Source organism: Callospermophilus lateralis, unplaced genomic scaffold (assembly GCF_048772815.1).
Source record: "Callospermophilus lateralis isolate mCalLat2 unplaced genomic scaffold, mCalLat2.hap1 Scaffold_329, whole genome shotgun sequence".
Classification (NCBI taxonomy): Eukaryota; Metazoa; Chordata; class Mammalia; order Rodentia; family Sciuridae; genus Callospermophilus; species Callospermophilus lateralis.
Window position 1 is genome coordinate 334,587 of NW_027513853.1, and position 72,089 is coordinate 406,675.

The 72,089-nt window shown below is 33.5% G+C and overlaps 1 pseudogene; it reads left to right on the plus strand.

The window, feature by feature from the left end:
* Positions 1–24,758: 24,758 nt before the first annotated feature.
* Positions 24,759–37,723, plus strand: LOC143388392 (uncharacterized; annotated as a pseudogene).
* Positions 37,724–72,089: the final 34,366 nt, after the last annotated feature.

Sequence of the window (72,089 nt, forward strand, 5' to 3'; positions counted from 1 at the left end):
CTCATATTTTTTCAATCTTATATGACCCCAATGTAGCTAATTTCAGACACACTTTTTAATGTTTGTACTGAAATTTGTCATTTTATGATTAATAGGCCAAAGACAAAATTTAGTTTTCTTCAAAATATAAATATTTAATTGTATTTATTCAGATTATCATCACATCTGATAAGCCTTTAAAGAAAATAGTAGTGTGACTACTTCATAGGTGATTGTGAGTTGTTTTAGTAATTAATATTTTACCACAATGTGTCCATTAGAAACAGCTCATAATTTACTCAGTGTACATTCATTAAAATATGATATTTTGAGAGACCTTTAGCATGACAGAATGAAGACAGTCATGAAAGGTTAGCCCAGAAGAACTAGTGAACAGAAAACAAATTCCAACTATTTATAATTGCTGGTCCAGAAAAGTACCTCAAGAAAATAGACAAGTAAAGGTATAAACAAAAGTATAAAAGGCAATAGAAATACACCTTTTCTACTTTCTTAATGGATATTGAAAGCAACATATAAAACTGCATATTTAGAATATATGTCCCTAGTTCCTCAAAAAGCCTAACCTGAAAAATAAAAACAAAAACAAACAAAAAAACTGCTCTCACTATGTGGTAAGCATTCTTAGTATTCTTCTTTATATTGTTTGACACATATTTTGAGATTTCTTAAGAAAAACATGTAAAAAATATAGAGTGTCTTCAGACTGAAGTGTTTAACATCTTTTTTTTTCATCACCCACACACATACATTTGGCTTGGTACAAAAATCCTTGTTTAATTCTACTAATTCGCACTTTTTTTCAGAGTGCAACCAAAAGTTTCAGGATGTGTATCTTCTAGTCTAGCATGTACTTAGTGCCAAATTAGTTATTCACCAATGGAAATCAGTACTCAAAAGGCCTTGATTAATTAATTAATTAATTTTTAATTTTACTGTAGTATTGACTTTAGTAAATGTGTGGCTCTTTTTTTATTCTTCTTATTTTTGCTCTTCTTTGTACTGGGGATAAAATTTAGCAGTGCTTTATAATTGAGCAAAATCATCTCTGCCTAAGTTTCACAATTAGTCTTGTACTTTCATTAGTATCAGGAATTAAACCCAGAGAAACTTAACCACTGAGTTACTTGAAAAACTTTTATTTTTGGTAAAATTTCTGAGGTTGCCTTTAACCTTAAGAATTACCTGCTTTTTCCTTCTGAGCTATGGTATTACAGAAGTTCACCATCATAATAACGAATCTTGTAATTATTTGTTTGGCCTCACCATCACAACTTACTAAAATTATAGATGTACACCATCATGTCTGGTGCTTGCTGAGCAAATTTGAGGTAGTGGGTTCAATTCTAAGGATCACATATACATAAATAAATAAAAATTAAAAATCCATCCACAGCAACATTCATACTTCATATTTGTTTTTTATTTTATTACTAAATTAATATTTGTTAATAAAATTGTTTATTAAACCCATACTATTATAATTAGGCTTTATAAAACTGAATAATGAACTAGAAGTAATGTATATGTTTTGGTCTCAGGAGATTACAGTTCAACAGTTATTTACAATATATATCATGTTCCTTTGATTTGCAACTGTTAGTTATCTTCTTCAAATAGAAATTAAAGTAGAGGCAAAAAAACTTTTAGGCCATATTTGTTTAACCTAAGTGCTAATTTTGTAATTTAAATAACTATTAGATAATTAATTCATTTTTAGTAAATTTCAGATATTAGTCATTTTAATGGCTGCGGTGATTGACCCCATTGACACTTTACCAATAAGTCACAGCCTGAGAATTTTTAATTTTAAGACATTGTCTCTCTATGTTGCATAGGACTTCACTAAGTTGTTGAAGTTGGGCTCCTACTTGCAATTCTCCTGACTCAAACTTCAACATTTCTGTGATTACAGTAGTGTTCCACTGTCCCCTAAAGTTATTAGATTTTAAGAGAGCATTATTGGAAATTGAATGACCTTGCTTAGTTTGCTTTGTATTTGTAATCCTCTGACCTCAGCCTCCAAAATTGACAGTTTTACCAATGTATGATAAATTGTGTAATTTGCATCTTTGTGAATTACTCATGTAACTTATGTGTAAATAACATGTCAGGAAACTTTATGCTCAGGATCTTATTTCTCAGGTTTCATTTGGTCTTTTAGTAAAAGCCTTGTGACTCCTTTTTCATAAATCTGACTGCCCCTATGCATAGTTTCTTCTGTCTGAAAACATGGCTATGAGTTATAGACGATTTTTTGCTTTGTTAATGCAGACTTTTTTCCTGCTATGTTAGAGTAAGACCCATGACATATGCAAGAGCATAGGTAAGAGAGATTGCAGACACTGAACTACAGCAAAAGCAGGAGTGAAAAGGCTGAGGAGTCCAGAGAACTGAGGATTGTGTGAGACTGAGCACAATAATAATCAGGGAGATCAAGTTTATATTCTACATAAAATAAATAGGCAATACAAGAAAGCATATATGTGAAGTATTAGAAGATACTAGTTAATCATGTGAATTTTTTTTCACTTATAAAACAGCAAAAACAATCAATAGAGTATTAGCAGAATGTTAATTAGAACATAATAAATGTTCACTTTTACAATAAGAAATATATATATATATATATATATATATATATATATATATATATAAAATACAGTTGAAAATTGACATTAGATATCTTTTCAAAAAGAGATAAATAGACAGATATTGCAAGACTTGCCTGTAATCCCAGGACTATAAATTAGAGGCCAGCCTAATATACTTAGGAAAAAACTCTCTGCCAAAAAACTCAGAAGGACTAGAGATATAGTGCACTGGTAAATGACCCCAGGGTGCCCTCTGTGACCAAAAATACAAAAGAGAAAGAATGAGAGAAAGATAGAGAGTGAGGGTCTAAGAGAGAGACAAAGAGAGATAGAAGGAAATGGAGAGAGAGAGAGAGAGAGAGAGGGAGAGAGAGAGAGAGAGAGAGAGAGAGAGAGAGAGAGAGAGAGAGAGAGCCAAGATTAAAAATATACATTTTAAAGGGTTGTGGCAAAACAGTCAAACACCTGCCATGCTTGTGCATAACTTGGGTTTGATCTCCATTGGTGCATGCACACACACACACACACACAAAAATGAATAGTAATTCATTTAAGAATATTAAAACTTGACTACTTTACAATAGTGGTTGATGTATAGACCTAGTTTTCTTATTTACTTATTACAAATTATAAAGTAAAAATGAAAATTAAAAAAGTCACAGTATATTCACATAAATGTAAGTGGATCTCATAATGAAAACTCAGTGGGTTTTTTTTTTTAACAATAATAAGTTACATTTTTATTTTCCTATTTTACAGGCTTTAATTTTGGCTGCTTTATGAGTTCCATAAATTATTTATCTTTTCATTTCTAGAAAGCAGATGTGAACTTAAAATTAACTTTATAAATATTTTCAGGGTGTGATTCTTTATCATTTAGTATATTCACATGTTTACCATCCCCAGCATTTAGTTTCAGAAACTGATCTAGATGAAAATAAATAAGTGTCCACTAACAGTCTTTCCTTTTTTTATTTTTCACATAGCTCTAGGCAATGACTTATATGTGTTTTGGATTCATGAATTTACTTGTGCAAAAACTTAAATATAATATTAATTGTAAATCACATTACAGTTTCTCTGCTTACTTTCAATTACCTAAAGGTTTCCTTGTACACATTCATTGTAACATTTAGTGCTCTCATGAATCCTACTTGCTCAATGTGGCTGGGATAATAACTCAGAGGTAAAGTGCTTTCCTAGCCTCTGTGAGGCCCAGAGTTCAATTTCTAGCAACACAAATATAATATTCCTGATTAACAGTATACTGTGAGGATTTACATGTTTCCATTTATCTATTTACCTTGCATTGATTTTACATATTGGTTCTTATGAATAGTTCAGTAATTAATATTCCTATATGAATGACAGTCTCAATACATTTTTAGTAACTTTTGGTATATTTCTGAAATAAATGATTTTTCATCTAGTAATTCTTTATTTTACCAAGAAACCATCAATGATATTTTACTTTTGTATCAGAGAGGCATGGAATTTTCTATATTCTTCATATTTACATTTTTTTTCTTTTCCATATTGTTTTATTTTAGGGTGTTTTTGAAATATTTATAATTTTTTTACTTAATATAAAACAGTTGCTTTGGATAGGTAAAAGGATCAAAAGAATAATGTCAAAAATAAACAAATAGTTGTTTATTCAAAGGTATAACAAAGACAGAACTGTGGTAGCAGTTTTATATAATCTTTACCGTATACTATGTACTATGAAGTAATCTAGATTTTAGTAATTATCATTGACTTAACAGCTTTAAAAATTTGTGGTCTCTGGGATGTATAACACTTTTTTCAATGGTTTAGACCCTTATTGTTGGGTAATTATGAAGGGTGCATTTTGGCACTGGAGTATGAGAGCTTTAAAAGGTGATTATTTGGGCTCTCAGCTCAATCAGCCTCTCAATAAGGAGGAATGGACTGCCCTCTAACCAAGGCTAAAAACTTGGAAAAGATAGGTTTTTGAAAACAAAAAGAAAAACTTGATAATTATGTCTTCACTTTCATGGTGAGGTTATTTTTGTACAGCAGTTTTTTCAAGTTCAATTTCATAATTCTTATTTTTACTTTGGAAGCATAAGGAAGACTCCACAGCTGAATCTGAGCTATAAATGTGTAATTGTTTTCTTCTTAATTTTTTATAGTTTTAGTTCTTATATTCTAGTATAAAACACATTTTATGTTAAATATTGTACATAATCTCATGTAAAATCCAATAACATTACTTAAAACATAAACATGCATTTATATCAATCTACATTAAAGAAGAGACTACTTATTCTCCATTTAATTTCTCTGACACAATTTTCAAAATTAAATTGACCAGAGGTATGGAGTTTACTTATAGACTTCTAGTTTTCTTCCATTGTTGTGTTGTTCAATCTTATTTGTATATATACTACCTGAATATTCAAATAATTATAATGATTAAGGTAATAGGATATGTCAATGTCAGTAAGATATAATATGTAATGACAGAACATTTTTACTTAATTTTATGAGACATTAACAAATAAAACTAGTGAAAAGAAATCGAAGCACAACATTTTTAGAAAAAAAAAACACACTTTTTTTTTTACCTTGGATTGAACCAGAGGCACTTCACCACTAATTCACATCCCCATACCTTTTCATATTTATTTAGTGACAGTACCCGTCAAAGATGCGTAGAGCCTCACTAAGTTGCTGATGCTAACTTTAAATTTATTATTTTTCTACCTCTACCTCTTGAGATACTGGGATTTTAGATATGTGCCAGCAAGTTTTGTTAGTTTTTGGATTTTATAAAGATGAAATATTGTTTACTTGCATTATTGAAAATCATTCTCACTTATTAACAGAAGTGTTAATAATCAGAAAACTTTAGGATAAATGTGGCCTCTTTAGTTAATAGCTGGAACTGAATTTTTATCTGTATACCAGGGATTACTCTTGTGACAAAGGGGGGTTTATGTACCTCAGTTTTATTTTAGAATTGATTTTTATTTAAATTATTATTTGTTTTCTATTCATTTATATTTTTTTACTCTAACTCATATAAAAATTTCTATTATGATATTTAAAATAATTCTTGCAATTAAATTTAAAATACTGCTCTATCAATGCATATATATCATAATCATGGAATGCATTTCCCAATTATGTCTATTTGAAATCCTTTTGTATTGACACACGTTTCATGTAGCTTTATGTTCTTATATAGAAAGGCACAGATAATAATCTCATCATGGAATTCTAGTGTATTCTGTGGTATCTTGTTTAAAAGTGCTGTGTTCTTCTACACTCTTTCATGGGTTTTTAAATTTTCATTTTTAGCACTTTTGGGACACAGATAATGTATTCTTTTTCTAAAATTTCCATAGAATATTTTAATGCCATGCCTATAGGATACATTGTAGCATTTTCATATTTCTCACATGGTAAGAAATTAAGAATATATTGTTGATTACTGATTTTTTTTTAAATTGAGACATCAGCCATTACTCAAAATTATTCCAAGTTCTTTTTAGAAGGCTCAGAAGAACACTCTTGAGTATCTTATCCCCACTGGTTATGTACACAATATGGATACAGATCCTGCTTTTTTTGGTATGTCTCTGTCCAAAACCTCAGAGAGTAAGCAAATTTGCATGTAGTATGTGGTTTAGTGGAAATCTTTGGGATTTGGAGTCATGCATAGTTGATTCTGAATTCTACCTTGTCTGCTTAACAGCTGTGTATAAACAAACACATTCTTTCTTTCAAACCATTATATAAGCTTCATGTATAAAGTAGGGTTGAATGATATAGAGTGCTTGATATCAGCAATTCTTTCTTATTTTCTGCCTTTATAAACTACATATTGTGTTTTTCATCTTCACCTATTAAAATGCAGAATCAATTCATAAGTCTATCTAATATTTTTTTCTTGCTTTTTCTTTTTTCTTGGAGTGGGGGTGGAGTACCAGGAATTGATGTCAGTGGCACTTGGCTACTGAGCCACATCCACAGCCCTATTTTGTAGTTTATTATAGACAGGGTCTCACTGAGTTTCTTAGTCTCTCAACATTGCTGAGGTTCAGTTTCGAGAAGTTTTTTAAGTATTCTCCTGCCAGAGTCTCCGGAGACACTTGTATTATGTTCAGGCACCCACCACTGTTATTTGCTTTTTTTTATTTATTGTGGCTCATAGGAACCCGTAAAGATGAAAGTGAATAGTATAGTACCTACACTCAGAAGATCTTGATTTCTTTTGATTTTACTTTTTAAATCCTGTTGTGTCCAAAATAACAAGCCTACATTAGTGGAGGAATTATCAAAGCAGAGAATCATTGTGCTGTTTGTGAGGATGATAGCTAACCCTCTGAAGTTCACCAGCCAGCAGCTAACTTTTTCTACCAGAAAAACCCAGATAAGCCCAGCTTAAAATAATAAGGCAGCCCAATCAGAATCTAATAAGCTTTAGAGTGAATCATTCACCATTTATAATTGGAAACCAAGATTCTGTCACATACTTGGAGAAAATTCTGTGGAAAAAAAGCAGTTGCCTTATTGGTACTCTTTTCCTTTTTTCCTAAGTTAAGTCTTGACCATTATTGAGGTGCTATTAGCTTATGCAGACATGTATACATCAGATTGATGCAAAAACTGTCACAATACCTCATACAAACTGAGGAAACAATACCACAGCCTAGGTAGGCATTAGGTCAAAGGCTAAGTTACAAAATAAGATGTTTGTCTTTAATATATTTTAGTTTTAGAATCAAGGCTGTGAAAAGATATACCAAAATGAGACATCCAACTCTTGGAACTCTCTGTTATGCTCTCTGACATCTGAAATGGGAATGATTCTGTGTCCAGCATCACATAGAAAAAAAATCATTATCACTTATACCTTGTCTTTTGGTCTTCATTCTCTTTCTGAGGGCAGTGCCACTACTGCTCTTTGATTTTGTGGAAAAGTATTTATTAGAAAGTGTATTCTCATATCTCCTGTATGGATATCAGTGGTCCAGGCACTTTGATTCCCCAAAGACAGGGAAACCATATTCTCAAAATGGAATGTGATCATTATGAATTAAGTTGTGCTAGAGCATTAAAATTGAGAGAGTTGTCAGGATCAAGTTCTAAATACATATATATTCTTTATTAGTTATTTTATATTTTTCTCATAATAAGAATACTGTAGATAAATTCAGTTTTGTGATTAAAATAAATTTCAACTATGTCTTTTTTTTATTTTATATACTAAAATAATTAAATCTACACCTGTGCCTAACATATTATTTGTAGTTGGAGATTAGGGGAGTGCTTCCCAGTTGAGAGATCTAACTGTCTTTTTAGAAATTAGATCAAGAGACTTTAATAAATAAAATATTGCCCATTGTATAGTTTTCAGTAATTAACAATATGTATGCATTTAATTCATAGATTGATATTATGCTATATAAAAGGCTTAATGTAAATATCCTATTGCCAGAATAGACTCCATAACTTTTAAATAAACTTGCCTTTTAAAAAAGCTGCTGTCTGTACTCAATTATAATCACCTTTAAATAATGAAGTAAATGCACACAAGAACATGCCTATCTTGACTCATTCTGGCCTCATTCATTCCTGGAGTTGATGCCATCTACTGTTATTAGATAGTAGGCTCAGTGGATTCAGACTAGGAGAGAAGCAGTTTCCAATCAGGTGCTCTTGGATGATAATTGTTTAATCCAACATATGATAAGTACAAAAGCTATGACTTACACTATCTGATCAACTTTTAATATCTGGAGTTTGTCATTCTTTCAGATTCATTTCTAGGCTTTCTTCACAGTGCTCAGGAGACTGAGGTTCTCCTTCCTCCTAGATCATAATAAAATCTATTGGGAAAATGCAAGTCACCCTGAAAGCCAGGCAATAGTTAATGTGCAGGGTATTGAGACCATATCGGTACACTGGAAAGGGAGAAGCACTCTGAAATATTGTGTGGAGATTATCTGGAGAGTAGTTGGATGCCCTGCACCTGAAATAAATCTCTTGAGACACCCTTCACTTAATTCTTTTTTTTTCTTTGACTATTGGCAATACTGCTACATGATAATGGGCATGCAGTCATTTCTTTTACTTATTCATTTGAACTCCTTGAATTTATATCCAGAATTAATTTAACCATGTTATATGTTATTTCTGTTTTAAATAGTTCAAGGAGTTTACATTATTTTCACAAGTGACTTTTTTATACTTACATTTTCACCAACAGAGTGCAAGGGTTTTCTTTTTTCCATATCCATAGTTTTTTGACTCTTTGTTTAGTATTAGATTATTGACAAAACTATCCTCTTTTTTGGGGGGTAGGCACTTGGGACTTAACTAAGACGCACATCCCCAGCCCTATTTTGTATTTTATTTAGAGACAGCATCTAACTGAGTTGCTTAAAGCCTCACTTTTTCTGAGTCTGGGCATTGAACTCAAGGCCCTCCTTTCTCAACTTTCCAAGCTTCCAGGATTACAGGTATGTGCAACTGTGACTGGTGACAAAAGCTACTCTAACACCTGCATTCAGTATACAATTGTCCACTATTTGACTTGCTTATCAAATATGTCAGGGATGATTGTGGAGCCCAGTTTGTCAAGTATTCACAGAGAGAGTGTGTGGAAACCATCTCTGGGAATTAACAAATATATGTGCTTTATAACCCCTTATATGAACTACTGCGTGGGATTTTATAAACCCATTTAGATGCTTGCAAATCAATAGTAACCAAATATTTTGTTATCTAGGGGAGATTTGCCTATGATCAGTAAGCTTTATTCCCAGAACTTGAGCATATGGAATGGCCTTTTTTGGGGGGTCCTCTGCCTACGCCTCCTACTTTTCTTTCTCTAGAGTGTTTTCTTATATGTGAGGTAATGAGTTTCTTCACTTAAATGGAAGATGTTGAGATATTAAATCACTCAAAAAAGAAAAATTTTTCTGCTGGGAAAAATTTGCTGTCATGAAATTTTTAGAGGGGCAAGCTGAAGACTGGAGTTCTTTGTGTGCTGATCACCCATAAATACATAAACCAAGTTATTTGTGATTTAACTTCTCTTTTCCAATCCCAGGGTCTTAAGCCCATGGAAGCCCTTGGAAGAACATAGATAACTATTATTTTTTTCTGGCTTCTTAGTGGTATTAATGTGCAGATCCTTCTTCAGCACAAGCAAAATTAAGATCTAAAGCACAGAAAACAGTTTAGAGGTAGGGTGTTAAATATATAGTCTTAATCTTCCTCTTCTTGGGGTTTCACTAGCTGTTGGTAATTCTGTTCCAACTACATAGCACATTGCCTAAGGGTGGACTGAGATCCAAGCCTACACTAGCTTTATAAGATCATCAAAGGGTAGACATTTTCCAAATTGTACAGTTTTTATGAATTTTTCAACTCATTTTGTTTTTACTTTGCCTAAGAGGAACTTGAAATATAATATTTCCATTTAATGTATTCATTAATGGAAAGTGAGTCAGGAGCTACTACTTATTTGTATTCCCAACAGTGCCCTCACTTTAATGTATGCCTTTTATCATTGGGCTATTATTGTAATCCTGTGTTTTGCAGATTGTACACAAACTACGCCAGTGAATTCTGCCCCCACGTCGATCTTTCTTCAGGTTGACCATGTTAACCATTCACATGTGATGTTGTTCTTGAGGTGTTTCGATTTATGTTGACCTTTAAATTCCTATTAAGTATACATAAAGTTTTACATACATATACATTCATCTATGGATTTTGTTTTTTATTATTGTAAAATAAGTTCTTCTTTAAATTCAGAATTTTTGGGTTGCTGGTTTCATATATAACATATAACATTCCGGATGAATTTTAGAATTTTTTCTCTGGTCACTTCTCTCGTTAAAAGTAAAATATGCTAATATTTTAATGAAGTGATATTGTAGATTTAGGGGAAATTTTACATCTTGGTAATGATGAGTTTTATCATGTACACAATGATGTGTATGATAAAATCTTTTATGTTCTTTTGTATATTTTTATTTTCACAAACTCTACATATTTTTATACATGCATGAATGCAAAATAACACATACATGTGACATCTACATAAAATTATGTGATGACTCACATATTTGTCAAACTGGATGTATTTTGATGAAAATGGGTTTTGAAAATCATTTTCTCACTGTATTCCCTTTGCCTTTCTAACACTATTATTGTTATATCTCTCTCAATGTACATTGCCTTTTCTCCATGTCCTGGATTTCAGCTGTTTGCACCAATATGGCCATATCCTTATATGTTATCATGGTTCAGATATGCTGTAATTTTAATGAGCATATGCTTCTGCTGGGGAATAGACATGTATTTTCAATAGGCATTTCTTAAAAGTAATTACAATTTTTACTCTTTCTTTAGTTCCTGACAATTTACTTGCTCCATGTTTTTACTTATACTATTTTATTTTTGTGCCACAGATATGATTTTAATTACCATTTTCAAATTTTTAAAGCTATTGAACTATTTTATTATTTATTGAACAATATGTTTCCTTTTCAAAGGTGGCTATTGAAGTCTCTTCCCTTCCTTTTATTGGCACTGAGCATTGAATTCAGAGGCACTTAACCCCTGAACAACATCCTAGATTTTTTAAAATATTTTCTTTTGATACATGGTCTCACTTGATTGCTTAGGCCCTTACTAAACTTCTGAGACTGAGTTCGGACTCACAATTCTCTTTCCTGTGTATCCTGAGCTGCTGGGAGTATAAAAATATGCCACCAATCATAGGTCTTACTTTCTCTATTTTGGAGTCTCTGTGTTTGATATTCTTTCTATTTTTATTTACTATTTTGGTGCCCAGTTTTAAAATCAGGGATTCTTAACTACTGTGCAACATCCCCTAATATTTTTATTTTATTTTTTAAGTTTAAGACAGGGTCTCTAATTTGCTTTTGGGCTTGGATGTGTTGCTAAGGCTTGGAATCCTCTTGCCCTAGCTTCTGTTACAACTTTTTCTTATGTGAGGCATACATTTTGTCATATGTGAGGCAATTAGTTTTTTCCCCAGTTCATTACTTCAGTTTGTACCCTTTAGTGGTATCATATTATAAATGTGATTTGCATTTAAGAATTTTCCTGTTTTGTTATAAAGGTATCATTTAGTTGCTGGGGATGTGGCTGAAGCCATAGCACGCTCACCTGGCATCCGTGGGGCGCCTGGTTTGATCCTCAGCACCACATAAAAAAATAAAATAAAGATGTTTTGTCCTCCAAAAACTGAAAATTAAATACTAAAAAAAATTCTCTCTCTCTCAAAAAAATAAAGGTATCATTTCACTTTGAAAATAAACAACCATATTTCTGTCTCTTAATGTTATTATTATTTTATTATTCTTCGTGATTAAAAAAAGGTGTGTCATACTACTCAGACACATTCACAGCCATTTTTAAAGTTTATTTTGAGTAAGCATCTCACTAAGATGCTTAAGCTGATCTTAATTTTGCAATATTTCTTTTTCTTCCAAGTAGCTGGTATTACAATCACCAACCATTAAGTACACTGTATAAATTTCTTTCTTGTAAAAACTTTGGAATATCTTATATTTTTCTTTTATATTAAGGTATATTTTACCAGTGAATGATTTATTAAATAATACCAGGAAATGATACAATGGCAATTTTTTTTATTATGCAGATACTCCATTTTTTAAACAGATTTTTTTTGGAAAGTTTATCTTTTTCTTCTCCTTTATGGTAGCTCTGTTTCTGTGTTATAACATTGTTTAAATGGCCAGAGTCTTCTTCAGTATTCTGTCTTTAGTTCCACAGGGATAATAACTCACCTCATTATGATATCTATATTGATTGCTATAGTGTTAAATCCAATAGTCATATGTAGCACAATGTTTTCATTAATGACGGACTTTATGTACTCTAATGGCTAAATTATAACCTAGGTGTGTAATGGTATATACCATGTAGAATTAAGTAAGTAACCTGCATCATTAGTAAAATAACAGAATCACCTTATGGTGTATTTTCTATAATGTATCTATATAATTAAATGAGGCATCATTATACATACCATACATTATACAAGTATACAATATATAAATAATATAAAAATCTTACTTATAAAATTTACCAGAGCTCTTTTAATTTTAGTTGTGTTCTCAATGCAACATTTGGAATTACTGATACTTTTTTATGCTATATTCACTGTTAATATGTTCAAATATTACTCCTTTGTTAGTATTTTCTCTATACACTCTACCTATAAAAATTGCCTTTCTCAAAATATTGAGACTGATATTTAGTGAATGAATTCTTACTTTTATATTGAATTTATCATTTCATCATGTAATTTCTAGTACCCTAATTTTTTGTCTCCCTTATGCTCTTCCTCACCAACTTTTATGTAATTAATTTTATTATATTTAACAAAGCAAATACTTGATCAGCATCACAGTTTACCGATCAATGAATTATTACAAGTGGAACATACTATGTGACTATTATTTCCATTAAGAAATAGAACATTAATGATGCTACAGAGAACAGCTTCGTGTCCTCTTGCTTTCACTATACACTCCAGTCACCCTAGTGGTAACTTCAACTTTTTTGTTTCAACTAGTTATTTTTAGTATTATTCTTTAAACAAGCAAACAAACAAACAAACAAAAAAAACAATTGGGACAATTTATTTATTTTATTAATTGTACAAGAATTGAGTAAAATATGTATCTCATTGTGTAGGAAACAAAATCTTACACCAATTATTCCTGAAGCTTTTTTGGTGGAGCAAATAGGAGGGTGATCCAGGAGTCATAAAAAAAAGGGGTAGCTCAAAATATCAGGGATGGAGCATAAACAGTTCAGTTATGAGGGGTTACCTGAGTATACTTGAGTATAAGGATTGTGGGATTGTTTGAAGAAAAAAGGAAAAAAAAAGCTTAGGTATGAGTTAATGGAGACAATCTGAGGGAGGTCAGATGGAACAGGTTCAGAAGTAGAGGGCCAGCAGATTTAAGTTGGATGAGCAGTGCCTGGAGAGGGATAAATTTGAAGTCTTGAAAGAAAAGGAGAGTGACATTTCTGGTAAAGCTCTAAGAGCAGGAAGCCAGGTGTGTGGCATACTTGTTTGATTACAGCATTCTGATTTTCAGGAATGTCAAAACATAAGGCAACTAGGGTAAGTATCCTGCTGCCACAATATTTCCTGTCTTCTTTCCCATGGGATCAACCTCTTTTCTTATATAATACACAGTTAGCATTGTATTCATCCTCCTTAGATCCATTCTTTTAGTCATTCACCATTTTTTCTTCTACTTGTTCCAATTTGCTTTTTCTTTCATTGTGTCCATATTCAGATCCTTGATTCTCAAGGATGCCTCATTTTTTATGCTTTACTCTAACATTGTTGTGGGACTGGGCATGAGCTCATGGGAATCTTGGTAACCAGGGCCCTGACTTAGAAAACCTGGACAGTGAAAGATGGTGGCAGAAGCAGTGTATTTTCATGATGAAAACAGAAGTGGCAGTAACCTGTTGGAAAATTCAGAATATTTTGTTGTCCAAGAGTAGAACTGATGACTCATTGATGTATACCTATGTAGGCAGTACCAAATAAATTTTCCACAAGGCTTGTAAATTCATTTTTTTTGCCTTTCTATTTCATGTTCTCCTTCCTGATTGACATGCAATAGTGAATTTGTTTTTTTTGTAAACTTGTCTCTATAGTCATGATTTATACTCATTTTTGTAAATTTTCATAGTGGTTTAATGATTCCTCTTTAATTAAGTGAATTTAGAAATATTTTGACTGTAACTTAATCTTTTGGTATGCGTTCTTTTCCTCACAAATATAAACCACTTTCATTCTGTCATATCAACTTTTTGCTACACATGTACTTTGCAAGTATTTTCTCTCAATTTATATTTTATCTTGGATACCTGAATGTTTCTTATCTACAATATTTAAAATTGGCCTTCACATACATAAATCCATGAAAATAAACAGGAAAGCATCTTAAAGATTGAGTAATATAGATCACTGATATAGTTTCTCTTTTCCCAGTATTCAAATAAGTTCCATGCACATTCATTTTAAGAGGATGACCAAGGACAGGCAGAAAGTATAAATAGGGCATTAGTAGGAATAATCCAAAGCTCCATGTAATTGAGTGGTTTACAGGGTTTCAAGAAAAAATAAATAAGACTTCTACTCTGTACACAGCTCTGTCCTCTGCTCTGCATCTGGAGACAGTGTATGATGTCACGATTTAATCTTTCATAGTCAGGTTTGTGCATAATTAACCTGTCTTGCTACATTCTCCTGGATCAGTGTCACCTCTCTTCCTTCATCCACTGTGCATGAAATTTTATTTTTTGTGATTCTGTCAAATACTCTCTTAAAAAATAAAAATAAGCTCAATGGAAAATCTAACATCTATGTTGGTATAGTTTTCAGATTCTATGAGGCTTGAATGTTGTAACTTGTTATTACAGCACCATTCTCTTTCTCTCTCTCTCTCTCTCTCTCTCTCTCTCTCTCTCTCTCTCTCTCTTTCTCTCTCTCTCTCTCTCTCTCTGTGTGTGTGTGTGTGTGTGTGTGTGTGTGTGTGTGTAGTCTCTCTTTATTTTTTTGAAGGCCGTATCACTACTAGGAGAAGGGAAACATTTGTAACCACAACAAAAATAGAATAGCCATTAAAAGCTGGAATGATTTTCTTCCAGAGTTTCTGAAGGAGTGTGTATTTGATAAAATTTGTTATTAATCCTCTGTCTTGATAATAAAAAACATCCATTACTATAAAAGAATGAGTTTTTATTGTTTTAAGCTGTTATATTTGTGATTATTTTTTTAGTAGCAATAGGAATCTCAGTACTTTTTTGCAACTTTAATTGACAATTTAACCATACCGAATTCTCCTAAAGTGGTAGGTATCAAATATAAATACTGATTGTCCAGGTTGTTTATATATATTTGCAAGTTTAATTGAAAGCTGCCTAACATATTTTCAGAAACAGAATGTGATTGGTAAGGAAAATTCTTCAGTATTTCATTCATTTATTTAATATCTTACCTGCTGCTTACTGCAGATGTGACTCTATCTTTTATATAACTTCTAATTCTTTATAAAATATTTTGTTCTAAAATATTTTTTAATATATTTTATTTTTGCAGTTTTCAAAAGGGTAGGGCTGATTCTGACAAACTTCCTGAAAATATGTTTTTATTTTCTAAAATTGGAGGAATTCTTTATTTCTTCTGTCAACTACTTAATTGAGAACAGAAAATTTACTGGTTCATGTTTCTTTCACTTTTTTCACTTAGTGGATATATTTGTGTCTCTTTGGTGGTCTTGTTTTTTTGTTGTTGTTGTTTTGTTTTGTATCTGAATTGTAGATTTTTGAGATTCAAACCAATGTTTTTAATATGGTAAAATAAGATATATACCAAGTAGCTTACTTGTATCTCTTGCTATTTAATTTTGTTTTTTCAACAAATGAGTTATAACAGAGACAAAAAGTAGATATTTTCAAGGTTACCATAAAGGAAGTGTGTAAAAATAGAAAAAAAAATAGATAAAATGGAAAAGTCAACAAAATATATGCACTTGGGCTTCTGACTAATGTGGTGAATTTCTGGCTGAATGTTATCTAAAGTGTGCTGTCATTCTGTACATAAAAATTTCAGAGTAAAGACTTAAATTCAGAATGGTCACATAGAACTGTTTTTCATCTCTAATGTGTCTTAGAGTTTTTACCAGGGGTATTAAAGGATCACTATACTCCTTATTGTGTAGTGTTCACTGACTTTGAAACTGTTTATGAATTCACTTTCCTGAAAACTTTAAAAAGCTGAGAAAAAGTGTCTTGTAAAACATAAAATAATCATATATAAGAATACTATATTCTGTTGTTTAAATGGTATCTCAACCTATAAATAGTGATATTAAAAATCTATACTTAGAAATATGTGCACATAGCAAAGAAAATTTACCAAAAACTGCATACCTATTAATATTCCAGCCAAAATGTCACTAATAACATTTTATAATTTCTCAGTATTATCTATTAAATTCTGTATGTGCTTTATTATTGTCAAAGTTTTACCACACTGCCTACATTTTGTAATATATTAGAAATCTTCTCTTTTTTTGGTACCATTGATTGAACCTAGGTACACTTAAGCACTGAGACAAATCCTGTGCTCCCATGCTCTTTTTATATTTTTATTAGAGACAGTGTTTTGCTGAATGTCTTAGAGCCTTGCTAAGTAGCAGAGGCACTATTTGACCTTGTGATCATCTTGCCTCATCCTCCCAAGTCACTGGAATTTTAGATGTGTACCACCATGTCTAACATATATTAGCAACCTTAAGATTGACACTTGTTTCTTTTTGTTTTATAATAACCTATGGTTATTTTGTACAAAAATTATGCAATGTATTTTGGAATGTATTATGTGTACATAAACATTTATAGTATTTACACAAAGTGTACAAGAAAATAAACAGTCTGTGGTAAGGTTTTTATTTTGTATTTAGTAAACTCATATAATATTGGCTATAATTAAATTGAGATGATAAGATGGAAATTATAATTTTCTTAGCAACCAGTAAAAATGAAATATAGTGTCATTGAAATACTAGGAAAAAATAAGCTAAGGGGAATAATTATTTGTCTAGAATTATTGATGGCACCACTCATCCTAATGGTCCAAAATGAGAAATTACTCAAATGTTCTTGAATGTTGAAATGAACTATTTGTAGCGCATCCATGAAATAAAAAATCAGTCATCAATAAAAAGGAACACTTTACTGAAGCACACATGTTTATTGACTCTTACAGCAGCTGAATTTAAAATTATATTGCATTATGCCAGGCAAAATAAAATTATAGTTTTTATAATACATTACAGTAACATCCTTCTGGGGAAAGCAAAGTTGCATGTAAAAGAAAAAAAAAATATTTGGGGGACGGCGAAAGATGTAAATACTCTGTGCTTAAGACTAGTGAATATTTTTAACATTCTAATTTGTTAAAACTGTATAATGTATTTCTATGACATTCAAAATATGTACATAGGACATCACCAAAAAATAAATATACAAGGAGGATGGCTGGCCTTTGTTGTGAAATGGGTAGAAGCATACAAAAAATAGAAATGGCATATAATAGGAAGGTATTAAATCTGGGTAACTGGTAAAATATTTACTTTTTTAAGGTACATTTTACATTTATGTAATAAAAAATTCTAATGCTAGTTATTAAGAACCTTTTTGCTCTTTGGGATAGTAGATGAAAAAACTGATTTAGACTGTCCTGAGCAAGGCTGATTCAAAATGTGTTTACTTTTGAATAACTTCTGAATCTTTACGTAAATGTTTTTTTTGTTGTTTTACATGTGCATCATACTTTAATGAAAATTTTAAAAGATATGTTTCTGAAATAATTATATTTCTCAGAACACTAGTAACAATTTATGATTTGGTATAAATCTCAAATTGGTTATCTTTCTATTTTAATATTTTATCAGTCTCAAGCATTTACCCATGTTCTAACACTTGGACATAACTTTATTTATTTATTTAATTCAGCAACCATTTGGTAAACATTATTGTTTTTATTCATTTTTTCCCTCAGTATAGAGGATGGAAGGAAGTATCACCAAATACACACACACACACACACACACACACACACACACACACACAAGTGGATATATATATTTTATATATATATATATATATATATATATATATATATATATATATATATATACACACACACACACACACACACACACATACTCACACACATTCACTGGTAAAATATTCACCATACTATGTTATGAATTCTGTCACTGAACTTGCAATCCAAAAGCATAATGCAAAAAAAAAAAGCATAATGCACATTTATTGCTAGAATTATTGGCATGCAGTACAACACATGGCTTAACACATTTTTTTAATAATTTTCTCCATTTAAATTATTTGATAAAATGATATGGTTCATAATCCAGGCACTTAAAACTGTGCCTGGTGTATTCCCAGTAAGTTTTTAACTGAGTTAAATTGGCAAAATGAATCTCAATGATCAGTGTATGCAAAAGATATCAATTATATAATACTGACACTCTGGTTTGAATAATTGCTCAATAATAGTCCATATATTTAAGGTTTATTTTCTTTCTGTTTTTTAATTGATAGTAGTTTATTTTATTTTATTTTTTTAAATTAATTTTTATTGTTGGTTGTTCAAAACATTACACAGTTCTTGATATATCATATTTCACACTTTGACTCAAGTGGGTTATGAACTCCCATTTTTACCCCATATACAGATTGCAGAATCACATCAGTTGCACATCCATTGATTTATAAATTGCCATACTAGTGTCTGTTGTATTTTGCTGCCTTTCCTATCCTCTACTATCCCCCCTCCCCGCTCCCCTTCCCTCTTCTCTCTCTACCCCCTCTACTGTAATTCATTTCTCCCCCTTATATTTTTGTCCCCTTTTCCCTCACTTCCTCTTGTATGTAATTTTGTATACCCCTAAGGGTCTCCTTCCATTTCCATGCAATTACCCTTCTCTCTCCCTTTCCCTCCCACCTCTCATCCCTGTTTAATGTTAATCTTCTTCTCATGCTCTTCGTCCCTACTCTGTTCTTAGTTACTCTCCTTATATCAAAGAAGACATTTGGCATTTGTTTTTAAGGGATTGGCTAGCTTCACTTAGCTAATCTGCTCTAATGCCTTCCATTTCCCTGCAAAATCTATGATTTTGTCATTTTTTAATGCAGAGTAATACTCCATTGTGTATAAATGCAACATTTTTTTAATCCATTCGTCTATTGAAGGACATCTAGGTTGGTTCCACAGTCTTGCTATTGTGAATTGTGCTGCTATGAACATGGATGTAGCAGTGTTTTTATAATAACACAAAATTATTTTGTGTTATTATAAAAACAAGGTTACTATAAATTACAAAGTCCCAACAGGTATAATTCTACATACAAAGAGTGTCCCTATAGTGTGCTCTTTTTAGGTCTTTAGGGAATAGACCGAGTAGGGGAATAGCTGGGTCAAATGGTGGTTCCATCCCGAGCTTTCCAAGAAATCTCCATACTGCTTTCCAAATTGGACGCACCAATTTGCAGTCCCACCAGCAATGTACAAGTGAACCCTTTTCCCCACATCCTCGCCAGCACTTGTGGTTGTTTGACTTCCTAATGCTGCAAATCTTACTGTCTTATAGAGGACAGATTAAAACTATAGTGTTTTATAAAATTATTATTGCTAAAGTGTATAACAAAAAGCATAATTTTGTCTAGGAAATTTGACTTTTGTCTCTCAGTATTTACAAGCATGAATAATTCCCAACTATTAAAAAATGGTCTAAAGATTCTTCAATGTCAGGCTAAAAGTTGTTGGCCGCAATCCAAGAAACCAGAAAAACCTGTTTAGAATGGGACCCCAACCTGGGGGACTCTCCCAAGGAGACCAATAAAGCTGCGTCTTTGGGAAGTTCCCCCAGGGAAAAATAAACCCCCTTCATTGGTCTATGTTACCTCAACTCTTTTCAGCTTTCATGAACAAGACCCCCTCAGGAAAAAGGTCAGAAAATATTTAAAATTCTATATTTGTTATATGCCTAGGTTAATATGTTTTTCTGATTACCCTCTGCTTTATTCTGAGTCCAATTTTCAAGGGTTAACTCTCATTCTAATTGGTTTTAAAAAAAAATAAGCTACAAGGCTTTTTTTGTCTGTTTGCTTTGTGTGGGTGCACCAGTGTACTGTCTGTCTATATGTGTATTGCCATGTCTACATATATTTGGTACAAAAAAATATTTTCATATGAGCTCATAAATTAAAATTTTAAAAAATGGATCCAAATACTTTTGGTTAATATAATTTAAAAGATTCAATTTAAATTGGGAAAATAGATAAAAGTACAAATGTCTTTAAAGTTACTAATGCACAGTTTTGTTTCTAGATGTTTAAAGAGCTGTTAAAATGTTAATGTCTATAAAGTGTCTGATATTCATTGTCTCTAGGGTTTTTATTCAACAACAACAACAACAACAAAAGATTACTAATACTATTCAATGCACTTGTCTGATACATTGTTTTAAAAAAAAGATATGTAAATTTCATCTAAAAGTATATAAGATTAATCATGGATCTGTTTGTTAAAGACATCTAATTGGTACAAAGTTAAAATGCTAACTGTTAAATATAATATCAAATAGTCTTAACTCTTTAAATTCCATAAGGTAAAATATTTAAAGAATGTTGGTGTTTTCATAAATTGGTAAACATAAAGAAAGTTTAAAATTATTTTGTGTTATTATAAAAACAAGGTTACTATAAATTACAAAGTCCCAACAGGTATAATTCTACATACAAAGAGTCAAGATTCTTCAATTGTATTTCAATTAAAGTACTGTAAGTAACAAATATTTCATATTATTAAAAGGGATTAATTTATCTAAATTCAAAAAAATATAAGGGTTATTTCAAGGTAAAAAAAAGGACCAATGGGTTAAAAGATTATTTTAAAAGTTCTAAATATAAAAATATATTTACTGAAAAATCTTTCCAGGTTAAAAGATTTTATGTGGTAAATTAAAATTAGAATATATCTAAGTTAACAACAAAAGGGTCTAATTAAGTAATATAAAGCTCTATAATGAAAGACAAATATTAAACAGTTTATATGTAACTAAGTTGGTTATATATATGTAACACAAATATTTAAAACTATTCAAGGTTGTTCCCTAAGGACAAATAATAATGTACTGATATATTTATATGTTAAATTGACAAAAACATCTAAAAATATTAATTTTTATTAATTAATTACATTATGTCTGTTAAGTTTTATCCCCTAGAACAAGTAATCTTGGAAAAATTAAGGTTTGTACATCTGTGGCTAAACAGCAACTGTTATTTTAAAGTATTGTCTTACTTTACAAAGTGTAGATTTTCCTTTAAAAGCTAACCTTGGTTAATATAAAAACATCAATAAAAGTGTGGTACATTTTTCTTTTTTACAGATTAAGTGTCTTCATATCTCTCAGGTATACAAGTCTTTAAGGTAAAAGGTTTAAGAAAACATTTTATCAAGCTGGTATTCTCCAAACTAAAATTATCTGTATTGGTAATTTAAACTTATAGAGATAATAGATTTTATTGGAGATTTATTTATATCAATTGATATTGTGCAACCAAATCTTATGTTACCTTTTACCCTAAATTTAAAAAGTAATGAGAGCCTAATCTTTTTAAAGGTTAAATATTATAAAACATTCTGCCACTTTTCCACATTAAAAAAATGTTAAGTGTTCTCAGCCTTTCCTTAATTAATGTTTTAGAATTATGTCATATTGTGCTAGCTAACATTCATAAAGAGTCACAAAACAATATGTGTAAAGTTTATACAACTAGATGTAAAAAGAGAAACAAAGATCAGCTTTAGCACTAAAACACTAAGATTTGTAAAAATCCCTGCCTTACCTGAGATAAGGCTCTGCCTCCCACCTTACAGCATGTCAAAATAACTTCAAAGTAGGCCAGATTTTAGTTAATTTAAAGTTATATTCAAAGATTAATTTTATTACAAAAATTACTGTAATCTCTAATAAAAAATATAATGTGTAACTCAGCCACAGTTCAAAATTATATACAAGCTAAATATGTTTTTACTATTGTTAATTTCACTTTGTATTCTCATTATAACTAAAAAATGTGACCACTACACTAAGAGCAACCAAGAGACCTTTACTGTGACAGTGTCTGATTAACACACACAGAGAGAGAGAGAGAGAGAGAGAGAGAGAGAGAGAGAGAACTGCAAAAGAGAGAAAAAAGGAGAATGAGAGAGAAAGTGAGAGAAAAAAGAGAGAGCAAGAGAGAATGACCTGGCAAGAGAGAGTTTTTATAGTCAAAATCTAATGGACTCTCTGTATCTGCGAGCTGCCTTGTTGGTGTACAGTGATTAGATCATACAGTAGATGCTAAGGTGTCATCTTCTGCCTTCAGGCAGATCTTCAGCATTATGTAAATTAATCAATAAAATAAGGATATTGTGTTATGTTAAAAATTAACTGAAAAGTTATAAAGATTAAAGTCAAAGCCCAGCATTCTTACTTTAAATCTGATAAAACTGACTTGCTGGATGTTTAAGACCAAAATTAAAAATTAAGGGTAACTTGAATCAAAGTGTGAATTATGATATATCAAAAACTATGTAATGTTTTGAACAACCTACAATAAAAATTAATTAAAAAAAAAAAATTAAGGGTAAAATAAAAGACCTGAAGAAACCAATATATGGCTCTTGCCCTCTAAGTCAGCCTGAACCCAGGTCAGGGGATAAAACTTTGCAAATTCGGGCCACATAACCTCCCAATAAGGGAGATTAATGAGACCAAGGGAGAACAGAAAGCCAATGAGTGTACATGCTGCAAAACAGGAGGGTCATTTAAAAAGGAGACGTGCCTGATGCTTCCAAGGGAAGCCATATGGTCAGCAAGACCATCCTAATGCAGATGACAGTAACAGAGCTAAAATGCTGCTCACATGTTCCCCAAGAATGTCCACCAAGGAAACTCAGCTGACTCTTACCAATAGATAGGAACAAGGTCAGTTTGTCCAGCTTGGTCTCAAACACCTTGCAAAAACAGTTAAAATCAAAGCACAGCCATTTCTGGACATTTAAAAAGAAACAACAATTATTTTAATGTAACTTAAAATGTACACTAGTGTTAGCGTCTCCCAAAATAAGAAAGACTGGAGGCAACACAGAAAAATTTTTAGGCAAAAATGCCTGATAACTACCAATAAAAAAACTGCCAGAAGTTTTTAGTCAGTTCAAGGCCTACAGATCTTCCTAACTTCCTACCACATAGATGTAATCAATATTTATTAATAAAATTATCTAGCCTTAATTAACAAAAGGATCTTTACTGAAAACAGTGTCATGTCAAAAAAGGTATTTTTACAAAAATCAGATAACATTAACTAATTTAACTAAATGTTGTGTCTACATTCCTGATAGTTCTGACAATGTTAAAGATTTATGTTCCCTAAAAAAGTGCCTTATTAGTCTTTGGTAGGCCTTGTTATGGGGACATTTTCTCAGGTCTTCTGCCTCCTGGTAAACAATTATTAATTTCTGTCATTTTCACGATATTCATGGACAGGTTCCAGATGCTACCACTGCTATTTTGTATTAATCTTACTTCAGCACTCATGTCTTTTTGTTTCTCTCATAGAAGTGCCCACCCATGGTGACTTTTCATCCTGTTCTTCCTGAACCAGATTTTTACCATGGACTCCTTGACCCACTCAGTTTCTAGAAAGGGACTCCAAACTGCTTGCCCACTGCACAATGCCCCCCTTTCAGCTAGAAGTAGCAAGAACGGTCATCGCCCTTTTCCCTTATGGCAGTTGGAGGTCCCTAATATTAGAGGAAAAATTATGGTCAATATAGATGTTCACCAATATGTCTAGCTCAGGAAGATGTACCTGGAAAACTGCTTCCAAGATCACCCTAGGTGATCTACCAAAAAGAGACACTTGCTTCTACAAACCAACTTATAAGTGGAAAAACTCCCTATTCACCAAAGATTGTGCTTCCTGGGTCCCACTTTGAACTCCTTCACTAAATCTCCAAACTGTCAATAACTCTGAACTATGTAACCTACTATTTTGATGGAGAAAAGGGAAAAGAACACCTGGACTTATTAAAAGGCCAGGCCCCACTGATTTATCAACATAGACTGGCTGCCCCCATTTTAGTTCCCCTCCTAACTGTTTTGGGAATAGCTGGATCTACTGCTTTAGGAACTGCAGGTCTTGTCACAAGCTCTAAAAATTTTAAGTCCCTCAGCCATCAAATAAATATAGATTTAGAAAATTAGAAAGGTCAATCTCCAAACTAGAGGTTTCACTAGACTCTCTGACAGAAGTAGTCTTACAAAACAGATGAGGTCTAGATGGTCTCTTTCTGAAACAAGGAGGACATTGTATGGCTCCAGGAGAAACTTGTTTCTATGCAAACCATTGTGGGATAATAAAGGACAGTTGGGCGCTTGTGAGAAACAGGTTAAAGGAAAGAGATGAAGCACTAGAAGCTTCTGGCAATTGGATCCAAAACCTATTCTCATGGTCCCCTTGGTTGGCTATCATCATTCAGCCAAAGTTAGGCCCCCTAGTCTTCTCCTGATTGGTATTATCGTAAGACCCTGCCTCTTACAAAAGAATGTAGATGAGGTAAGACTTATGGTCTTGTGAGCCCAGTATAGTCCTTTAGACACAGAAGGAAAAAAAAATCTGAGGTCTATGATGTGCAAGATTGACATCAAACCTACTAAAACCAGTGGGGAATGTGATAGTAGGAACAAATGTGACTCCATTTTGTTTTATGACTTCATCCTGTAAAACAACCATGCCAAGTAGAAGAGTCATGACTGGAGCAAGAAGTTCTTTTCTTTTTGCTATAGAAACCTTTAAGAACATGGAACTAACTAATGGGGTATTGTTTCTATAGCTAGGGTAACGGGGCTCTGTTTCTGTAACTGGGGTGACTGGGCTAACTGTGATTGGTTAGACTTCCCTCCACTTGACTGCAGAGTCCCGCTTCTGTAACCTGGCTTGCTTGCATTGGCTAGACCCCCTGAACATCCCTTTTGCAGTTTTCAGGCTTATAAGGAGTGCCCTTGCAATTGTGCGGGCTGATCAGGGGAACAGCTTTATGTTCTGGTCAGCCGCCACTGGTGTGCTTCAATAAAGGCTTGATTCTATTATATGTGAGTGGTCTGGAAGTCAGTTTATGAGACCCTGGGACGAAGCTTTAAATATAACAGAAGAAATAGCAAATAAATAAGGTGAAATGAAAATGGACCAAAGGAAGTTAGAACATTCATATCTTTCTGGACATATTGTGACATGCCAGAAATCACAACAACCTGGAGGTTGAGGATGAAAGATCAAAACTGAAGCTTAGTGTAGCAACTTAGTGAGAGATTGTCTCAAAAAAAATAAATAAAAGGTCTAGAATATATCTTAATTGTAGAATACCACTGTACCAAAAAAAAAATCAAAATTCCAAATGAAGTATCCTTTACCCTGAAGCCAATGAATACTTAGGAGTTTTAAGAAAATTGTGTGTATGTTGGTTTGGGCCGCTATGAGATGGCTCAGTATTCTTAGAGTTTCATATAAAGGAAATTATCTAAAGAATACCAACCTGTTTTTTTAACAAATATCATGTTCTGACCCCTGAATGTAAAAGTGTTCATTTAATATTATTTTATGTAAAACAATGGGAATATTCAGAATAAGTATCTGAATCAGCATATTTAAAATAGTGAGGATCTTCTAAATCTTATTGAGAAAGGGGCTCTTCTATGGCAGAACATAAAAATTGGAGGTAATATCTTCAACCACTTATTTTCAAAAATGTCCTATATTGTGTCCCATTTTCCTCTGACATTTTTTTAGATTCTATGCAAGGATTCAATTGTCAACTTCCAGATTTATATAATTTATAACAAGCTGGTATACAAGTGTGTTCTTTTTTATCAGAATAAGTAACTTGAGTGAGTAAATGTAGAGACCCCTAATTTATAGGAAATTAATTATAAATATGAATATTGTTCTATTCTGGGGCTTGAAACTGGTACATAAGTGAGCAAAATTTGATAGTAGTGAACACCAAACTTGTGGGATCTGTACTAGATGGTATCAGACCCGAATTATTGGACTACTAGTTGTTGAAATATTGGTGGTTGTTCAAGTTTGCACATTTGGTATCAAAAGTGGTTGCAGAGTCAGGAAACGTTGCACAAACTTGTAATCATTGTGATGTGGAAAAATTAGGTAGGAAGAAAGTAAATATTATTCAAGACTCAGTAATTTAGTGACCCTAAGCAACATTGTAAGCCCATTTGTCACAATTAAAAAACATCAAATTTTTTTGAAATGCGTTTCAGGTGTAGAATGCCGCTGGATTAAATCTCTAATTATAAAAAATGCTGTTTCATAAGAAAGACATCACAGATCTGAATGTTAAACTAACTTCATGTTTGTGTTTGTTCACTAGTGATAACTGAGACCCTGGTAAAAGGAGTATTTCCAAGCTATCAGAGAGGCATTTAGGGTGCCAGAGCCTTTCAGAATTTTTTTCTTAATGGCTTAGTATTTTCTCACTTTCTACTTTGAACTGAGCCAAGTGAGGATTCAGTTTCACAGAGTGGTTTTATGAATCTGGAAATGTTAAACCTGATGTGTCAGTTTCCTTATGAACTGAGAGATTAACAGTCTATTCACTTAATTTGCGTTTTTATTTTTTTTTGTTATAACTTTGTGCCATGTGATTCAAGTTGACCCAAGTACCTAAGTGTTTTGTAATAATTTGCTAGTTAAAATTTCTATTCTTTTGTCTTAGAAGTGAGTTGTGATGTTGAAAAAGTAATTTTTTAAATACACTGTAGATTTATGTTATATTTAAATAATGAGAAGATAGACAACTTTGGAGATAAACATTCAAATAATTATGTGGACTGTTGAAAGTTTTGGTGTGTTTTTAGTGATATCTTATGTCTTCAACACACTAAGGTAACCACCATCATTTGAGTATTGTTATTACTTATAATTTTGTTATGCATATCTCAAGTATCATTGCTGTGTTTGGTTGTGCTTCTTTTGAATATTCAATAACTAATTGCAACTATTATTTATCCTTTGGAATTATGTTGGATTTTTTTTCCCACTTTTTGTGCTTCAGTGTTTTGCTTCGCATGTGCTGCTCCTTGGGTTTCATTATAACAAAATTAGCCACCGATTTCACTTCTTATAATAAATTTTTGGGGTTGGGGATATAGCTCAGTTGGTAGAATGCTTGCCTTTCATGCAAAAAGCCTTGGGTTTAGTCTCGGGCATCACAAAAAAAAAAAGTATCTTACTGAATGGTTGACATCACTACCATATATGAAAGCCACCTCTTTTAACTCTCATTAATATTTGTATGAAATTAAGTACTATGTCATTAATCATATGGTTTATGTAATATGTATTTCTTTATTTTTATTTCAGGAGCCATTGACATTAAAAGATGTGATCATTGAATTTTCGGAAGAGGAATGGAAATTCCTGGATCCCTCTCAGCAGACTTTGTATGGAGATGTGATGTTAGAGATCTGTAAAAACCTACTCTTTATTGGTGAGTCTAGATTTCATTCAGAATTTTTAATTGAAAACCAATATTTATTTTTTTTAACTTTATAGAGTGTCTTATGGTAGCTTCTATTCTGCATTAAAAAGTTTGTATCTTGTTTTTAGTACAAAGCTTGGGCATTTGTTTATGTGGAAAAGAAAATTTTAATTTTTTTTTCTTTTCATGTTTAACCTATCTTTTCTAAGTAGTGCTCACAATGTAGAGAACGAAAATGATTTCAAAGTATTTTAGTGTCTTTGTCTAGACAAAAAAATATTTGAGAAAATAATTTTGTAGACTCTTATAGGATATTTACTCTTTCTTTTTTTCCTAATGAGGGTAAGACTAAAAAGACTTTTTTAGTTACCAAGAAAATAACAAAACATGACATATTCCATCAAAAGTGTATTGATGTCTCTATGTAATCTTTGGTCACCACGTGGTCTCCAACGAAATAACCTTGAGATTCGAAGAGAAGTGACAGTAGACATGTCAAGTTGGGTAGAAATCAATGAAGCAAAGAATACAAATAAGAGGTCCAAAATTAAGAGGAATTCACATTTAAAATGTTAATTGATTAGCTAAAATCTGACAGAAAATATTTTTTTCAAGCCTAGGTTTGTTTCAGTTGTAATCATTAAAGATGATTTCATGGTCTCTATTTACCATGCATATCAGGTATTTAAGCTCCCTCTTGTTCTTCAGTGATATCCCTACATTTAAATTAACAAAATATTGTAGGAAAATCAAAAGAAGAGGGGCTGGGGATGTGGCTCAAGTGGTAGCTTGGTTTCCTGGCAGGCATGTACCCTGGGTTCGATCTTCAGCACCACATACAAACAAAGATGTTGTTTCCACCAAAAAAAATAATTCATATTCTCTCTCTCTCTCTCTCTCTCTCTCTCTCTCTCTCTCTCTCAATCTCTCCCACTTTCTCTTTTTTAAAAAAAGAAAATCAACAGAAGACACAGACAAGTGACAGAAAATGTGGCATAGTGACAGAGAGGCCAAACTGCCAAGCTTTATTTATATCAATAGGTTAATTTAGGTCATTGGCATCACTAGTACATACTGTTTACTTTATTTCTAGGCAGATTTCGAACTTAACAACATTATGCAGCTTATTTCTCAGTTATATACTAAGTTGCAATGTGCAGTGTTAGGAGTTTTGTGTAGCTCTCAAGAAAGTCCATTGTATAAAGTTACTGTTTTATGGAGAGGTTTAGACTCAGTGAACCATTGTGCTTGTCTAAAAAGAGAGGTTTTTTTTATTCCGAGGAGTTGTGTGCCAGAGATTATGTTTCAGGCTGAAAACACTCTTTTGCAGAGCCTTTTCAAGCAGGGCACTGCCATAGCAGCTTTAGATTGCACATGTATTTAATTACTTGACTAATTCCTAGGGAAAATTGCAGGGCATTCTAAGGCAGGGAAACAAAGAATTGTCACCCCTACAAATTATTCCACAATGACTGTGAGGATATGCATTACCTGGCATTTATTTGCATTTGGAGGCTCCCTAGAAAATCTGCTCATTTCCAAATATCTCTAGGCAAACCATTGTAAGATATTAATACTACAGGAGAGTTTCTTTAATATAATTTAAATATTTATTCATTCAAATTTTTCTCATCAGAACTTTAGATGAATGCTTATATTGAATATTTTGTAAAGTTTTTTTTACCATGTAATGAATAGCAGTATTTCACAATACCTGCTCCTAGTGGTTATGTACGTATATCTGATCAATGTGGTTTAAAGAATAATTTTCAGGGCTGGGGCTGTAGTTTAGTGGCAGAGGGCTTGCCTCACACATGTAGGGCACTGTGTTTTATCTTTAGCACTACATAAAAATAAATGGATGAAATAAATGCATTCTATCCATCTATAGCTACAAAAAATTAAAAGAAATATTTCTATTGTATTACAATTATTCATAATATTGTAGGTAAAATTTCTCTAATTCTTGTATCTTTTTTGACTCTCACACTTTAGGGAGCTTCAGTGTTGTTCATTATGTTTTCTCACATTAATGATACTGTTTTTGTTTTTATATCTATATGTAAAAATTGAATAGAAATTATCATGACTTTTCACTTTGGACAACATTAGGTAAAATTAAACTGCATGTGACCCATATACCAATTTTCAATCAAGTTTTCTATGCTTTTACTTACAAGTATAAATATTACCCCTGTTTTATATATGATTGTATATTGTCTTGATTATTTACTCTGCTTTTGAGCTTAATCATGTAATGTATCCAAATTTTGTTATATATATATATATATATATATATATATATATATATATATATATATACACACACACTCACATACATACGTACACATACATACATACATACAAACACACACATACACATACACATACAGCAGATTGAACACAGAGGTTCTTGTAATATTGAGCTACGTCATCACCCCCTTTTGACTTTTAGTTTGAAATAGACTCTTGCTAAGTGGCAAAATTTGGAATTGTATTTCCATGTTTCAGCCTTCCAAGTAGCTAGAATTAATGGCATATTCATCATCTCTACATATATAAATCTGTTCTTTTGTCTAGGAGTAAGACTTTAGCTTTTTAAAGGTACCATAAAGATGTTTACAATTCTTTTATCTTTTATATATTTGTCAAATATGTAATTATGGTCAAAACTGTATATCTTTGCTGAACTTATTATCTTACATATTTTAAATATACTGGTCAGTTCTGTTCATTCAAAATTTTTTGTAACTTTTTTTTTTCTAGAGAATTTGTATCACATTTTTTCTTCAAACAAGTTCTCTTTTTCCTTACTTTTTCATCCCTAATACCATTCCTTTTGGTTTTCATATTTGGCTATAGTAGATATCTCTCAGAAGTAGAATTAACTGGTATTTCTTTTTTTGGGGGGGTGTGAATTACTCTTTTACTTAACATATTCTCCTAAATGTTGATCATTGTAGATATTATATAATTTATTATCTTTGAAAAGATTTCTAACGTTTTCATTCAAAATTGCCTTCTTGTAGCCATTTGAAATGATATTTGATTGGCTTGCCATATTGATCTCTTTTGAATGTTGTTTAATGAGAATATGTCTGTAAATATATTTTGACTTGACCATCAAGTTGAGGGCTAATTGATATACTTTCAATTTTATTACTCATGGCTTTCTCATTTAACCTCATTCCATTAAATATTGTAGCTTTTATTATTTTACATCAGGAAGCATTATTAATTTTTTATGTGTAGTTATGGATGCACCAAGAATATTCTAAAGAATTGTTCAAATAACTTATTTAGTTTACACAAAAATAATATTGATTGTTTGGTGTTACATATACTTCTTAGATTTTGGGGGATGCTACTGGCACTTATTCTTTAGAACAGGTGCTTAACCACTGAGCAACATCAATAGCTTTTTTTGGGGAAGGGTACTGGGGATTGACCTCAGGGGCACTTGTCCACTGAGCTACATCTCAAGTACCATTTTTTATTTTACATAGAATCATGGTCTTCTTGATTTGCTTATCACCTTTCTGTTGATGAGGCTGGCTTTGAACTCACAATCCTGCTGTTTCAGACTCCCAAGCTGCTTGAATTACAGGTGTATATTACTGTGCCTAGCTGGTAGCTATTTTTATATTTTATTTTGTGATAGTGACTAGGTAAGTTGCTTAGGGCCTTGCTTAATTGCTGAATTTGGCTTTAAACTCATATTCATAAATTTTGAATATCACTTTCACTTTTTCCTTCCAACTTATTATTTTATGTTACAAAGCAATTTTAATATTTTAATATCTTTAACTTTTTTTTGTATTTTTAACCTGATCTCTTTGGAAAAATATTCCATACACTATAAAGAAGATTGCCTCTGTAAACCTAATTAGTTTTTAATGTTTTCTGAAGTTTTTTCATTCTCTGGGTCCTAATGCAATCATATTTTTTTATTTGCATCAACTGGGGATTGATGTATCCTTCTATTACTGTGTTGTTTTTTATGCTGTTGAATTTTTTTCTATGATTTCTTTCTAGAATTGATTTCCTGTGATTTCTTTCTATAAAAATATTATTTGAGTTATAAATGTTTCTACTATGATTGTATTCCAGTGATTAGTCATATTTATCTTTGTATGATATTCTACTTTGTATCTCATTTATATAATTATTATCACCTTTGCAATTTTGAATGTAATATTATATCATTTTGTTTTTAGTCTTTTTGTTACCTTATATCTTAAGAGAACTTTATGTAGATTTGCATCTGACATAGTTAATATATTTTTATTTTATTTTAATATATTCTTTTAATCACATTGTTTTCTGATTACTTGTTTTCAAATTAGGTTATTTCTACATAAATTACTGATGAGAAAGAACTTATTTCTCTAGATTTCAAATTTTGTTGATATTTATAAATTTATCTACTATAAAAAAACTGCCTTAATTTGTATTTCATAAATTTTATGATGATTTTTTTAATTTTGCATGGGTTGAATATACTCTTTATTGTGTGAGCTATTATTTTCATTGGTATTTTTCTATTCAAAATTGGTTCAACTAGATCATTATAGTCATTTTGTAAAATATTTGGAATTTCAAAGTAAAGAAAAAAGGTGACGTGCAATGATATATAAATATAATTCCATATAACTGGAAAGCTGAGACAGTGGAATGCCAGTTTAAAATAAATTTCAGCATCTTTTTGATAAACTATCATTAAAAAAGTGTATAGATATAGATATAGAAATATAGAAATAGATATATAGAAATACAGAAATGCCTGTGGATCTAGTTTGGTGATAGAATACCCCTGTATTCTCTTATGAAATAATCCCCCCAATGACAAAAATATAAATAAACAAATAAGAGATATACATTTCCTGAATATTTGAGTCACAGGTGGAGTCTGAATATGTTGAAGTTAAGGGCTATGATTTGAAATTGTTGTAGTAATGTTAGTCAGTTTGCATTTTGTCCTCATCTGTGGTGGTATAATTTCTTATGGTAATTTTCAAAATTCTCAAAGCTTTTATCATCATGTTGTAATAAAATCTATATATTTTTTGAGTAATAATGGCCTTCAATCATACTTTTCTCTTGCTATTCCCCCCCACTTTGATAAAGTTCTATATAATTGCAGAGTTATTCACCATAGTAAGTGAAATAACTTCCTATTTTTTTAGGTATGACTTCTAATCAAAACCAAGAATTTTCAGGAGAGCAAGAAATAAAATATTTTTTGCAAAACTTGAAAAAGCAATGGTATGGAAAGCAGGACAGTTAATACTTGGTTTTAAACAAGAAATTTAAATTGAAAGAGAGGGAAGTTCAGAAAATTTGTCTGAATGAGTGGGAAAAAAACATGAAAATTATTTATTCATAAAATTACAAGTTAATCAGTTTATATTATTACAAACATCTAAAAAGACTGACTGCTCAACTAGTGCCATTCAGTTTTTATTTGGTTAAACTTTAAATTACATTTTTGTAATTCTAGAATATTTACTACTCAGTATTTTGTGTAAAACCACTTGCAATACACAAAATTTTAAATTGCCAAAATACGTATCAAATTATATTTACACAATGTTTACAGGGCATTATGAAGCTGTATCTTAAAAATATCTTTTGAAAAATAAAGACTAAACCTGTTTGCTCAGCTTTTAAATAGGATTAGAATAGAAATAGGCATTATAATGAAAAACTCAAAAAGTTATAAAATGCTTATTATCATTTACATTTTTAAAAGTTTTGATGATCTCTACATAAGTGCAGGTTAGAGAAAAGTGTACAGATCATTAATTTAAAGTTGCAGCATTCTAATCTGTCTTTTTTGTAAAGTAATAAGAAGGAGATTTTCTACACAGTATAGACAAATTGTCTTTTAATTTAAACACATGTGTACTATTTCTACTTAAAGAAAAGAAAAACATGCAGATTAAGAAATGCTGCAACAAGCCTTACTAAGCCATTTGTGCTGAAAAGAACAATTCAGTAATTAAATGTGTTTACAGTGAAAGTTTGGTAGGTATTGCTTTTTAAATGCAATAATAATTAAGCAAAAAAAGGAGAAGAGAAGCAGTTGAATCTTTCTAAAACCCATCAAATAAGCAAAGAGCTCATCTGTTATGTATGACAACACAGAAAAGTCTCAGAAACTTTTAGCACAGTCTCCCAGAAAACCCACAGCCCAAATGGCTTGCAAAAATGCATAACACCCCAGAAGCAGACATGAGGGTCTTGTGAGAATTGTGAAAGTCTTCTGACACTTTTCTGGGATTGTGCTAAGAGGTATAAAACATGCCTGGAATAGAAGTAGTAGGGATGGTGTGGGCCAAATTAAGGACAATGAAGGGCTTAAGCTAATAATTGTATAACCCTTTGAGAAAAGTAAAGCAGCCACAGTGGTGATTTAAGACAACATTTGAATGAGGAATGGCTTACAATTAAACTTCTCTGTAAGAAAAAGAAGATCTATAATGTCTTTGTAATTTCATGATTCTGTCTACCATTGCAGAAGCCCACTTTTGTAGAACCTTCTCCCTGAAACTTGATAGTTTGAGTCAAAGGTGCTTGTAAATATTTATTTATAATTTTAATTCAACTTGAAGCAGTATTTGTGTAGTTACCAATGTATTTATGGCTCATAAGTTAGCATAATTAGGGCTGGGGATGTGGCTCAAGCGGTAGCATGCTTGCCTGGCATACGTGTAGCCTGGGTTCGATCCTCAGCACCACATACAAACAAAGATGTTGTGTCTGCCGAAAAACTAAAAAAAAAATAAATATTAAAACTCTCTCTCTCTCTCTCTCTCTCTCTCTCTCTCTCTCTCAAAAAAAAAGTTAGCATAATTACTCCATGTCATGGGACATCAAGCATCCCACCTGAGTAATTTGTTTTTTGGATGGTGATGAGCCATCTGAAAAAAAATAAGTATCTGAAATAATTAATAAAGGAATATAAGACCTGGCAATAACTTATGTTAAAAGAGGTAAAACATAGATTCTCTAGACCACATAAGTTCTGAAAAACAATTGCTAGATAATTTTTCCAGTTCTTTATTTAAGGGAGTGTGCATCAAAATAGGAATAAGATTTCAACAGGAAGAATCTTTCTTGAGACAGGTTGATTGGCATTCTGACATGTCTCACCCATCTCACTGATGCTAAGTGGCTATATGGCTCCAATGGTTGATACCATCTCCAGTACCATGCTGAATTTAGACAAAACTAGGTAGTATATAACATGTACTGGATAGTCTCAACCCAGCTGGATTTCATCTGTGAGTTCAGGGATACCAGACTTTTTTCCCTAAAGACTTCCATGCTTTTTCAAAAATTTAATGCACAGTATATAGATATCTTTCAGGAGCTCTATCTGACATGCACTGCTTCATCTTTCATATCAACAGGTATTTTGACCAGACTCCTAGTGAATATCCCAAAAGATCTATGCATTTTTGTGATTTGGGGTGGAAAGGGAAAAATTTTCCAAGTGTGAGAAACAGAGACTTCCTGGATCCTATACATGTCCCTAGTGAACTAAATCCTGTTGCTATTAGATTTTTCTGAGGCCCTAAGACTACTTATCTGTGCATCTAAAGGAATATGTTTTTGACAAATCAAAAGTATTCTGTAACTTATTTCAGTGAGCTAGTTACATAGAAAGAATTTTAAAAACACCCTCAGTGATAGATATTTTGCTGGAAAGTTGAGCAGCCCAGCTCAGATGAAGTTTGTTTTTTGGCTTAATGAAGAATACTCTGACACATCAGGACAATGATTATGTCCCAGTGCCTGCAGGATTCCCCACAAATTAAAACTAGACAATAGTGTGTTGGAGGCAAGGTGGATCTGTAGGGATGTGGGACATTGACTAAGCTGGAGAGAGACAACAACACATATGGCAGTCACATTTGAGGACCTGTGGGTGCTTGTGAATATATTTGAACAGCATTTGTAATTATACCATTCCTCTAAAAAATAAAAAAATTGCAATGGAGTCTATTTCATGCTATAGTTAGTCACTGGAATAATTTAAAATTCACCATTGAGTAAATATCCACAAAGATTTCTTTAGATAATTTAGTTTAAAAAGAAGGAGAAGGAGAAGGAGAAGAAGAAATTTCTGAGTTTTAGTAGTCTCCCTGATAATTACTTTACAAATATGATGAAATGAACAGTTTCTCCTTGTGGCAATGCATGGAATAATAATGAATGTGGGATTAATTGTAATTTCCTAATATTGCTTTATTTAAAAGTAGAAAGAATTTTAAAAACACCCTCAGTGATACTCAAAGAGAACTATATTTATGATAAATCTTTTAGGACCTGTAGACTGTCTCTACCCTAGGTAATTCACAGCATAATAGATTTGGTGTAAAACAATATAAATTCTGTGAAAGTCATTAAAATTTTCTTCTTTTTTAAATCCTAAAAATCACCCATGTGATCATTTCAAAGAGCTTTACAATGACAAAAGTAAAAAAGTTTTTAATCCATACCCAAAATTTATTTATCCAAGCTTTTATAATCAAGAGACAAATTACAGCTATAAGGCATGTGAAATCATTTTTAATAAAACTACAAGAATTCCTGAACTCCACAGAATTAATATTGGTGGGAAGCTCTACAAGTTAAAAAAATATGTAAAAGCATTTAAAAATAACTCAATTCTTTATCAGAGCAGTGATAAATCCTCCATAAGTAAAGAATGTGAAAAATATTTTACTCAAATTCTATGTGTTACTAAAAACAATAGTCTTTACAATGGAGATAAACCTTACAAATTGAAGAAATGTGAAAATGTCTTTAAGTGTTGCTCAAACCTCTTTAAACACTACAGTAATCATACTGGAGAGAAAATCTGGAAACGTAAAGAAAGTGTCAAAGCTTTTAGTAAAAAATTACACCTTCCTGAACAGCAGAAAATTTATACTGGCCAAAAGCCGTACAAATGTAAAGAATGTAAAAAAAAACTTTTGATCGAAAATTATGCCTTATTCAACATCAGAAGATTCATACTGGACAAAAGCCATACAAATGTGAAAAATGTAAAAAAGCTTTTAATCAAAAATCATGCCTTATTCGACATCAGAAGATTCATACTGGAGAAAAGCCATACAAATGTAAAGAATGTAAAAAAGCTTTTAATCAAAAATCATGCCTTATTCGACACCAGAAAATTCATACTGGAGAAAAGCCATACAAATGTAAAGAATGTGAAAAGGCTTTTAATCGAAATTCACACCTGACTGAACACCAGAGACTTCATACTGGAGAAAAGCCTTATAAATGTAAAGAATGTGGCAATGCTTTTAATCGAAAATCACACCTTACTGAACACCAAAGACTTCATATTGGAGAAAAGCCATACAAATGTAAAGAATGTGGCAAAGCTTTTAATACAAAATCCTGTCTTACTCAACACCAGACAAACCATACAGGAGAAAAGCCATACAAATGTAAAGAATGCGGGAAAGCTTTTAATAAAAAATCATGCCTTACTCGACACCAGAGAATTCATATAGGAGAAAAGCCATACAAATGTAAAGAATGTGGCAAAGCTTTTAATCAAAAATCTTGCCTTACTCAACACCAGAGAATTCATACTGGAGAAAAGCCATACAAATGTAAAGAATGTGGCAAAGCTTTTAATCAAAAATCACACCTTACTCGACACCAGAGACTTCATACTGGAGAAATGCCATACAAATGTAAAGAATGTTGCAAAGCTTTTACTCAAAAATCTTGCCTTACTCAACACCAGAGAATTCATACTGGAGAAAAGCCATACAAGTGTAAAGAATGTGGCAAAGCTTTTAATAAAAAATCATGCCTTACTCAACACCAGAGAATTCATACAGGAGAAAAGCCATACAAATGTAAAGAATGTGGCAAAGCTTTTAATTGAAAATCGCACCTTACTCAACACCAGAGACTTCATACTGGAGAAATGCCATAGAAATGTAAGGAATGTTGCAAAGCTTTGAATCAAAAATCATGCCTTACTCAACACCAGAGAATTGATGCTGGGGAGAAACCATACAAATATCTGTAATGTAGCAAATCTTCTAATTGAAGGTCACTCCTTAGTCAACACCAGAGGCTTCATATCAGAGAAAAGCCATAGAAATTTGGAGAATGTGGGAAAGCTTTTAATCAAATATCGTAACTTATTTGACACCAGAGAATTAATACTAGGAAAAAGTCATACAAGTTTAGAGAATATGGCAAAGCTCTTTATCAAAGATCACACATTTCTGAACACCAGAGAATTCATACTGGGGAGAAACCATACAAATGCAAAGAATATGGCAAAGCTATCTATTAGGAAAAGTATTGTTGTTCACCAAATATTCATATTGGATAAGAGCCATGTAAATGTTAAGAATGTGGCAAATTTTCAGTATGCTTCAAGTGTTAACAAGAAACAGATCATTCATACTTGCAACAATTCTCACAAATACATAGACTGTAAAAGTCATTTCCTGTAAGATGAAACCTCATTGGTCACCAGAAAGTTCATACTGGAAAGAAAAATTACCATTGCCCAGAGATAGCTCCGCAGCACTGACTCCATAAAATTCCGACCCTTGCCCTTCTGGCCATTACTCATTAGCCCATGGAAGTGGGCAGGAAGCATGATTGGATGATCTGGTTTCTTTCCTTCTGTGGACCTCTCTAGGGTCAACTGTCATTTCCTCAGTTTCTCTGTATTGATTGAATTCAAATCATCTTTTTTTTTTCAAAAGCTATATTTGGACTTAGAGGCCTACTTGTACCAAACCAACTCATTAATAAAATTATCTTATGCCTGAATTCTATGATCACATCAATATTTTTTCCATAATCTCAGCTGGACACAATGGTCCTATGTCAATGTCTTATTTATTTATTTTATTTTATTTTCGGGGTATACCAAGGATTAAATTCAGGTGCACTCATCGACTAAGTCACATCCAAGCCTTATTTTGTATTTATTTAGAGACACAATTTCACTGAGTTGCTTAGGGTATCACTTTACTACTAAGACTGAATTTGATCTTGTGGTTCTCCTGCCTCAGCCTCCTGCACTACTTGGATGCAAGGCATGCATCCCTCAACCCAGAAATGATTGTCATTTGCTTTGTAGTTAATTAAAAAATTTTACTCAGAGTTTCATGTCCATAAAAAGCATTCAAAAGATGGTTCTGTCACACTTCAGGCATCAGATTCTGGCTTTTAAAATGTCCTGCATGATACATCTTAGTTTTCTACATCAAATGCAGAGTTCAAAAGTTTGAAACCAGATGGTGGAGAAACAAAGATATTAAACAGCAAAATGCAACACATGGAGTGGTTAAATCCACACATGTAGTGGCTATAAATGCTCACACTAAATAGACATCAAGAGGCCTGTCCATGACCTCTGAGAGTCCTGAGCCTCCATTCAGACTTTGAGCCCCTGAGCCTTCAAAGGGTCTGCACAAATGAGAGTGAAGCATACTACCTTTTCCCACCCTTAAACATACTATTGCATTTACTAGACACACCAGAGGAAGAACTGTGTGTCTTTGTACCAAAGTGTGGCTCTACTTGCATATATATGACATCTGTTTTAGAGAACACTGATGTTCTTTAAAACAGATGTCATATATACCTAATGAAACATAGTTGCCCTTTTTTTCTCTTAATAGAAAACCACAGCCCTGCACATTTTAATAACAATTTTGTTACAGTTGAAAAAAAATAAGAATGGTTAAATAATTGTGTCAATGAAAAGCATTTGAACTGATGAGTCCATCCTTCCAGTAGAACTTACAAGGATACAGTTGTGTCACCCAGGAAAAGGCAGGTCTGTCCCAAGCCACACTGTGAAATCTCAGAAAGTTACATATTTCCCTGGACCCATCCTCAGTTCTTCAACTTGCTTCAACCAAGTAATGATGTTTTTAACGGTTAATAAAGTATAAGCAAATCTCTTCTACTGCAGTACTTCAGGTTATTTCAGTATTCTGGAAGACTCAAACTTCAGCTGGGCACACCGGTACACACTTTTCATCCAAGTAGCAGGGGAGCTCAAGGAAGGAGAATCACAGATCCAAAACCAGCCTCAGCATTTTTTCATGAATCTAAGCAAGTTAGGAAGATCCTAACTATAAATAAAAAGATTTGGGAATGTGGCTTAGTGGTAGAGAGCACTTTGGTTTGATCCCTAGTACAAAAAAAAAAAAAAAAAAGACAAAGAGGCTCAGGTTTTGTGGTCATCAGAGTCAGTTTATTCAGCACATAAGTCTGAACAATTGCATTATTTAATTTTTTTTAAATTATATTAGCTACAGTTACTTAGTGATCACCATAGTACTATAAAGCACAGATACCTCCACTAACTTTTGCTGTCACAGAAATACCTCCATAAGAATCCCACAATATTAAGATGATGCCTCTGTTGATGCAGGGATTCATTTGGTAGCCTCTGTTCAATTACTCTCTCACAACAGGTGTTCACGTAACCCCTGAAAGTTTCAGTAATTCAGACTAAAAAATCATGCCTTACTCAACGCCAGAGAATTCATACTGGAGAAAACCCATACAAATGTAAAGAAGGTGGCAAAGCTTTTAAGAAAAGTTTATGCCTTATTCAACATCTGAGAACTCATACTGGCAGTGGATATACCCAATGGACACTGGGCATTCTAGAGGCATTTCTATTTTCAAGTAGGGAATAGGATTACTAATCATCATCATGATGGTCAAGCCTCTTACCAAAAACAAGCCTTTGGTCTCTACCTTTTACCATGTTGAGGCTCAGGGTAGATCATACATGCTAAAAAAAAAACTGCTATTTTTCTAATTTATTTTTTCTCCCAGTGCTTTCAGCACAATGATTGTCTCCCAGTAATGAGGAAGGTAGGAAAGAAACAAGAGAAGGAGCAGAAGGAGACACACAGCATATTATCAGAAGAAACCTAAAGCCTGCAGACAGGAGAATTATTAATTTGGGCCTGATTGTGTTGCTACAAACTCTCTGTCAAAGAGTTCTACCATCCTTCCCAAACCTTACCAGTCTCATGTCAGTTGTCAGTATCAAGCCAGATGCCCCTACTTGAATAACAGACAAGATCCTTTTTTAGCAGAAACACCATTGAGTAAGCAGTCATTCCACCTCTTCTTTTCCAATAATGAATAGTGAGTCATTGAGAACTTCACCTGCATTCTTGTGCACACACACACACACATACACACACACACACACACACACACACACACACATACACACAAATTATATTTCAGGCCTTCAGATTCTGCAACACAATGCTGGATCTGGTTATTTGGGACATTATCTTGATATCTACAAGAAAAACCTTTGACTTCTGCTTCTGCACATTCCAGAATTTTCTGTGCAGTGTTTCACTTTCCCCTTCCAAGATACTATCCGAGAGAAAAAAATCTAAAGTGAGATTCAAAGCCTTGCCACTGCCATCTTCTCTGTATCTGAGTAGTCTGCCTTTGTCCCATACATCCTGAGTTTTCCCCAGGCAGGTATCACCTGGTGACAAATTGAGGATCAAAGACAGAGGAGAGACTGTTGACAGGCATCAGAATTCTCTGCTCTGCTGGCCAAGATTTAAGGCTCACTGTAAGACACTCTATTAAAACAAAGAGTTCCGCTGCTCCACAGTCACACACAAGGCTGGATAGAGTCCATTTTAAAATTTTACCATTAGCCAGGATCTCACTAAATTATTCAGGCTGACCCTGAACTTACAATCCACCAGCATCGGTCCCCTGTATCACTTGATTTACAGGCATGGACCTCACCCAGGCATGGACTACTTCACCCAGTCATGACCTTCTGGAGAGAGCCAATTTTTAGAGATAGTCAGCCATCTTCCCATGTTGTTCATGTGAAAATTAACTAATATAATTTTCATATTACCAATATCCTTCCTATTATGCTCCCAGCATCCAAAGTCAGTTTTTGTCTGACCAAATCATGGCATGTCCAGTTACCAGAATAATAGAGATGGCTCATGCCCCCTAAAGTTCACTGCAATTATAACATAATAACCCTAAATCCACTTATGCTGTATCATCTTTTCTTCCTGCATGAATAGAAGAAAGTCTCTTTTACATGGTCTCTATCACCTCCCACACCCTCATCTCCTGACCAACCCTGGAGCTTCCCAAATGGCTCTTCACTACTGTTTATAGAAAACTCTAGCTCTCTGTGACAGTTCATGTGTTCATTTGCATCGCCTATATATGATTAAAACAAACCCTAAGCACTATTATGACAATGGGAAATCTATAAATCTCCTCAAAAAGTTCCAGAGCAACTCCATCTGTAACCTGTGCCACTTGGACTTGGTCATGGGGAGGCACCGAAGCCCCTCCTTTCTGTTATGCCTTCCCCATCTTAGTGCTGGGGAACACAAAAGTCTTCCAGAGGTGAGAGGAAAGGAAGGGCTCTACACCTGGAATGTGGGAATTGTGCAGACACTATTCCTGTTGCATGCAGTCTCTTCCACCATTGTTATAAATGTGGGTTGCAGAAGTGGTACATTAGCAGATAAAGTCTACAATAGTCCAGAGTAGAGCTAGGCTTGGATTCAAATTCGAGATATCTTCCAATCTTCTCAGTTACCTTCCTTATAAACACTTTAAAGCATCAAAAAAAAAAAAAAAAAGGCAGGCCATGTATTCTGGGTGTTCATTAAAACCAGAGTATACTTTTCAGGAGAAGAAAATATTGACTCTAGTTTTCACTTCGAGATTGGTATTATTAAGGCCTATGACCATACCCCTGCCACTACCAGAACTTCAGGCTGTGGGCAAATAGTTAGCCTGTCCTGTATGAGGAGGAGGACCTGCACCATTTTCAATAAATTTCCTGCTACAGTACTATAGTAGTACTGTAGTCAAAGACCCTGGCTTCATATCACTCTCTGGAATCTTCAGTAAAACCTGCCTGAGCATAGGGTCACTTCAGGGACTCTGATGGGAGCAACCAAGAGAAGCCCCCAGCCACCTGCAGAGTGCCTCCACTGGCAAAAAAAAAAGAAAACAAAGATCACACTCGCCATCTAGCGGTCTTATCGGGCAACTGTAGGGATCTGCACATCATGATCCAGAATTTTTATTAAGAAAACCATGGTCCATCCAATCAGAGTTACAGTGAAGTAACATGGCCTTTATAGATTTTTAATTTTTTTTAAATATTTTTTTTTTAGTTTGAGGTGGATGTAATTTTTATAAAATTTTATTTTTATGTGGTGCTGAGGATCAAACCCATGCCTCATGCATGCTATGAGAACATTCTTTCACTGAGTCACAAATCCAGCCCGCTTTAGAGTTTTTAAACAAGAGATTAGGTTATTGCTTTAATCTCTGGAAAAGAAGTAAAGGTTAAAATGTTTACAGGGATTGACTCTTAGCTGTGGGTGCTGTGTTTGAAGGTCTTAATGAGGTCACTGCAACATGATTCCCTAAACATTTAAGCAGGAAAGATCCATGCACCCAGCCCCTTGGATCTCAGGATCTGTCCACCAGGGCTGAAATTAGACAATTTTGGATGCAGGTCATTAAGGTGTAAGTGAGTGAGGTCATTATAACTTTTTTTTTTTTTTTTTTTTTTTTTGTAGAATGGTGAAAAAAATGATCTTGGAAGAGACACCAAATCAGGACACAGATTATTAGCCCCAACCATGGAACTGAATGGATCATACAAATTAAGATTTGTGAGCCACCCTGAGTCTCATATAATAAAGCTGAGCTGCAACCTGAGAATCCACATTTCTATCCAGTTCTCTGGTAAAACTTATGTGTGTCTGGGGGCGCAGTCTTTGGGACATTGGATCAACAACAGCATGGTTTAGGCTAAACTACTTCTTGCTAAATGATAGGGGACAGATGTGAGTGGTGAGAGCATGAGGTTCAGGGAATAATTCTATAAAGTGGGGGTCACTGTGCTGACCCCCACATGCTTTTCTCTTCATGAAGAAATTAACCTGTAACCCTGCCTGCCTTAAGTGGACAGGATATATCACATTTCTCAGTAAACTGTCTGTTATCTTCAGGAGAAAACCAGATATAAAATAAATGTCCATAAGAGGAAGCCATGTTACACTTGAGAAAGGAACTTTTGTGACTCTTTCCACATACCAGATTCTGTAACACACAGAAATAAAAATATTTTTCCTAGCTCTAAAATCTGCAAGAATTTATGGTTAAGAATCCAATTAGAATCAGTTGCATTGACCAAGGTGACATAAAGTTATCATAGCAGTGGGGACTTGACACTTGGATGTCATCCAGCTGTCAGTTCAAAGTCAAGTAGTAGGCCTGTGTGGGACTCTTTGGAAACTTCTCTGGGATACCCAACAAAAGTAAATTGCATAAAAGAAACACTGTCTCTCTCCCCTCTCAGAGGACCCATTATCTACTATGAGAGTGTCCCCTTTCCTTGTGTATATATTCAACAAACTCACGCCTGTTTTTCTGAGTGAAATGTCTTAAATCATTCTGACTTAGTTAAAAGAATTAGAGTTTAAAATGAGGCCTTCTTACTCTCTCAGTTTATTTGAAGTCACCAACCTTGTATCATTAAACATTTACAAAGTTCTCATGATATACATTAAGCTTGCTCCAACTACATTTTCAAGTTTTACAAAATTGTAGTCTCCAGCTCTTTCAGGCAAAGCCAAAAGATAGAGCTAAGATCAGCTAAGATAAAGCTAAATGCTGTGACTGTCTTTTCCCTCACACTCTTGTGGTTAGGACCACCAGGAGATAAGGTTGAGCCCAGTTCCTGTGCAGCAAAAACCTTTGGTTCCCACTTCTGAATCCAAAATACCAATGAGGTTAGGATGGTCATCATCCACAGTATGTGAGTCCAGGTATCAAATGTTTTCACAAAATACATGCACATTTTCATCACTTTCAAATAAAGATTTGCATGTGAGGTGATTTATGCTAGAAACTCACCCAAACAAAGGTAAGCATGTGCACTGAACAACCAGAAGAATTTCATCAGAGGATCAGTTTCATCCTGTATCTCCAGCATAAGGGGCTCTGGTAAATGCTTGGTTTAATAAACCACTCTTAGTTTAGAAATAAGCAATAATCTGATACCCACCCACAAATTCTGTTCAGCCTATTCAAACCACTAGTACATGTAGCCAATCAGAAGTTATCCCTGCTCAAGGGAACCTCAAGAAAGTGGAATCTATAATCTGGCTGTTCCTGTTCTACTCAATCAAGGAATGTATCTTAGTTGATATGGTTTTTAATATTCATTGCAGAACTAGTAATAAAAAATAATTTGCCTGAAGCTAGAAACAAATTATTGGTTATAAGTTTATGCCACTTACTATATATCAGTAAAATAAACAACAAAACAAAAAACCCCAACAATTTCAGAGTTAGTTCATTCACTGAGAAACATCCAGCCCTATTTTGTATTTTATTTAGAGACAGAGTTGCTTAATACAATGTTATTGCTGAGGCTGGGTTTGAACTCAGGATGCTCCTTCCTCAACCTCCAGAGCCACTCATATTACAGGCATGTGCTGCTGCACCGGGCCCCAAATTTGTTTTCTTTTAAAAATAAAATATCTGTGGGTAGTTCTGACTGAGACACAGGTGACTTCAGGAACCGGTGTCTTTTTATCTCTCACTTCCCATTTTATTTTCTGGCCTCCCCTGAAGCCATAGTTGGCAATAAGCTTTCCATGCTCACTTTCTAGTTATTTGTGGCCCTCTGAAAGACTATGTCCAGACCAGCTCAAACCAACTTTGCAGGTTAAGATCCTCTTGGTCAGAGGGGTTCATGCTATCACTTCCTGGTCTGGGTAACCATTCTGACTCACCTCACATGGAGTGGAAAGCAGAAGGGGATTCCCTGGAAAAAACACAACAACTTCTGGAAGAAGAGAAAACTGAAAGACACTGAAGACAAATAAGACATCAGACTCCCTTCTGGTCTCCAGGGAAGCCATTGTCTACACTGTGGATCTGAGAATCTATGTTAGTTCATGACACTGTCCAAGTACTCATGCCTCAGAACATCTCCACTTTATAGATGAGGAGACTGGAGCTCACACGTAGTTTAAACTTCCTCTCAAAGGCCACTGGCCTTGAAAGTGATAGACCTGAATATGAAGACAAATCCAGACAGTTTTGAATCAGTCTTGACCTCCCAGCTCAAGGCTAGTCTCCTTCAAGTACAAGAAGATTATCATTGACATACAGAAGGAAGAGGGGAGGCAGGAAAGATAAAGATTCCCTGATAGAATTTCACATAGACCATGTACTGGTCAGTTGGTTCCTGATTTTGGGAGGTTTCCTGCCTACTAATGACTTCTAGTGTTTCATAAACATATATATTTCCATATTACTTTTCCAATTTTGGCATTCATATTTCTTTTGTTCACTTATTTTTCTTAATTCAACTTGCCTGCTATACTTACAAAAATATCCTTAAAATCTTAATTGTTTGTGGCAGTTTTAAATCAAAGTGAGTAATGCTTGCCTCAAATAAATATTAGCTTTAAAATTCTATAAAAAAATTAAATGAAAGGCTAGCCATCTGTTCACCATTTAATATCATCCCACAACTGAGGTAGGGTCTTCAGAATCAATTAGAATAATTGGAGCTACCAGTTCACACCAGAACAGAAATGACCACTATGCTCCTCCTCCACATGAAATTTTCCATTCCTGTACTTTCCTCTGCACTCTAAGAGCAAGGCTAAGGAAGTCCTGGTCCTCTAAACCAGAATGTCAGGTTATCCTACCGCAAATGTGGCCAAGTCTCCACACCTTTTCTCAGGAACTAGATCCTGGCAACTGCACCCTCTACTTTCTGAACACATACTTTTGTAGGTGTGTAAATTTATTCAGGGACCTTGATTTCTTCCAGCACTGTTTTACTGAACAATGTATAATGTTATAACTTCCATTTTATCTTTAGTGGGATTATTTCTTTATGTGCCCTGAGAAGAAGTCACCAGGTTTGCAAGGTGTATCCAGGAAGCCAGGCAGTGCTAGGCCATGCACATCTTTTCCCACTTTTCTTCTGCCTAGCTGCTGCACAAACGTCTGTCTTAGACCAATTTTCAGGGGAAGACACAGAGGCAACCAACCCCAGAATAAAGAAGGGCCTTTGAGAGTAAAACCAAATACCAATCACTGTGAAGAGAAAAAAGTCAGTCCTCAGGGACCTGGTCTAACTATCTTGCACAAATAGCTGGGACAGAGCTGTACTTGATCAGTATCTTCTGATTTCTTGCACAAGGTTTTCTTTTATTCAGCTGAGATTATTTCTATCCCAAATGACATTGATCTCCTTTCTCTAAGAATAGAGTATGCAAAATTCTCATTCTAAAATTGTCTAGTCTCTGTGGAATAGCCAGGTAGTCATAATTACTTTCTCTCACCTAGGAGATGAACCACATGACCTCCTAGAGACTAATGATCCTATAGAAATAGAAATAAAAAAAAAAACTTGGAAAAACAAAAGGATCTAGAGAGCCCCACCACACCTTGCCTCATCCTGAAGACTCCAAGACATTTCATCCTGTGGATGGAGAAAGCTTCATGTGATTGCATAAACCAGAAGGGTGCACATAAAGTGCATTTCCTCTGTCTCAGAAAGCAATATGAAGTAGTTGTGGCTTGAAGTCTTTTCTCTCACAGTTGGCCACTCAGCTCCCTTCTCCTCAGCCCTGTTTCACAACTGGGTTTCAGTCTGGCTCCTCTCTCAGTGCTGGTAAGGGTAATCCTTAGGAGGTCAATTCATCCCACCTGCTCAAAATCTGTGCAACTACACCAGAAAGATAGCTGAGTATGGGTGAGAGACACAAAGAGTCTAAGGAGTTGAGGTCCAAACAATTTAAGGACAGATATTCTCCCAAAAGCCTCGACATCCAAGAAAGTGTGGTCGTGTTGAAAAGGGATGGAAGAGAACAGAAATCATTCCTCAATAAAGAATATTTCCTCTAAAATCACTTCTTGTTTTATTATTTGGTGAAAGATGTTTATTATGATTATTTTTAGAATGGCTAAAAACCAATCACCTAAGATAGCAATATGGCTGGGTATCCACCCAAGATAGCAATATGGCTGGGTATTCATGGTGCAACTATTCTACAACTCTCATGCAGACCTAAGAATGATGGTTTAATAGTATGGATGGTTTAATTCAGATAATATTTATATGTAAAAAAAATTGTTAATTGCATGTGTGGTGAGATTACTACTGTGGTAGTTGATGCTGCATTTCTTGAGCAAAATGTTTCAACCCATATACAACTATAGTGGTCCTAGTGAACTTCCGGGCTAGTGCATAAAAATATGGAAATACATGACTGAAGTATAATCCCTGTTTCCACTCAGTGCCTCAGAGTGGCCAGGGTTACCCAACTCTGGCCTGCATGCAATATAGAGCTGTCCCTAAGAATTTATGCTAGGAAGCTCATCCAGGTACCAAACCTCCCCTGCTTCATAGAAGGTGCCACAACAAAAAGAATGACACTGTATTTTGCAGAGTGCATGTGGTCTTGAGGAAATTTTTTTTAAAAAATTTAAGGCTTGGAATGGACTTTCCAATGAGAATGAATGTGTCAGTGTTGCTTGAGGGTTGAGCCCTGACCCTAACCTCAGGGGGTTTACAATTCAGGATGACTATTCACAGGTCTTGCTCCTTTTCCAGTATTGTAAGAGAACTCAAGGTCACTAGTACCTGTCAAGTGCCACAACCACAGTTCTCTTTGTCTGTTTCTCTGTCTCTCTTCTTGCTTCCCATCTTTTTTAGCAGGATCCCACAGGTATTTCCTTCATCAGCACTGTGTAAAGCCATATTTGGCATGCCACTTGTTAACACTGAGATGAAACTAGAGCTTCCTTGTTGGAGCTACTACCTCTATTGGTCAGAAAATACAAGGAGAGTGTGGGTCATGTCTGCCAATACCAAGAGTCTGTGCCAGCATTAATCTCAGCTCTTTGACCAATGTGCCCCAAAGGGGTGGTTGCATTATTTTAACCTTGAAAATTCAAGAGGGTACTTACCTCAAATTGTGACTTCCAGAGATACATGGCACACCTTTGCTGGGAGCGTCTTGGACACATTGCTACCAGTCACAGCTTGGCTTAGCTAAGGAACTGGTCTTTGGAGAAATGGTCCATCCCTCTCCTAAACATCTGAGGACCATGCCTGGTTTGGATTCACTTACACTTAATTGAGGAGGGTGTATTTTTTGGCCCCAATATGTTTCATTTCTTTCTTGCTCCCTACTCTTTTCCATCTTCTCACCCTATATTCATTTTTTTCCATAATCATGGTAATGACAACAGTGTAAAAGTCATTCATGGACTCATGGCCATGTGTCTTAAGCTTCAGAGTCAATCCTTCAAGTGAAATCTTGTCCACACTTCATAAATATAGCAAAACTGGTTCCCAAAATGCCATAGATGCTGCTACCAAGAAGCAAAAGTCAAAAACACTGAGAAGACAGCACCTCTAGCAATTAGAGAAATGTAATTTAAAACTACACTGAGCTACCATCTCATTCCAATTATAATGCCAATTATCAGGAATATAAGTAAAAGCAAATGGGTGAGGATGTGGAAAAAAAGAAAACACTCAAACATTGTGGTGAGTCTGCAAAATTGTGTAACCTCTCTGGAATGCATTGTAGAGATTCAAAATAAGATAAGCCTAGTATTTAAACCCCCCCACTTTGAACTAATTATCAAATTCTTCACTATATATATATATATATACTTCTTCAGTATATATATATATATATATATATATATATATATATATATATGACTTGATATCAGCATAATACAGTGACAAAGTCACATCAATGCTTATAGCAAAACAATTCACAAGATTTTAGCTATTATAAATGAATAAATTGTTGTATATATAAACAATAAAATATTACTTACCCATAAAGAAGAATGACTCTATGACACAGCCCAGTAGCTAAATGGACATGGAGACTCTTATTGTAAGCGAAACAAGAAAATTAAAAAAAAAAAAATATAGGTGGAATGTTTTTGATGATATGTGGAGTCTAAACCCCAATAAATGAGAGAGAAAAAGTGAAGAAGTTCAGTATATTATCGAAAGAAGCCTTCAAGAAAGGTAGAATAGATAGGAATAGGAAAGACATTAGAATGAATAATTAGAATAATTATGAATTATTGTTTTAACTGGACAAAATATCATTATTTATTTTTCTGGTGCTGAGAATTGAACCAGATCTTTACATGTGAGGCAAGCACTTTACCAACGTACTATATCCCAAGCTCAAAATAATTATGAATTATAAATAAGATTTCTATGCTTGTACAATTTTACCAAAATGGATTCTATTCCATGTAAACTTAAGGAAAACAACTGAAATAAATTAAAAAATAGTGAATAGGAACATGAAACAAAATTGATAGAATAAAAGTCTGATGATTAAATGTCTTTAGGTTCATTTCAGAATTTTCTGAATCTGTTCCTATGTGGAGTCTGCCAAAGGTATTCAGGCCTGAAAGAAAAGTAGAAGTTCATGATGCTGTAAAGAGAAGAAGAAGGGACTGCACCCCTGCTGCATTGATATACAGTTGAAGGGATACAAATACGATAATCTCAAGCCCCCCCCCCATGTTTAACTAGAGCAGAGAGAAGCAAGGTGCTTGATTATATATTAATTTAATGGCACATACATGGAGATACATATAAAATTATAAAAAATATGGAATTAGTTTTCCTGGATTTACAATGAAAGCCATTTTTTCCTTGAAGAAAGAGATCCTTGACCCTCTTCTAACAATAAGTCTTGTCTGTATTATATGACTTTTTGCACCCCTGATATTTGGGGAGAAAGATACAGAGCTCTCTTTCGAATCATATCAAAATAAGCAGGCAGAGGTGAGAAGTTAGTAATGCTGTTTTTTTTTTCTTTGTAAAGTACAGAGTGTCGAGCTGCAATTATGGATGCACCCCTTGGCAGGGCCTTTTTGATTGTTGTAGGAAGGCAGGAAAGCACCCAGATCCCAGGATCTAGGTGAGTGGTGGGAGCCAAAATTGTCCAGGTTTGCCTTGTTCTGTGGAAACCTGCCATCATGTGGTCATCATGGGTATTTCTTTCATAAAAATTCTCACCATGAGCAAGGAAGCCAGGGACAGCTGGATTTTACACATGTCTGTGCTCTCCAATGTCTCTTCGGTGCTGATCTTTTTATTCTGCCTCCAGATTAAACCACTCAGAGAAAAATCAGGCTCTAATGCGGACATCCACATCCAAGTCTACTATGGGCACCTGTCAAGCCTGCTGTAAGCACTCAACAATGTGGGCAAAAGACAATGTGTTTATTTGGCACTGAATACTTCTTTTCTGTTTCTACTGTTTTTGTTTTAGCTACCTGTCCCAGGTAGCCAATGTATCGGTCAATTCTACTGACCTTCCAGTGTTTTAAAAGATGTATTGACAACTTTCCAACAAACTGAAAGGCCATATTCATTTGCATATGTTTAAATATATAAAAAATGAAAAGTCAGCACTCCAAAGAATGCTTTGGGATGGTCTTATTATAGGAAGTGGCGCAGGTAATAAAGCTTTAAAATCAACTTGAATTTTTTAGCATTAGAACCAAATAGAACTTAGAACTCTGGTAACCAGGCACACACATTCCAGAGAGCGTGCATTATTCATCTCATTTAAAGAGAGATGCACAGGTTAAAGAGATGTTTTCATGATGTATTCAAACCTTCCAGGGTTCAAGGCACAAAAATGTCCAGAGCACATTTGCATGTTGGCTCAGCCTTCACATGAGGACCTATGACTATTTATCAGAAGGCATTTATGGGTAAAAGAGAGCAATTTAGAGAAGACCAATCCAGGCAAGTCCTCATCTGGCATCACAGCTGGATAGTTTTTTGACCTTCCCCTTCTGTGTGTGTGTGTGTGTGTGTGTGTGTGTGTGTGTGGGTGGAGTAATTGAGTGACACCTTCAATGGCAGAATTAGGTTATATCAGGACATGGGTGGTAGGGTGGATATTTAAGTATTGGGTTCTAGTTGTTTTTTTTTTTTTTTTTTTTTTTTTTACTGAAATAACTATCCAAAGACCTTATTCTGTAATCCAATGTGTGGCGGTCTATGCATATATTTCATCTATTTCTAATGTGCAAATAAAATTTTTTAGTGGGAATGTCATCTTTGGAAATAGCCAGTATTGATTATTATCATACATGTAAAACAAAATTTTTGCCAAGCTCCTTGTAGACCATAATAAAGCTACTTGTTATTCTGTCTCCTGGGAAAAGAGGAAGTGCACCAGAAAACTCACAGTGATATCTGTGTTGTAAGGTTAGCTAAGCCTTCGGGAAAATTGTCTCTTCAAGAGAAAAAAAGCTGGAGATGGCCAGAATATGCAGAACAAATACCCAAGATGAGGAATCTCCTAAACTCAAAGAATGTTACCACTTGAATAATCTACCTACCCATTCCAAAAGAATTCTAGATTGTATTATTCTCCCTGACAACATAATACATGTAAATCATCAGATTATATACGTGGAGAAATTACAGAGAAATCATTTTCACTTTGCTGTCAGTGTTTATTGGGGACTTATATATTTTTGTTGCTACTGTTTTTTTTAACTAGCCCATGTACCAGTCAACTCCACTGGCCATCTAGTCCTTTATGAGACTTATATATGAACATCCTTATTATGAAAGTTTTGACACAAAGAGAAGTGGGAGTTACACAAACAAAAGAGGTAAATGTAGTCTATATTTTTTTTATGAATTTGCCATACCAGAAAACAAGTCTCTATATCCCCATCTGGTAAGAAACTATGTCCTTGAAGGCCTTTAGAATATTCTAGTAAGAAATTTATTTATTTATTTATTTTTGCAGCAGATCAGCCTTTCAATGCTGTTGGAATGTGATTTGATCCAATTGGACATTCATTCAACTAAGGGGCAGGGACAGTGTATGTGTATCCTAATGGGCTGCATCAGTGTCAGAGGGATCTCATAAGACAATGAGTAGATGGAGTTACACAGATATTTATTTGAATTCTTGAATTTTTAAGATCAAGGTACTTGCTGAAATGATTCCTTTGAGACCCACTCTTTGAGATGTAGACTTCCATCTTCTGTCTCCATGTTTGCAAGACATTTTTCTGGGCTTCCCTGTGTCCTTAGAAAGCAGGTTGCTCTAAACATTAAAGCTTTAAATACAATTGATTATACTGCTTTCACCATTTGCATATTAAGTGAACCAATTAAAATTACCAATAATTTGAAAAAAAATATCCTCATTTAAGTGTTCTAACTCAGTCTTTATTAAAGAGCTATTTTGAGAATAGCTTGGTTATTTTTCAGCCAGTGCCCATGTAAAATTATTCTTTGCAGCTCATTGTTCTTTGCTTCAATAGAAGTTTTGGTGTCACTCTTACCCCTAAATTGTGACTAGCTTCTAGTATTAATTTGTCCAGGCCTGTTGTTTACTTGTACAGCTGTTGGCTTTCCCGTGGTTTTTTTTTTTATTGAGCTGTGTTTTATATTACTTTCTGTAATGATAAATCAGTAATCACTGCTTATTTCTCTTTATTTTTTTGTCTTATCAATTTTATTTAATTTTGTCTAATTAGAGGTAATCCATTACAAAATAGTCACTTTGTAATTGGTTAAGCATTATTTCAAGGTTTTCTTGCCTATCTCACAATCAAGATATTTTTATATTTCCAGACAAGTTTTCTTAATTCGAGATTTAAGTTGTTAACAAGAATATTTGTTATACATTTTAAAAGATTGTATTTTTAATCTAAAGACAATATTCTGAATATAAAGGTTTTAAAAATAATAATTTTCAAAAGAATCATAAAAGCTTGGATTAAAATATATTTATGCAGCCAAGTAGCTTCACTAAAGTGAAGAATTTTTATGTAAGTCTAAGAATATTTGTTGTGTTTTGTTGTTGAAAGCAGATATTCCTAAGACAATTTTCTGAATAGATTTTATTAAAATTATGAAAGTAACTGTGGCATAAACTTTTTTTCTCCCCTAACGGATCACCAATGGAATCTTCTCTTTGAGCCCTGTTTGGTCATTTGTCCACCTTGGCCTCCAACTACTGTTTGAATCTAGAGTATTTTTAAGGTTATTTAGCAAATATTTTTATTTTGGTTATTGAAACAGGAAAACAAGCCTGAAATATATGTAAAAGTCATATTTAAAAATTGTAAAAGTACTAATTACCTTAGAAAATATGATAACAGCTATCACTTTTTATTTTTTATGGAAAGTAATTTAGATATACACTTTATATCAAATTCAATCATAAGAGATGCCTTTTTTTTAAAAGAGAGAGTGAGAGAATTTTTTTTAGAGAGAGAGAGAGAGAGAGAATTTTAATATTTATTTATTTATTTTTTAAGTTATTGGCGGACACAACATCTTTGTTTGTATTTGGTATTGAGGATGGAACCCGGGCCGCACGCATGCCAGGAAAGCATGCGACTGCTTGAGCCACATCCCCAGCCCCAAGAGATGCTTTTTTTGTTTGGTTGAAACAGAAAGAAAGAAAGAAAGAAAGAAAGAAAGAAAGAAAGAAAGAAAGAAAGAAAGAAAGAAAGAAAAAAAGAAAAACTCAATATCTCATTGCCGTAGAAAATGTTTAGGCTGAGAAAATGGCAGTGCAGAGTTTTATTGAAATGTTCTGGCAAATAACACTCAGAGTTTCTCGAGATTGAACTCATGGGCACTCAATCACTGAGCTACAACCAAACCCATTTTTGTATTTCATATAGAGATAGGGTCTCACTGAGTTGCTCAGTGCCTTGTAATTCCTGAGGCTGACATTGAAATTGTGATTCTCCTATCTGAACCTCCTGAGCCACTGAGATTAAAGGCATGTTCCACCATGGCCAGCTGTGTAAGATATTATAAATCAGTATATGCATGACATTTTTATAAGTTTGTATGTTACTCAATGACGTATAGCTTTTTATTTCTAATAAAAATTCTGCTTTTAATTGAAATGGAAAGACAGTTCTGCATTGCTCCTGCCCATATTTTTGACAGGCAATAGTCATATGTGATCAGATGTGTTCTGTAACAGCAGAGGTGCTTTTTAGCCTGAAAGATGTTGGGAACCACTAGCGACAGTACACACAATTAAGTTCTGAGTAAGGGGGTACTGAATGGTTAATGCACCCCAGAATATATTTGTCTTTTACCCTCACTTGAATAATGAAGTGTGGTTCCAAATTTGGGAATCACTCAGTGAGGTTGAGTTACACACTTCTATTCCTTAGGAATTCTATCTCTTTGCACTTTTGAGGATAAAATGTTCCATGGAACTTCCCCTTGTGTTTCCCCTATATAAGAATAAAAACCTTCCAGTGGCTGTCTCTCTTTCCATGGAAACTAAAGGTTGAAGAGCCATCCCAAAGTGTGAAATGGTACTTTTTTGTCTTATGTGCTTCTTTTACCATTTTCTTACTTTTTGATATAGTCAGAGTTGTGAACACAGCATATGTCACCAACTCCATTGGATGGCAATAGGAATATTTGTCTGGAAGCCTCCTACAAATTGAAACATTGCATCAGCTTTAAACTTCCTCAGTCAGTTCACAGACACAACAGGAGTGAGAGATTTTTGTCCAGGGAGAAGAACCTCTTCTCCACTCCTACTACTTGTTAATGTTATCTCATGTTGAGCTTTTATGCTTACAGGTAATTATTTTTCAGTTTGAAAAGAAACAGTAAGTCTTATTTTCCAACTTGAAAAATTACTTAAATAGCCTACTAATCATTTTAGTGGCTATTATATATTGAGGACCTCTTGAAACATATCTTTTTTAATTCCTCCAATTGGCTTCTGAGGCAAGTATAATTAGTTTTGCTTACAATCCTCACAACTGCACATTAGAGCTGATAACTTACCCAAGAGCACAAATGATGAGTTAGGATTCCAACCCTGGTCTACACACCATGCTCTCTTCTGCATCAGCCTAATTCTTCTTTACAATTAACTCGCTAAAATTTTCATGCTCTTGATAATTTTTTCTCATATTTTTTTTCTTTTTTATTATTTTGTGTAGAAGATTGGCTTTCAATTTGAAAAAAAAATTCCAGTTTTGGCTAAAGATAGAAAGGCATTTTACTTTTACTGCTGCCCAAATGGTTTGCAGGCAAATATCAGATGGGTTCAGCTGTGTTCTGCACCACCAGATGTTTCTTTAAAAAATCTGAAACATTTGACCAAAAGTTCATTGTGCAAAATAAAACATTTTTATGCTTGTTATGTAGGTTTTATTTAGACTAACCTCAGTTTCTGTAGCAGTGTCAGTTATTGGTGTAATTCAAAACTAGAATCAATAATATTTGTTGATATGGTAATAGCAAGCAGCCATGGATGACAGTTAGGATTTCTGGCCTGATCAACCAATAGGATAGATCTTTTCCTGAAATGATGAGACCCTTTTTATATTTATTTATTTATTTACTTACTTATTTTGAGATGCAAGTTTGTGTGTGTGTGTTGATGGTTGTGTATGCAGTTTATTTTGGACATTTGAAATTTGAAATATATATTGCTTAGTGAATGTTTAGAGAATTGTATGTATTGAATCCAAAGTAAGCAAAGGTTATCTATGTTAATTTTGGCATGTTAATACAATTTAAAGATTTTTTTACAAACCTTTAAAACATGTTAGGCAATAGGTCCAGCTCAGGGACTCCCATTGCATCAGGCATGCTCTTATCTTGGAGTCACAATGTTTGTTTTGGTTACATTTTTAAAAATATTTTTGGAGTATATAGGGAGCTGTATATCTGAACAATAGAAGAGGACTCAGCAGTTGTAAGGGTTGCTATTTTGTCAGGAGAGCATGTAAAGAGTAAAATGGTTTTCCAAAAACATAAGTACCTAATGTCTGAAAATTGTGAACGTGTTAGGTTACATGGAACAGGGGGAATTAAAGTTAAAGAAGCAGTGATAAAATGACAAAGATGGAAAGAAGGGATGAATGCAAAAAGGGAGACTTCAAGTTAATGCTGCAAGGTTTAGTATATCTACCCTATATCAGGCACACACTCAAATGCTGGAATCTCTTTGTTTTAACATCTTGTTCACAGGCTTTAGCCCTGAGAGTCACATTTCAATGTATGTTATGTATATACTAAGAGGGAGAGGTCTAATTCTCTCAAGTTTCCTCTTCGCCCTCTAGAAAGAGAAGGGCTTAGCATTTCTTATGTAGTTTGTGTAGGAGAGGTAGTAACTGAATCCTCATACCCACCTTATAGCTGTTCTCATTTGCATTCTTGGCCCCTTACAACATTACTGTCCTAAGATTGTGATTTTCATTAAAACTCTGAGGTAAGAGAAGAATCTTTTATTTTTTTAAAAAAATCCTGGTTATTTTATATTGGAATAAATCTGTTTAAATCTGTAAGTATTTTCTAGTTTTTGTTTGTTTGCCCCACTCACCTCTCGTGGTACAGAAATTGAACCCAGGGAATTCTACATCTACATCCCTGATTATTATTATTATTTTTTATTTTTAGACAGAGTCTTACTAAGTTGCTGAGGCTGACCTCAATTTTGTGATTCTCATGCCTTTGCCTGCTGAGTCACTGGGTTTATAAATGTGTTACACCACACGTGGCACAGATAGTTTTCTAATCTTACCTAGCCCATAAGCCTAGGTTTTGACCCTCTAAAACATCTTTCTTTTTATAACTATATTTGGCCTGCTGATGTGTATAGCAGATATAAAGTACTGGTACAGCTGAATGAATGAAAAGATGTGAAAGAATGTCAGGTACTGTCTGTAAACTTCATCAGAAGAAACAAAACTAAAAGAGTAACCAACCTCAAGACAAAAAGTGTTTAGAGCAGAAAAATATCTTGAATGAGCAAATGATATTTAGAAAAAAATGAGAATAAGGTGTAAAAAATGAGAATGCATTAGGTAATAATGGATTATATTTTTCTGATAATATAAAAAAAAATGCATGTTTATTTCCTTGGTTTACTAAAATCAAATAGTTAATTTTCTATCATTGCATATGAAAAAATGCAAAGAGAATTTTATACAAAGATGTATAAAACCTTGTTTTATACATATAGTCTTATTTTTAAATATTATTCTTCTGTATGTGCTTTGCTTTATATTTTATACATTTCCTTTTCTTACTCTGACTATGAAATACAATCTTTGATGTCAAGTAATGCTTATCTTACTCCTGTGAGAAAATTAATGCAACCATTTATCAGAATATGACACCAAATTGGGTCTGAGCAATGGCAATCTTCTGCATAATTTCAGGTTTTCTTGTGTTTAAATAACAGATGACAGGAATCTGAAAGCATAAATATTCTTGCATGAGTTTTACTGGAATTGTGAATTATATAGACTAAATATATCAAACTTTCAGTCAGCATTTTGATAGATGGCTTGCCAGTAATGATCTGGACTTTGAAGTATGGGCATCCCAAGTGAATGGGAAACATTCTAATTCATATTTTTCCATGCGTAAGTACTTGAAAATACATTAGCTTATTAACATTTTATTTCAGGTGCCCCAAGATAGATATGTTTAATTTAGCACAAGTCACAACTTAATGCTTGAATAAAGATCTGATTGTAATAATAGAGTATTTCTATATGTGTAAACTAAGTCATATTGTGTTAGAACAATAATAATAAATATTCTAGAAGATATGGATTCCAGACCATCTTCCACTTGAGAAATTGATTTTTTTTCCGTTGTCCCCATTAACTCATGTCAAAAATGAAGATGGTGTACTGAATACTTCTAAGATTCTTTCCAGTGTTAACATGCAACAATGCTGTTATGGAAGTTGGGAGCTTATGACAAGTTTAGCCTCTCCCACTTTTTTCCCTTCTTCTATGCAGTCTTTGAATAGTTACTGAACACTTACTTAGTTCCAGGTCCTGTTCTGGTTTCTATGTATAGAAAAAAAGACAGAAGGCTAAAATGAATTGTTGGTCATGAGAAAATAGGTTAATAATCAGGTTCCTTTAAGGTGAGGATGAAGGCTCAGAGGACATGAGCAGGATGTAATGGAAAAGAGCACTGAGCTGGGTGATGATCCTTTAAATTAAGTGTAAATGATAGCCTCTTTGTAGAAGTGACATATAAAAAACTATTTTATGAATTTATATTTAATTTGTAACAGAATGCACACATTTCAAACATGCAGGTTGATGGATTTTAACAACTGTATTCTTAGAAGAACTTACTATGCTAGTGGTAAGAGTTTTCTCTACATTTCTTTCTGCCCTACCCTGCCAATAATCTATTATTTTTTTTACCTAGGTTAGCAATTATTACCTATCCTAAAATTTAATACTATTGGAATCATTGAATATGAAATCCTTTATGTCTAACTTCACTCAGTCAACATAATTTATGTGTTATTCCTAACATGATAATTAGTAATAACAATAATTAACAATTTTTGAGTGCCAGGCACTGTTTTAAGTGTTTTGCAGATAATGATTTGTTTAATCATTACCACAGCCCAGTTAGTCAGTGCTGATTCTCACATTACTGGTGAGAAGAAAGGCAAAGAGTCTGGCAGCAAGAGTGCATTTGGATTCCTGATAATACACTTGACCCTCTGTGCTATGCTGGCTATTAGAGTGATATTCAAGGGTGATTAAAAGTTAGCAGTGCAGATCCCAGTGAAGGCATGACCTAGGTAGAGGATAAATGCAGGCAGGTTCAGAAAAGGGCTGTATGTATTTGCAAAACTAAGAATCTATGGCCAGACAATTGTGTTCATACAGGACAGATGGGTGGACAAAGATATTAGAGTCCCTGTAGGCCCCAGAATCTAGAAAGGAATATTGATTTTATTTTTTTAAAATCTAGAACTTTTTGAAAGATTGTTTTTATTTTGTTTTTTAAAAAATAATAATTGTGTAAAATATCTATATAACATGAAAATTACCATTTCATCATGTGTAGTTAAAAGAGGATTAAATACATTCATTGTCTGGCAGTTATTACTAATATCCATCTCCATAACATTGAGAAATGATGCTTGATACTCATTAAACATTAATTCTTTGTTCCTTTTTCTCATAACCCTTGGAAACCACCATACTATTTTCTGACTATAAATTTTCTGCTCTATGGTCCTCATTTACATAGATTCTGTAGTATTTTTTATTTTTGTCTGATTTTTCACTTTTAATTAAATAGTGTTTGGTGATGATTTTCAATTCACATGCACTTTCAGAAAGTAAGTCAGGGTGATGCTGTCTCCTTTAGCCAGTTTTTGTACATCTTTAAAAATGAACACAGTGTGACAATCAGGATACTTACAATGATACAAATAGGATACAGAATATTTTTTTCATACAATAATATGCCACATTTTTAATGGCTGCAATTATTTTTTTTCTCTTGCCTCAACCCCTATCTAAACCCTGGCAATCACTAATCTGCTATTTCTTTGTATAATTTTGTCATTTCAAGAATTTTTTTTATTGTTGGTTGTTCAAAACATTACATAGTTCTTGATATATCATATTTCACACTTTGATTCAAGTGGGTTATGAACTCCCATTTTTACCCCATATACAGATTGCAGAATCACATCAGTTACACTTCCATTGATTTATATACTGCCATACTAGTGTCTGTTGTATTCTGCTGCCTTTCCTATCCTTTACTATCCCCCCTCCCCTCCCCTCCCCTCCCCTCTTCTCTCTCTACCCTCTCTACTGCAGTTCATATCTCCCCCTTGTAATATTTTTCCCTTTCCCCTCACTTCCTCTTGTATGTAATTTTGTATAACGCTGAGGGTCTCCTTCCATTTCCATGCAATTTCCCTTCTCCCTCTTTTTCCCTTCAAACTCTCATCCCTGTTTAATGTTAATCTTCTTCTCATGCTCTTCATCCCCTACTCTGTTCTTAGTTACTCTTCTCATACCAAAGAAGACTTTTGGCATTTGTTTTTTAGGGATTGGCTGGCTTCACTTAGCATAATCTGCTCTAATGCCATCCATTTCCCTCCAAAGTCTATGATTTTGTCATTTTTTAATGCAGAGTAATACTCCATTGTGTATAAATATCACATTTTTTTTTATCCATTCGTCTATTGAAGGGCATCTAGGTTGGTTCCACAGTCTTGCTATTGTGAATTGTGCTGCTATGAACATCGATGTAGCAGTGTCCCTGTAGCATGCTATTTTTAGGTCTTTAGGGAATAGACTGAGAAGGGGAATAGCTGGGTCAAATGGTGGTTCCATTCCCAGCTTTCCAAGAAATCTCCATACTGCTTTCCAGATTGGCTGCACCAATTTGCAGTCCCACCAACAATGAACAAGTGTACTCTTTTTAATATAATTTTTTAATATAATTTTCTTGTGTTTTATCAAAACATTTACCATGATGTACACTAGAAATTGTGATGGCCACTCTGTTAACTACATGGCCTTCTGAGGCAATACTGTGATCCTGACCTTATACATGAGTGCTAGTTTCCTGTCACTTGAGCAAATTTTAGTGCATTTCTATTTGTGTCTGCTGTTCTTACCTCAAAATATAAGATTCAAAAATTGTTATTATACTTTTCTTTTCTCTCTAAGTACTCATATCTCAGAATAAATATAGCATATAAGAGTAAATTTTCCTAAAGGTCAAGTCCAACCAACAATCACTGATGTCTCAAAGATTCATTCTTCACTCAAATCTGCATTGAAATAGTCTGCATTGTTCTAGGTTATCATTTATTATAAACAAAATGCCCTATAAATAATACAATTATAGTATTATTATTAATATACTATACTTCAAATTACTATATTCAAATTATTATATTTCAAATTTGTCCAGAGTTGCTATTAATTCTAATTTATTAGTGTAAAATCTGATGCTTAGAGAGCTCTGCCACCTTGCTCATAATGTCATTGTAGATGGAACTGGAAAGAAATATAAAAAGAAAGGGAAACACTGACATTTATGGGCAAAAAGAAGAGGGAACATCCGTGAGATAAGGAGGAAGACTGCACAATTGAGAGGAGAAAAAGAAGATTGCCAAGTATCATGGTGTCAACTGAGTAATACCATCAAATACTTATGCTATTAAATATTAATGTTTTTTAAGAAAATAATGTATCTTGCTATTGATTTTTTATGTTTAAAATAAATGACAACTTGAACTCTGGTTTTCTTTGATTTAGTTAATATTTTTATCTATTACTAAGGAATTTATAAACTTTAGGATTTTGAACATGATCTTGAAAATATTGTTTCTACATTGATCTGTCATAATTGTTCATTTTTACCTTTCTATATGCAAAGTCTAGTAGAATTTTCTGCTCAGTCCAATATTATAACCAGTTGCCATCTTTGATTACTAAACACTTGAGGTCTCACTAATATGATTGAAGAGTTGTATTTTAAATTTAAATTTATATAGCTTCTTTATATTTTCTGAATTTTTTTTTATAAACAACACCAGTAGACTCTTACTGAGTCTGCAATTTTACCAATTTAAACATTATTTTATTCTACTTATCTCTCTTTGCTTTATGGGCCATTAATATATGTGTGCTTGTGGATTTATGTGTGTGTGAGTTCACAATCCATGTTCTCAGCTTCATATATTATTCTATTGAAAGCATAGTTCCACAGAAGGTCCTGATTCTGTGAATATATTGTATTCTGTAAGTTAATACTCCACTTAACAGAATCTTGCCTCCAAACTGGTATTTATCAACTCACTCCCCATATGACTCTTATTCCTATCTGGTCATTTACTTCTGGCTGGCATTTTACCTCCTTTTCTGTGAAGTACGTGTACTAATTAAACAATATACTGTCTAGGGTTTCATGCCTATGGATTTGATATTCCCCTAGCTCCTGGATAGTGGTTCTGGCTGAGCCTCTGTAAGTAAAAAAAAATAAATCTCTAACTGGAATAGATATATATTCTTGTTTTAATGAACTTCTGGCCCATTGAAGATGGAAGAAACCCAATGTAGTTAACTTGCAGCAATGTAGCCGAATGGTTTTCTTCAGGATGGTACCAAACAAGGAGTTGGGATTTAGTCTTTTTTGATAGTTATTTTGGCATAAAGTTAGAAAGTACCTCACCTTTTTAAATCTTGCTCAGACTCCATCAACTGGACTTGCAGTATCTTCCTCTTTTAATAGTATTTACCCCATGGAAATTAATTGAAGGAAGGGTAATAGTATAACCATGAAGTATGTTGTGAAAATCCATGTTATCAGCTCATGTGTTTACTAATCATATTGATCCCAGATACACTATTTCAAAGTAACATAAACTATTTCTATGCCTACCCAGCATCATGTTTTCATAGGTATGAGAAAACAGAGCTCACAATGGTTATTTTCTTTCACAGGTGAGGACCAAGTAGCAGCCAGGAGTTGTGTCTCAAAAAACATAATACATATAGTTCTCTGGCTGTAGGTACCATGATTTGGTTCCTGATTTCCAGGAACATATATCATGATTTTCTCATTTGGTTTTGCCATAGAATCCACATTGCTTATAATGCTTTCCAAAAAAGAGTGCCAAAATATATGGTCCACACATCAGGGCAGCTTATATCACAGACTGGAAGTACTGTTGCTTGGTCTTACTGAGAGCTTGTAATCTGCCAAGATGAGAGCAGTACTATTTGAATTGTTTATGATGTAATGATATATGTATTTCTCATCTCTGAAGCACATAATTTTTATTTTTGTTCATTTATTGTGTACACCTAGAACTATAGCAAGCTAGACATCTCTTGTACACCCTACCTATCAGCCTGATATCTCTGATATTATTGAGCATCCTGGGAGATGGACATACAGCATAAACAGATATGGACACTGTTATAATGTGACAGAAGGAGAATTGTATAGCTATGTCCAAATAGTAAGGAGAATTGTTGATTACTCCATGTGAATGAAACATTTTTGGTTCCTTTTCCCTGACTTCCATAGTTCAGAACATGTTTGTCCAATAAATAACCATATACCATGTATCTCAGCCACTTTAATCTATCTTAGCAATGATACCACATCTAGCCCGCAGCTCTGATCAGGACTACTGGTTGGCTCAACTTCTGTAATATACAGGTATTCCCCAGGATTCATGTTGTTGCTCTAGTAGCCACATTAGTGAGTTAAATGAAGATACAATAGAGATCACCAGCACTGCATTCTATGTACTTTAAATGTGTCACGGATCTCTGAAATTTGGAAGACAGAGCCTGATTCCTTAGCCACATTTCCCTTTAGAGACTACAATATGTACTAAGTTCATCATGAGGAGAACAGTTTTTTTTTACCATGAAGTTTTCCAGGTTAAGCCATTGTAAATGCATATTGTCAAACTGAAAAGACATAAATAATATTTTGATCTGCACTCTGGACTCCTCAATCTCTTTGGATATCATTTTAAGACTTATTTCATCAACAGCCCTCTGAGTTCTGGCAGTTTACAATCTGGTTTTAATTCATTTAGGGTTCAAAAATAAGTCCACTAATGAGCAAGTACAATGACTACATCTTCTACCCTCAATATTGACCAGCAATGGAAAGCCAGCGATAAACTACTCAGTGAAGCTGATATACTCTCCACCAGCATAATTCTTAAAGAACTAAGATGTAGCCTGAAATACAAAATAATCTTGGTATGCTCTAGGAACTGAGAAAAAATAGTATAAATAGAAAATAAGATATAATAATTAGAAACATAGGGAAAAGGTAAGACAATGAAATCTCCTATAGCCTGGAGAGGTAATTTAGTTTTATTTCATATACACAATTAGTCAGCAAATGATTTTAGTCATATAAAATATGTAACTTCACTATCTTCACTAAATATTCAACTTGTTTAATCAACAAATGTAGAGGTGGTAGAGAAAGCTGAAATAGAGATATTAGCCTTACAGTAGTCCTGGAATAGTTAGAGAAGAGTATATAATGAGGTAAAGGATCAACAAGCATATGCAAATATATTTGAGCTGTTAATGTGAATATGAATTGAGTCATTGTTTTTTAATCTTTTTTGATTATCCCCTTTTAATTGATTTTTTTAAAAATAAATGTCAGTGGGATACATTACAATTCTTATTACACATATACAGCACAATTTTTCATATCTCTGGTTGTATATAAAGTATGTTCATGGCAATTTATGTTTTCATGAATGTACTTTGGTTAATGATGTCCATCACATTCCACCATCCTTGCTAACCCTCTGCCCCCTCCCCTCCCTTCTTACCCCTCTCCTCTATCTAGAGTTCCTCTATTCTTCCTATGATCCCCCTCCCTACTTAACTATGAATCAGCCTCCTTATATCAGAGAAAACATTAGGCATTTGCTTTTTGGGGATTGGCTATCTTCACTTAGCATTATCTTCTCCAATGCCATCCATTTACCTGCAAATTCCATGCTTTTATTCTCTTTTATTGTTGAGTAATATTCCATTGTGTATACATGCCATATATATTTTTTTATCCATTCATCTACTGAGGAGCATCCAGATTGGTCCCAGAGTTTAGCTATTGTGAATTGTGCTGCTATAAACATTGATGTCACTGTGTCCCTCTAGTATGCTGTTTTTAAGTCCTTTGAGTATAGACCAAGGAGAGGGATACCTGGGTCAAATGGTGATTCCATTCCCAGTTTTCCAAGGAATCTCCATACTGCTTTTTATATTGGCTGCACCAATTTTCAGTCCCACAAGCAATTATATTGAGGGTACCATTTTCCCCCCATCCTCTTCAACACTCATTGTTGTTTGACTTCTTATTAGCTGCCATTCTGATTGGAGTGAGATGAAACCTTAGTTTTGATTTGCATTTCTCTAATTGCTAGTGATGATAAACTTTTTTCATACATTTGTTGATTGATTGTATATCCTCTTCTGAGAATTGTCTGTTCAGGTCTTTGGACCATTTATTTATTGGGATATTTGTTGTTTTTTGTTTGTATGTTTGTTTTTGTTTGGCTTTTGTTTATTTGTTTGTTTTGGTGCTTAGGTTTTTGAGTTCTTTATATACCCTAGAGATTAGTGCTCTATCTAATGTGTGAGGGGTAAACATTTGAAGTGACATAGGTTTCACTTCACTGATTATTTCTTTTGCTGAGAAGAAACTTTTTAGTTTGAATCTATCCCATTTATTGATTCTTGGTTTTAATTTTTGTGCTATAGGAGTCTTATTAAGGAAGTTGGGCCCTAATCCCACATGATGAAGATTGGGGCCTACTTTTTATTCTATTAGATGCAGAGTCTCTGGTTTAATTCCTAGGTCCCTGATCCAGTTTGAGTTGACTTTTGTGCATGGTGAGAGAGAAGGGTTTAATTTCATTTTGTTGCATATGGATTTCCAGTTTTTCCAGTACCATTTGTTGAAGAAGCTATCTTTTCTTCCATGAATGTTTTTTGCTCCTTTGCCTAATATAAGGTAATTGTAATTTTTTGGGTTAGTCTCTGTGTCTTCTATTCTGTACCATTGGTCTACCAGTCTGTTTTTGTGCCAATACAGTGCTGTTTTTTTTGTTTGTTTGTTTGTTTTGCTCTGTAGTATAGTTTGAGGTCTGGCATAGTGATGCCACATGTTTTACCCTTCCTACTAAGGATTGCTTTAGCTATTCTCTTATTTTTCCAGATAAATTTCATGATTGCTTTTTTTTCTATTTCTATGAGGAATGCATTTGGGAGTTTGATCGGAATTTCATTAAATCTGTATAGTACTTTGGGTAGTATGTTCATTTTGATAATATTAATTCTGCATATCCAAGAGCAAGGTAGATCTTTCCATCTTCTAAGGTCTTCTTTAATTTCCCTCTTTAGGGTTCTATAGTTTTCATTGTATAGATCTTTAACCTCTCTTGTTAAGTTGATTTCCAAGTATTTTTATTTTTTATTTTTTGAGGCTATTATAAATGGGGTAGTTTCCCTCATTTCCTCTCAGAGGATTTTTCACTGATATACAGAAATGCCTTTGATTTTTGAGTGTTGTTTTTTTATACCCTGCTACTTTGCAGAATTCATTTACTAGTTCTAGAACTTTTCTGGGGGAGCTTTTTTGGGTCTTCTAGGTATAGAATCATATTGTCAGCAAATAGTGACAATATGAGTTTTTCTTTTATTCATCACATCAATGGACTCAAAGATAAAAATCATATGATTATATCAATAGATGCAGAAAAGGCAATTGACAAAATATAGTACCCTTCATGTTCAAAACACTAGAAAAACTAAGGATAACAGGAACATATCTCACCATCATAAAGTTTATCTATGCTAACTCACAGGCTAACATCATTTTAAATGGAGAAATATTGAAGGCATTTTCTCTAAAAATTGGAACAAGCCAGGAATGCCCTCTTTCACCACATCTATTTAACATAGTTCTTGAAATACTGGCCAGAGCATTTAGACAGATGAAAGAAATTAAAGGGATACATATAGGAAAATAAGAACTTAAAATAACCACTATTTGTTTTCTAATCTCTAGGTCACTTATATACAGAAGTTATGACATTTAAATCAGCTGGAAGAAAATATCACTGACAACAGTTCATATTAATTAATAGTGATATTTAGAAAATGATGTCTCAGTGAATATTCAAAGTAGTCATTAGAGTAGCTTAAGCCAACTGGCTTATTATAACATAAATATCAAGTTTCTATGGCTAATTCCTTTGTACCATGTCATAACTACCTCTGTGTTTATCATAACTCCTGTCAAAATTCAATATTTTCACCACAACACACCTCAAATTCTTTAATATTTCTTTGTCCATAAAATATAATTTTCCTCAGGACAAGAGAGATGTAATTCATCTTGTTTATCTTCAGACTTTGATAATTTCTCAACACAAAATATGTGTTCATTATTTTTTTTAAAAAGGGAAGTACTATTTTAACAGGTTAAAAAAATCTATTTATATTTATATGTGCATTTTTGTTTGACTAGTGATATACTTTATTTAAATAACAAATGGTAAGTTATCAATTTGTGTTTAAAAAATAGATTCAGACATGTAGATTGATACAGAATCTGAACCTATAATTACTTTTTTACTAAATATTGATAGTAACTGAGAAAATAAGTCAGTTACAGAGTTATAGTTATCAGTTGAGAATACAGGACATTGTATAACTTTATAAAGGCACAGATGAGGAAATGGAATTTTGACACATTTTAAAGAAATGTCTCTAAAAATGGACCAACAAAAATCATAATTATTTCTAAAGTTAAGTATAAAGTCAACTTTTTTTCAGAAAACAAAAGTCAATAAATGTTTTTCAGGTTTGGAAGATATAATACAAGCACTAGTGTTTATAATAATGTTAGAAATACAGGTTGAACTTAGGGCAGAGACATCATCAACATCAGAATAGCTATTATTTTAGAGCAAGAAGACCACCATAAAATATCTTAACTAGAAGGTCTAAAATGGATGTTTCTCAAGATGTCAATTGAAAGTCTCTGAATTGTGCCTGTGCTTGTTTCTCCCTGCAAACTTATCCAGAAAATTAATTTTTCTTCATTTTTTTTCTCCGTATCTCACTGCATGCCTCTAATTTGGAATCACACTGAGTAGGCAATCTGGGAAATGCAGTTCTTAGAATCTTGTGCGAGTTGCAGAGATATCATAGATGGCAGAAATTTCTAGTGAACCCAGGGAAAGAGATTCCAAAAAATTTAGTTCATAACCTCTCTTATAACATTCAAAGAGAACACAGATCATGGACAGTCCTAAAAAGCCATACTGAAAACAGATATGGCAAAAAACAACTGTCAAGTCAGTATCCATAGAGTTGCAGAATGAAGTTAAAAAATTATCCCATATTATTTTTATGTCACCAAGCTTGATACAACCTTTCCTTGTTAAATCAAAGATATATTCCCTTCAAATGGAGATGCTAAATTTGAAAGTTTTCTTAATCTTTGAGTGATAATCATATACTTAGTTTCCCAATCAAGTTCACTCTTAAACATACTGTTACTTCAATTTTTAAGTGTCTAGTTAAGAATATATACATCATGTATGCACGTATATTAGAATACACTCTACATTCATGTATATCTAAATAGAACAGATTTTTAAAAATATTGAAAATACAATTTCTTGCCTAATCCTAAAAAAAAAGAACAATCATTTTATTAATTCAAGGAAAATGTGTAATGAAACCAGTGGTGATATAAAATTACAAAAGAAAATATGTTTACCTATCACCATCATCAACTTTGCAATGTGCTATGTGGTTATAAATAGTATCTATAATTTATTTCTATTGTATTATGTTACCCCCTCCCTTATTTGATGCCTTAATTGGCCATGATTTTGTACCTGGAAAAGTAAGCCAAAGCTTTGTTGCATAATTAGATTTACAAATAACAGTCCTGTTTTCTTTCAAGGAGCAAATTTTCATTACTTTTTATCTATCAGCATAAGTAGTCAAAGCCCAGATAATCTTCTAGGCTGTAGAAACACATCTCTTCTTGCTCCCATTATATAGCAATTACTTTATTCCATTTTTCCTGACACTTATAATTGAACTATTCAATATAATAATCATATTTTTTTTTCTTTTTTGAAATTTTAGTGGCAAGAGTGACAGAACACTCAGGTGATACTCTTAGCTTTCAGATCAAAAGAAATGTTGTTGTGTTTCTCTATTCCAGTGGATGCCAGGGAAAAGGACGAGGGACAGAAAATAGAGAGAGGAGCCACTGGAATTTCCACATTACTACTCCAATTTGTCTGATATGCTGACTATGTGAGTTTAAAGCACACTAATGTGTTTTCAATAAAAAGCACATATTCCATCATAGGATAGCCCTTGAACTCTTTTTGTACCTGTCACCACACCTGTGTCATGACATGGTCAATGGCAGAGGCTGACTCTCTTGTTTCTTTGGGACAGTGAATATGGAGGATACTTAAAATTCTGTTAAACTCCATGTCTTCTTCCTCTAAAATGAGTACTTTGTCTAAAAGTGATTTTGGAAAGAGTAAAATGATAAGGAGCAAATAATATTATGGAAACCCATTGATGGTGCTCTTGGAGAAATAGTGTGAGCCTGACATAAATACTCAGAAATAAGTATGTCTTTATTCAGTACAAATCAATGCCTTGTCTAATATTTACACTGGAGTTCAATACAATAAGTATGTCATCACATGGCTAGACAATATTAGAGTTCAGGGGATCAGTTTTTTTCTCTGCTTTTCAAAGTTTGGAATTAAGCTGGGATCATGGACAGATTATTCACAGACTGTTACAGAGATTTCTGTTCTTTTTCTGAACTCTATTAACAATCTTATAACAATTTGTGTATTATTTTGTTAATAGATCCAAATAATATACACAAAAACATGCCTCAAAACTACAAAAATTCTACTAAAAATTACTCTTTCTTAGTGTGAGAAATAATACAGGGGGACATCTCAACATAGCCCACTGGGAACCTATAAATCTCACTGAACTATAGGATTTCCAATTTAACTGGCATTTTCCCTACTTGCTCAAATATAACACATAAAATGTATACCCTGTGGTTTTATTACTATGTCTAATTGGCATTGTCACATTTCCACTGCTAACCTGAGTGCTTTTTACAAGCACACTTTGCTACATATGCAGTACACTGAAAATGCTGTGAAACTTACACCCATCTCTCAGGAATAAACTAAACAAAAGACTGAAGAAAGCAAGATATGAATATTACAGTTTACTGCATCTGCTAAGGCTTTGAGTAAATTAATTAAGAAATACATGTTTTATGTTGGCTCATGAATTTCCTCCATGACATTAGATGCCAGTTACTAACAATGGTAACTTCACTGATAATAGTACAGTATAGTGTACCTTCTTTTAAAATAGTTCCTTTACTTAAGATGAACTTGGAATAAACTCCTTAGAATCAAATTGATATCTTAAGATCTGATTGGAAAGACAAATCATGACAATAAATTATCATTGCAATGCCTTCCACAAAACAGTCTCATAAATAAACTGACCTGACATTCGTCACATACTAAAACTAAGACAAGATAATTTAATATGATGTAGAAGGAAAGTTGTTTTTATTTGCTTGGGAGCTAGACAGCACCCACATAGGCAATTGTAACATTTAATTTTGCTGCTTTTGATAATTGACAGATGACATAGTGCCATACAATGTCAATTTTTCATGTCTACTAATTTTTATTAGATTAGCTGCTTATGAGGGATTCTATTTAGACCAATGCTTTTTAGTAAATTATAAGGGATAAATTTTATTTTTGTAACTTAGAAAAAAAGTTGGTGTATGTAGGGAATTAGGAAAGATACTTTTATATACTCATCAAACTTAGGAGGCAGCACAGGTGCGATGATTTCTCGAATATTAACTCTTTGCTAATAATGTGTTCCAAACTTGAAGTACCTTTAAGCAAATAAAAATAAATAGAAGAAAAATAGAAACAGTAGGCAAGAGGGAAGAGTACAGAGGAGGGGGTATGAAAAGAATGCTCATCTTCACAAGGAAATATGACACTTTGTCAATGACTTGGAAAATCAACCTAGTAGTAGTCCAATTTCAGTGTATTATTTAGTCTCCAGGTATTAGAGGAAGTTCTATATTTGTTTAATCATTGATTTCTAATTTAATTTCATTGTGACTTGATACAATGCAGGATGTTCTCTCTCTCTCTCTCTCTCTCTCTCTCTCTCTCTCTCTCTCTCTCTCTTTGTATTTGGTAAGAGTAGCTTTGTGGCATACAGTATGATCAATTTTAGAGAAGAATCCTTGCTGACAAGAAAGTGTATTCACTCATTGATGGAAGAAATATATTTTATATATGTCTTTTAAGTTTAAATTATTGATTGTATTATTTAGTTCTATAGTTTTTTTTTGTTGAGCTTTTGCTTGGAGGATCTATCTAGTAGTGAGGAAGGTGTGTTAAAAATACCCAGTGTGATAGTGTTTTGCTCTATTTGATTCTTGAAATTGGAAAGGGCCTGTTTAATGTATGTACATGCTACATTGTTTAGGGCATAAATATTTATGATTATTATTTCTTGTTGATGTATAATTCCCTTGAACAGTATAAAATGTTCTTCTTTCTCTGTTATGGTTAATTTGGTTTGAAGTCTACCATTTCTACTATGAGGATAGAAACACCTGCTTATTTATGAGAAGCATGTGAGCAATATGCTTTTTCCCCATCCTTTCCCTTCAGTCTGTGAAAATATTTGCCTATGAGGTGAGTCTC